This window comes from Triticum dicoccoides, chromosome 7B, assembly GCF_002162155.2.
Source record: "Triticum dicoccoides isolate Atlit2015 ecotype Zavitan chromosome 7B, WEW_v2.0, whole genome shotgun sequence".
In the NCBI taxonomy this organism is placed as follows: domain Eukaryota; kingdom Viridiplantae; phylum Streptophyta; class Magnoliopsida; order Poales; family Poaceae; genus Triticum; species Triticum dicoccoides.
In genome coordinates, this window is record NC_041393.1 from 254,204,982 (window position 1) to 254,277,070 (window position 72,089).

A 72,089-nucleotide genomic window follows, 5' to 3' on the forward strand; every position below is an offset into this window, starting at 1 on the left:
ATCGCGGCCGCACGCACGGATGAGGTCGCGATGGCTGCCATTCGTGCCGACCCCAGATCTTGGAGGAGCACCTCGCCGTTGAGGCCACCGTCGACGCCTCGCGCACCAATGCCGTGGCGCAGTTGGCTGCTTTAAATGATAGTTCGTGGCGTTTTCTCGAGGCCACCGTCAGTACCTTCGACGAAGACTATGGGGTGTTTTCTCGGCGTGCACGTGCTTACCTCATCTCGAGAGCCAGCAGGTTGGTGCCCGGAGTGGCTCAAGCAACTCACCACTATGACGAGGGCACCCACGATGCGGAGGCCTCACCCTCTTCCATGTCCAAGGAGCCAATCGTCATCGATCTCCGACAATGAGTAGCTTGTCTTATTAGCTCACTATAAGGACCCATGTTCAGTTTGCTAGCTACTGCCTTTCCTTAACAAATTCTAGTGAATTGTGATATCTACTTTTACCATGCAATCTTCTGCTCTAGTGTATATGTTCTATATGTCGTGCAATGTGGTGTTCAGTTAACTATTTGGTTCAATTCTTCGAATGTGATGTTCAATTCTTTAGGGTGCAATTTTCCAAGTTGTTAAGCATGCTTGGTTTGGTTAACTGCCCGATCTTCTATTAGGAGTATGTTATATTGTGCAATGTGGTGCTTAGTTGACGTTTGGTTCATTTGTTGTGGTGTTTAGTTAACTGTTTGGTTCAATTCTGCAATGCGATGTTCAATTGTTGTGTGTGCATTCTGTTATTGTATACCATGTGAGAAATAAATCGAATTTGGCTATACTAAATACATGAGAAACAAATACAATTGCTATATTTCCAAGTTGTTAAGCATGCTTGCTTTTCGTTAACTATATGATCTTCTATTAGGAGTATGTTATATTGTGCAATGTGTTGCTCAGTTAAGGTTTGGTTCATTTGTTGTGGTGTTTAGTTAACTGCTTGGTTCAATTCTGCAATGCGATGTTCAATTGTTGTGGCTGCATTCTGTTATTGTATACCATGTGGGGAACAAATCGAATTTGGCTGCACTTTATACATGAGGAACATATACAAGTGCTATATTTCCTAATTCTTAATCGTGCTTTGTTTGGATTCCATGTGGCTTGAATTAATCTGATGAATCTGCAATGTGCTTATCTTTCATCAACATTTTTCTATACCACTATATAGTTCATTGATGATTACCTCTCAAACCACTAATGTTTATGCACATCCTTGTTTTCAGGCCTTTCCAAAGCAGTTCACTGATGATTACCTCTCAAACCACCTCTATGGTCAGGAGGCGAGGAAGGTTTTCATACAACACCCACATTTCAATATTGAAGTGTTCCTTAAGAGGACGAAGGATGGATGGTCAATCATCCACAGGCACTGGCCTAAAGTTGCAAAGACCTTCAACATCAATGAAGGCTCAATATTCACCTTCCACTTCAGCAGTTTTCCCGATGAGATGCATCTGTCTATGTACCGTCTATGATGCTAATTTCGAAAGGTCATGTGAAACTTGGTGCTGGTGCAGTTGTATAATGGGGTAGCTGAGTGCTAAAGTTATATCATGTTGTACTCTGATATATTTCAATTATGAAATCCTGCTTAATTGGTTTAATATGGGGTAGCTGAGTGCTAAAGCTATATCATGTTTAATGGGGTAGCAGTTGTATAATGGTGCAGTTATATAATGGGAATGAAATATATTATGTGTTTAATATGAATGTCAATTAGATTAATAAATGGATTATTAATAATAGGGCAATTAGCATGCTAATTGGTTTTTGCTATTGCAAATGGTTATTGAGAAAATACCGTGGGTGATGACCTAAGGCAATGCACACAGTTTCTAGGAATAAACCATGTTGGATCGATGAGCAATCACACACAACATTCTCTTTAAAACTGTTTGTGTCAGGCCACCTTGCGCAAACGTTTACCGCATAAAAGTTGTGTGTGATGGATAGCCTTTGCCACACAGTTTCTTCTACGCATTGTGTGTGATGCATTCAATAACGCAAACGATAAAATTATTAATATTGTGTGCGATGGGAAGGCCATCACAAACGATTTAACGGGAAAAATTATGTGTGATGTACCTATGAACGAAAACATTTTGCTTGCAGCGACTGTGTGGGATGTATATACGAACGAAAACGTTTAGCGGGGACTGACTGTGTGGGATGTACTTACGACCGGAAATGATTTCGCCTGTATAATTGTATTTTTTTAGCAATATTGTATGTATAAATGTATTTGCTTGCTCGTCGTTTGCACACGACCTCATTTGCCGAGTGTGTGTGCCAGGAGGGCATATCCCCGACGGTTTCTGGGTCGTGTGGGAAGGACCCCCCTATCACCCACACTCACTAGGTGGCGGTTCCAAATGCCGTCGCGGAAAGGGGTTAAAAACCGTTTGTATAGCACCGATGCGTACCAGTGCCCCCTCTTCAAGTCCTCTGGATGTCTTCTAGTCCAAGAAAAATCATCACGAAAGTTTTATCCCGTTTGGACTCCGTTTGATATTCCTTTTCTGTAAAACTCAAAAACAAGGAAAAACAAAAACTGGCACTGGGCTCTAGGTTAATAGGTTAGTTCCAAAAATAATATAAAATAGAATATTAATGCATATAAAACATCCAAAACAGATAATATAATAGCATGGAACAACCAAAAAATTATAGATACGTTGGAGACGTATCAAGGTCTGCCTCTCCAGCCCCCTCCTTCCCTCTTCTTATTGGTCCTGGCCGGGATGCCCTGCGCCGCTCCCACTCCGATCTACAGAACTCGCCGCCGCCTTGCCTCCCATGGGGATGGCTGCACTCCCCTCTGCCCGTGGCTGCTGCTTTTGATCTCCATGGCTAGCACCCACCTCCCCCTAGCCCCCACCCCACCCATTCACAGAAACCCTAGAATCTTCTCGTCCCCTTCCAATTTCTATCCCTATGTGCTGATGATATAAATTTGCTCCACTATGCAGGTTGTGGTTTTTTTGGTATGGATCCCGAGCAGCCGATCCGAGGTATGTGATGTATGGATCCCTAGTTGGCTGATTTGCATCTGATGTTCTTCTCAAATAGTTGTGTGTTGTTGCTATGAAAATTGCTTCATATGTTGTTCAAATAAACTACTTGCAAATGCTGTAAAGTAATTACATATTGCTATGATGTTTGTGTGTGACGTTCGAAGACATGTGATGTTGTGTTTCTATTTGAGATAATTACATATGTGATGTTGATGTTTGATCTTGCTATTGCTTGAGATGTGTAGTTCAAATGAAGTACTTATTGATTTCATATTCATATGTTGTACAACAAATGATTCTAAAAACTAAATGGTGTGATTCTTGTGTAGTTCCATAATATAAGATCAAGTTGATTTGGTTTCTTACATAACCGAAGAGAATAAAAGAAGGAAGAGGAAAAGAATTATATTGACAAAATTATACTTTGAATCAATTCTTCTTGGGATGGCATACCTTAGTTCATTGAGAGCACCTCATGGATTAGGGAGTTTTAGTGATGATGAGCACAAACACTACCTTAGAAAGTACTTGCTGAAAGATACATATGATGGGTCTGAAGCTGCATGCTATGATCAACTTCATTTAACAAAAAGGAATTTTCATGATTTGTGCATCATGTTGCGTGAGAAGTGTGGTGTACGGGACATCGTGTATGTTGTTGTGGAAGAAAAGGTTGCCATGTTCTTGCTAGTAGTGGGCCATGGACTGAAAATGAGGTTGCTTCGAGGCACATATAAGTGATCTTTGGGAACTATTAGTACTCACTTTTCTGAGGTGTTAAGAGCCATTCTATCTTTGCATGGGGAGTTCATTAAGCTTCCTAAAGCTAATGTACAACCTCCTGATGATTACAAATAGAAGTGGTTTGGTGATGCACTTGGAGCATTAGATGTTTGTCATGTAGATGTTTGTATTCTTGTGGCTGCCCAAGGGAGGTATAGGAATAGGAAGCAAGTTGTTGAATAAGTGCCGCTATAGAAGTGTTGTTGTTGCTGAATAAGTGATGTTGCTGATGTAGTATATGTGCTGTTGTTATTGAATAACTGTTGTTGTATAAGTCATGTTACTATACAAATGTTGTTTTGAGTAAATGCATCTACTCCCTCCGTTTGCAAATATAAGTCTTTTTAGAGATTCCAACAAGTGACTACATACAGAGTAAAATGAGTGAATCTACACTCTAAAATATATCTACATACATCCGTATGTTATAGTCCATTTGAAATTTCTAAAAGACTTATATTTAGGAACGGAGGGAGTACTTTATAATTGTTGTGATTGTATTTTTCATATATAATCATTTAAGAAAATATACATATTGCATATAATTTAGTTCCAAACATTACATGAAAGTTCAATTTTCATCATATGACAAATGACAAATTCCAATGTAGAGAATGACCATCCAAACAAGCTTCAGAATTGATCCTCACTTGCAAATTCCAAGTGGCACTTCTATGCACATCCAAACAACAGAATTCATGTTCAATATCAATATCAAAGTCAAGGAGAATTGATATTGGGGCCAATTCAATTCCACATCCCTCAATATCAACATCCAAACGGAGTGTTAAACTATTTTAAAACTAGACCAGCATCATTAGGTAAGACCCTTTAAATTCAATAAAGTTGAACTCTTCCAATTGGCCCCAAACTTTTTGTGCAACTTAGTAATGATGTGCTTTATTTACGTGCAAAATATCACATTTTACAAAATTCATTTAATAGCAAAAATAAATGCAAAACAGTGAAAGAAAAATAGGAATCGGAAAAGAAAAAGGAAAAATGAGGAAACCTACTGCACAATTGGGTCCTAAGCAACTACAGTGCAGCCCAGCCCGTGAAGCCGGCCTTCCCCCCTTACCATGGCCACCGTGCACAATTGGGTCCTAAGCAACTACAGTGCAGCCCAGCCCGTGAAGCCGGCCTTCCTCCCATCGCGCCCTGGCAAAGGCCTCCCTAGCACCATGGCCACCGTGCGCTCCTCGCACTGCACAGCCGCGGGTGTGGATAAGAATGCCCCCAACTGCCCCTGGAAACCCTAGCCCCCTACAAATCTTTCCCCTCTCGCAGCTCTCTCTCCCCTCCTCGGCTTGCGCCCCCACAACTGTCCGAGGATGCGCCGTCTCTGCCGCAGCTCGCCCGCGTAGCCACCAGCCATCCCAGTCCCTTTCGACGTGTCCATCGACTTCTCCGCGATGTCACACGTCTCCAAGCAGAAGAACACAAGCCCAGGACCTCTCCATTACACCAATAGCCATCCTTTTCAACCTCGGCACCGCCAGACGCCGTCGCCGATTTCGTCGACACCGAGCCTCCCCAGAGCCCTCTGACCTGCTCGTGGACGCTTTGAGCTCCTCTCCCTTTCTTTCCTTCTCACCGTCTCGGAACACCGTCGTATCACCGCCCTCGCACTTCGGCCCCCGTGGCCAGAACTCGCTCCGCGTGTGCCCTCGCCATGCGCCCTGCCTTGACTCAGGTCGTGACCTGGCCGCGCACCCGCGCGCCTTGTCCGTGAAGCTCACGCGCTCCCATGCTGCCCCTCGCTGGCCAACACCATGGCCGGCCTTTGCCAAGCCAAGTGTGAACCATTCGAGGGTGATTCCTCCAAGGTCTCCTTAACGGTTACATCAAGTAGGAATCCATCGAGAGTGATTCCTCATATTCTCCTTGATGGTATGGACACACGGATACCTTACCTTCAGCTCAGTCCTTTGTTGAAGTCGGGTCAACTCCATGGGTTACCCGCGAGAGTTATTGATGTCGGGTTGACCATAAGGGTACCTGCGAGATAATGATGTGGCACGACCGGGCAGGCAGAGACCGCCCTAGAGAAGGATGGGCCTGGCCCTTGTCGTAAGTCTGCGAGACGGGGCGACAAGATCACTGATCGTCATCGCGAGCTCCCAACACACTAATGAGTTTGGATATATGATCTGAGTAGGCCTCTGGCCTTTTTGCACTAACCACCACGTGGGAATACGTATGGGTTATCGGTGTTGTACGATTCTCCTGAAAGCTCTTTAGGTGTCAGCAGTTGAGCAGCGCGCGCCCGGTTGGACGGTAACCGCCTACACTTGTATAAGAAGGTGGGTCCGCTCCAGGCCGTGTAAGCAACGTGCAAGAGTGCAAAGGGCGATGGGCCCAAGACCCTTCCGCGCTTAGGATGTAGACCGGCGTGCTGACCTCTCTGTTGAGCCTAGGTAGGACTACGACGTGTCGATCAGCCTAGGCCGGGCATGACCCGGAATAGTGTGTGCGACCGGAGTTAATCGAGCATGTTGGGTAAGTTGGTGCACCCCTGCAGGGAAGTAATCTATTCGAATAGCCATGTCCATTGTAACAGACGTTCGGAGTTGTATCCCGATCTACTACAATTGGAACTAGATACTTGTTACAGATATGATGGCTCCAGGATCGCTTCCTGGCGGGATAGACGAGGAAGGATCTCTGGGCATTGCTATTATATACTTGTTAGTATATATTATATGTTACTCTACTCTCTTTTGTTGCTGCAAGACGCTGCAAGATGCTAGTTTTCGATAGGCTAGGCCTTTCCCTCTATGTTGGCAATTTTGTAGTATAGTCCATAGATACAACCCCTTCCCTTTGATACTTATGCATATTTAGATAGATTTGATGTAAGTCTTGCGAGTTCTTTGGATGAGTACTCACGGTTGCTTTGCTACCTTTTTCCCCTTTACCTGATTGCTGCGGTCAGATGACGGAGCCCAGGAGCCAGCTGATCCTGCCGATGACTTCTACTACCCTGACGAAGCCAATACTACGTGGAGACCGACGACCAGGAGTAGTTAGGAGACTCCCAGGCAGGAGGCGTGCGCCTTTTCATTCTAGATATCGTTGTTTTGCTCAGCCTTCTTTAAGGCAAACTTGTTTACTTATGTGTGTACTCAGATGTTGTTGCTTCCGCTGACTTTTGTATTCGAGCCTTCGTGGCCGTGGCTTGTAATATAAAGCTTTATATTTGAATTTGTGTCTAGAGTTGTGTTGTGATATCTTCTTGCGTGTCTCTGATCTTGATCATGCACATTTGTGTGTATGATTAGTTCATGATCGAGGTGGGGGCGTCACAGTCGCTCACCGCATAAATTCATTTGTGCCTATTCTATATGTCGTCATTCGTGGTTATAGCTTATGATTGTTTAGTAAATTGTCTATCTATGGTGGGTGTAATGTGTGTTGTCCCATTTAAGGGTCTAAGCAACATGATCTAAAGACCTACGCAGCTAACACATATAGCGAATCCGTGACCTTTAGGTGACAGATGGAGCTATCTATGAGAAGCGAAAACAATATGAGATAATAGTGATCCACATAACTTATTGTATTGATCCGATCTCACAACCTTAATTGTGGAGGTGATCATGTATGGCAACATCGAAGGAGGACTATAGGAAAGAACGGATCTGATGTGGAGGAGTTCGACCATTCAAGGGTGATCCACCTACCGAACAAACAATCTACGTATTAGAACCACGATACAAAATAACTGGTATTACCGCCGCAGTGGCACACTAGATGTAAACTATGGTCCGAAGTTTCTCCGCGTTTAATCTCCCCATTGTAGAAAATAATTGTTTATTTTTCCGTTTACTCAAGTCATTATTGTTCTCGCTGCCACAATAAAACTTCTCCACCACTCTCGTATATTTGTTCCATAGGATAATACTACCATTTACAGATTTTTAAACAATTATTTCACACAAGACCGGTGACAACTTGTGTGTGACCGAAGCATCACTCATAATACTCTCCTCCGTTTTTTGGTGGAACAATAACTATTGAGATACTTACACGAAGGTGGTACACTACCTTGTGTGTCTTGCGGCCACCAAGACTCCGACGAGAAAAAGTAGCACATGGTAGAAAGGCCACTACGCACTGCAGACTCACTTCCAGGGGCTCACGGCGGCCACTGAGCTGGCCGGTTATCGGGAAGATATGTTATGGGAAACGGTCGCCGCCGCGACCATGATGATGGCTAGGTTAAAAGAAAACTAGTCAGCTATAGTTTTTTTTTGGAAAAACTTCCGTTTGTTCATCTTCAATCATGGCAGTACAACGAACACCAGAAATAATAAAAATTACATCCAGATTCATAGACCACCTAGCAATGCTTACAAGCATTGAAGCAAGTCAAAGACACACAGACACCCCTCCCTCGGCGGAGCCCGATAAAACTTAGTTTAGTTAAAATGTGTCATAAATGTAAAGATTTTCGTTGGGTTTAGATAAAAATCATCTGGCTTGAAATGTACGCGGACGATCATCGGCTACCCTATCACCGTTCGTGGACGGATGCATTTTAAGATGGTGACGTGGTGCGTGGTGAGGGGGCGGCAGGAAGAGCATGTGGAAGAAGAAAATTAGCTCCCCTTCTCTTTGACGAGCTAACCACAACTCCGCGTCACCTAGGATACTCACCGCTTCCCAATTTCTTGCAGAAGTATTCCGTGCCACCTAGGGAAGAAAAGCATATTGGGCCTGGCGAACTTGGTCAAGCAGAGGCTGAAAGCACCCAGCACTAGTGCGGTTCGGTGGCATATACCTTATTGCACATGGGTGAAACCACGATTGATCAACGCCAAAGAATGGGATGTCTTATGCATGGCGCAGTATTTTAAAAGGCGTACAACTCTTAAAGAAAGGCATAATTTGGCAAGTCGGAGATGGAAGAAATATTAATATTTGGAAAGACCCCTGGCTTCCAAGAGGCATCACCAGAAGAGTTACCACACTGCAAGGACGAAATTTAGTCACAAGGATGGCGGAACTTATTGATCCAATAACTAATGGTTGGGACAAAGACCTAGTGTGCCAAACTTTCAATGCAGAAGATGCTAAGATAATCCTACAAATCCCCATTTATGAGCATACAAAGGACTGTGTGGCTTGGCACTTCGACAAGAAAGGGATTTTTTCCGTGAAGTCGGCATACAAAGTAGCAGTAGATTGTGCAGAAAGGGAATCAAGATATGGCCAGCCATCTAGCTCTGCAAACAGAGGAGAAACAACTAATTTTGAATGGAAGAAAATATGGGCCTTACCTCTCCCTAACAAAATTTTGCACTTCCTATTGCGTATGGCAACATACAGCTCACCTTTAAGAATGAAACTGAGGAATAAAGGTATGGAAGTGGATACTAGATGTCCAGTATGTAACAGATACGATGAGGATGGGGGGCACTGCTTTCTGAAATGCAAGAAAGTGAGGAGGCTTTGGTGGCTAGCCCAAATGGAAGAAATTAGAGAGAAACTTTTGAAAAGCAATGACCCAATAAGTATGTTCGATGAGATATTTCGCCTGACCGAGGAAGATCGCATGAAGGTGTGTATTCCGTTCTGGGTGTGGTGGCATGAGAGAAATGAGGCCAATGCCGGAGATCAGATGAAATCTCTAGATGATATAATTGCTTCTATTAACTACCATGTGTTTGAATGCAGGAACCTTAAGAAGCAGAGCAGCACCCAGAAACAAGATTCTATCATATGTTGGTCTCCTCCCCCAAGTGGGACCCTCAAAATAAATACTGATGGCGCTTTTCATGAAGCATCTTTGTCTGGTGGATGGGGTTTTACGGTCAGAAATGATAGTGGTGAGCTTATGGCAGCAGGAGCAGGAAATCTGGAACATGTATCCAATGCTCTCCACGCCGAAGCCCTTGCCATGTTATATGCAATCAACACTGCTACACAAATGGGATGTAATCGTGTGATATTTGAAACAGACTCCGTGGTGTTGAAGCAGGCGATCTCAAGCGAGGAGTATGACTTGTCGACTTTAGGTGCCGTGTTTCAGGAAATAAAATTTCAGTTGAATGTGGCTTTTTGATGATGTAAATGTTAGTGTTTGTCCAAGATCTTGTAATATAGCAGCTCACAGCCTAGCAGCACATGGTGTAAGATTAGGAGATGGGGAATATGAAACTTGGCTAGGCTATTTCCCTGAGTTTGTTGTAAACTCTGTAGCTGGTGATTCGGCCAGTCTAAATTTGTAATGGAATACAAGGTTGTTCCTTCAAAAAAAAGGAAACCACGATAGATCCTTTGCTCACATGATGAACTGCAGACACATCACACGTGTGACGTGTCCTTTCCCTTGATGAATTGCCTGCGAGGTCAGCATACCATGGCAAAATCTAGAGGTATGGTCGGTGCAGAATCATGCTGAGGCCAATAGGTACAAACTCAAATTACATCGTCAATCAAGATACAGGAGGGATTCAGCTCTCCTAGGCACAAGCCTCTGACGTTGGTATTTGTAAACACACAAGCATAAAAATGGTTCTCCGAAGAGGGGATGTATTTCGGAGAAACGCCGAACGGGGGGAACCGAACCATGTCTTCTAAGTGCTGCACTTCCACCTGGACGAGGGCACGCAGTTCAGGTACCGGCACCAGTGGCAGCCGTCGTTGCCGTTCTTTCCCTTGAAGAGCATCGCCAGGCCGACCACATACCTGCACCACAAGCCACCTTCGTCAGGTTTCAACCAGTAGTGAAGTGTTGCTACGACAAAGTGAACATCTGGACTACACCTTCCTAGTAGCAGTTTGTCATGTATTGGGATAGAGTGGAGAGACTTACCCAACCAGCAGCAAGAGCAGCGCCGCGCCCCACAGAGCATACTGGTACGTCTTGTACTTTGGGGGTTGATCGGTCTGGGGCAACTCATGCCGCTCCATCCAACCAAATTGAGGCCTTGCCAGCAGCACAAACCCAAAAAGGAACCCGGATACGAACCCACCAATATGCGCAAAATTATCGGCATGCGGTAGTATCCCGATTGCCAGATTGATTGCAATTATGAACAGAAGAGTTGTGATGGCTGCTGCCTGCAAGAGCAAACCAGCTCAAACTTGCATCGAAACAACTGAACAGGAGTGCAACAAAATACTCCCTCCATACCAAAATATAAGACGTTTTTTTTTTGACACTATGACAGCGTCAAGAAACGTCTTATATTTTGATACGGAGGAAGTATTATACTAGTATCTGTATTCTGCTGACCTTGTTGGAATAAATGGTCCAGTTCATAATAAGCTCAGAGAGCATAGAGCCAAGCAGGCCAAACAAAGCTCCAGAGGCACCGACAGAGATGTAGTGATTACGTAAGAACAGTGCAGACAGAACACTTCCACCAAAGCCAGATAGCAGGTAGATGATCCCAATGCGGACTTGCAAGTGCAAAAACTGAAGTCAGTACACGGGAATTTACTCAGCCGTAACACAAAGGTAAATACAGCCTATGCGCAAATTCACATTAATGAAACACGCCGACATAAGGAAAAGAAACAATTCTAGAAAGATCATTGACCCTTGTAGACATGATAACCGTTTCATTGTTTTCAAATAAAGACCAGGAAGCCAAATCTCTATCAGATTTGTGAAACCAATGGCCTTTGTGCAGGAATGCTGGGAAATATATATATATATATATATATATATATATATAAGGAAATTTGGTCCCCAAGCCTTAGAACCAGATCTCTGTAAATATCTCCACAACTCTTTTCCTTTTGATATGCAAATGCGGTATAACTGCTCCTCCCTAAAGATATTTATCAAGGGAACTCCCAGGCGCTGGCCAAGACTACTGGAGCAAATTGCAACCAACGTCTTCAACACTTGGAGCAGCTGGTCACCAACTTATACCAAGATTGACGGCAGGATGAGGTGGCAGGGCATATATGTTTAGAGGCGTTACCATTCATATAGCCTTCAATATTACTCCTCCAGACAGCATTGAAACGTTATTTAGGACGTGGTTAACTGGAGTAGACTCAGCTATTGCGGCACAAATTCGGATAGGAATATATGCTTTATTGTGGGCTATATGGAACTGCAGGAATGATATGATCTTTAACAGACAAAATATTTTAAATTTCTTGCAGATCATCTTCAGAGCTACGGCATGGATCCGTACGTGGTCATTACTCACTCGTACGGCCTCCAGGGAGCCTTTGGTTACTAGGTGCAACCGTTGGGAGATGGTAGCGCGGGGTATCTTCAACCGGTTTGGATGACGGCCCATTAATAGGATAGGTATCTAGTCATCTTATCCTGTTTTTATGCCGGTTGTGGCTTTTTTAATTCAGACCTTTGTTTTATTTCACTCCGTTTGCGAGCTGGACTATTTTCAGACTTTGTACTCCGTTGGAACGTTTTAATAATATGGCTGTATGCATCTGTCGGATGCAGAGGCCGGGGGTGATCCTCCTAAAAAAAATATGTTTAGAGGCGTTTTGCTTAGCTTAGTTTCAGAACAGCATGTTGTGTAGCAGTCTGCAAGGCTAATGTGATGTTGCTGGTCACTTTTGGGCGGTTTGATGTGTTCTGGCAGTTAAACCCCTGTACCTTGTTTCGTATTAATACAAATAGAAGGAAACCCCTTCTATAAAAATAATTTAGCAACTATAGTACATAGCTATGTGACTCCAACACAAAGGTGAGGCACGAAATCAAACATACCGAACTACTTAGTTCAGATTGACATCAGTTTCCACAAGTACTACTTGTACCAACGCAGAACCAGCTCAAAGAATTATAATGCTTAAACCATGAAGTACATCCAGAGAGAGAAATATAAGACTAGTGTTAGAAGCAGATAACAGTCAACCAAGGTATCTCAATTAAGAAAGATTGACATGCGGAGAAAATGGAAAAATGAACCAATTCAGTACTTCAGTGAAGCTTACCAAAGCCAAATTGCTGTTCAAGGCGAATTCCTATGAATAGCAAGCTCATCATGTTGACAATCAAGTGAATTAGGCCAGCATGGAGCCAGATACAGCTGAATAGGCGCCACCATTGGTGTTGATGAACAACTTTGGCCCAGTCAAGAGCTCCCATCTTCTCTAAACTGCAAAATGGGGTATGCACTTCTTTAGGACATGTCCCTTTATTTCCAACATTTTCAAGACGAACAAAACTATACCATGCCAATCCTAACCAATGTATCCCTGATTCCGAATGCCAGGCTATCTATCAATTAGTATAATATATTAAAAGTACAATACAACAGAAAAAAAATATTTCTGAAATTCTCACCAATAAGAAAATCATCCATCCATTTATCCAATAGAATATTGTAACATAACCACTAGATCTTCATAATTGCACTTAGATTATGTGGACTTGCACTTTTTAAACATGGTGGCACATACAAAATTACCGCTTGATGGACCGTGGGCCTTTTATCATTGTCCAGGACGTGAAGAATTAGGTGTGCAAGCAATTTGTGTGTGCCCGAGATCATGTACTCACAGAAAAAATGAAAACGGTGTGCATACCCTAAACAAAACTAAAAGCAGTGTGCATATCCTAAACGGAATTAAAAAAGCGTGCACTTGTTGGAATTTGATAGGATGTCGGGTTAGACAAAGCAAGGAAGAAAAGAAACTAGAGATAACACTTGAGTTGGATTTTGGAGTAAGATGCATTCCACTTCTTTTTAGACAGCAAGAATACAAAATGCATTGCGATTGATTGAGTGTCATTGAAATCTTAAACATGTTACTGAACCGACTTGAAGGAAATAAGTGCAAACTTTTGGGCAGCAATGGACTTGAGATGAAAGGTCATGAGAGCATCTACTCAAAAGAAGTTGTGAATCTTTTGAGAAAACACATGAAACTTCATCTTAGTATGACATGTCAAATTGCAAATTTTGGTGCAAAATATGACCATATGCTTTGTGTACCAAAAATTACAAATTGGTAACCTGGGCAGTAAATAGTATGCTAACAGTGTAAATTTTGTCAATCTAAAAAATAGGTTTATATGATAATATAATTTCAACTATTGATGATAAAAATCTCAACTCCAGGTAATATCACATACTATAAATTAACGATCGAATGGATTGCAATAAAAAAATTATTCCACATACTGATATAATATTATGTGCATGTGCAAATAATAACTAGCCATATAAGTATGTATAAACGATCAATTAAACTCACACATAAACAATACTTCTGATCACGGTCTAATTTGTTATAAGTAGCATATTAGTGCATACTTATGCGAGTTCCAAACATTAAAGATGATTAAAGACATTTACTAGTTTGCGCAGGACACCATGATATTTGTATATATAATGGAAGCACAGTACAACAGAAAAAGAGAGATATGCCAGTTGATCTGACGTTCATGTAAGTAACATAACATATGTGTATACGAATGCAACAAATAAATTGGGTATAGTCATTTCCCGCGCATTTGAGCAGGCCACATGTGATGGAATTAATAAATGCAACAGATAAAACAACATTTTTTATTCCAGTTCAATGAGAGAAGAAAAGAAGTCCCCACCAAACACTATCTTAGATTGCAGGAGGCAATATAAATATGAAAGTCAATGTGGTCAACATACATATGGCAGTGTACCTACCATAGATATGATTATTTTGAGGGATATCATAACTATAATTTAGTTTGCCAGTAAGTGGCGTATCCACGAGAAAACGAATGCTGATAAAGATACCTTGCTAACTCTGTGTACCATATTCTTTTTTGTTTAACATAATTTGAAGTACTAGTTAAATCAGCTACTCCCTCCGTTCACTTTTATAAGACATTTCAGACAGCCAACATTGCCCTGTTTTGGGTGATGTCTGAATTGTCTACAAGGTCTTATAAAAGTGAACAGAGGGATTACTGTTTTCCGTCAAACAAATAAATAAAAGATACCTTTGTAAAATCGAATTGTTCCAGGTATTTTGCATTGCACCACAACTAAATCAAATTGCTTCACTGGAAATAGTTTGCAAAAGATTACGTTTAAAAAAAACTTACAAAAGATGATGGTGTTTAATCGCCAGTTTAGCAGTAGTAATGCAGATCTAATTAGTCAACATTGCCCGATCTCCCCCATTTCCAGACTAGCAGCTAAAAATTGCGATGAGTGCACCTCTAACTTTGACTAGCGGTGACACAGAAATCTCGCCAAACTGGAATCCCACAGTAAACCCAGCAGAAACCCCCAACTTGTGCTGCAACCACTCCACTCACAAAATTCCCCACTTTTGATTTCAAAATTGAACTGTAAGAGCCTGAATGCTATGAAGCATGAGTGTGAGACGTACGTGGCCGAAGAGGGGCCGAGGAGCGGGTTCTCGCGCAGCGGCTGGAAGGAGAACTGGCGGAGGAATCCGGCGACGCAGGACGCGTCGCCACCGAGGTACATCCCGTGGCGGGGGCAGTCGTTGAGGTACATCTCGACGGCGAAGACCGAGACGCAGGCGCCGAGCACGGTGGGCACGAGCCACGGCCACCACTGGCGCTCGTCGTAGCCGGTGCCGGTGCCGTACGAGGCGTACTGCTGGTACCCCGCGCCGGCGCGGCCCGCCTTCCCCTCGCCGCTGCCGCTGCCGCTCGCCATGGCCCCTAACGCGCGCGAAGTCTAGCTAGCTAGGGTTGGCCTTGGCCCCCTCGCTGGCGCTCCGTGGCCTGTAGTTATAGCAGCGGCCGCGGGCGGGGGAGGGGAAGCGGCGACGTGCGAGCTGTAGTGTGTGGGAGTGTAGGAGTAGTGGAAGGTGGTTGGCGTCGCGCGCGGCTTGGCTTGGAAGCGAGGAGGGGGGATAAATGATGGAGAGTGAGGTGAGGTGAGGTGGCCGCCGCGCCGACAGTCAGTGTGGCGCGTCGGGACCGTGGGCCGTGGCGCGGGCGTGCCGGCGACAGTCTCGGGTTAAGGATTGGTTAGCTAGCAAGCTACTGTAAACTGGACGGTTAACCAGCTAATGCTTATCCTTGGGGGGCAACAGCAGAGAGCTGATTTGAACTGGACGGTACGCAATCTTTCTAATCGAATACGCATCAACATGTGTGACGTTCGTAATACAGGATGCGCAAAACGGCACGCATCCTCAGCTCACGTTTTGCACATTTGCTCTTGTCAGAACCAGAGCGAGGATAGGAGAGGGAGGTTTTGTGCAACACTTGCTTTCATTGATTACAATGCTTACACGTATCTGTAGGTACAGAGCTCAACTAACTCACATAGAGAACAGAACATGCGTAAGAATAAGTCAGCATTAATGCCACTATCTACACACGCACATACACACGTCCGCTAGCAGCTCTCTTCGGCGTCAGCTGCAGCCAACCGTACTTACACCAACCTCTTTTCGCCGATCTGGCATTGTGATTCAGTTTCATGGTTCGTCGTCCTGAAATGAGAACTCTGCCGTGTACTCCTAACTAATAATCAAGTCTTGAGATCTAACTAGGTTGGCTATTTTCTTTAATAAGCAATAAACAGCAGAGATTTGACGAGGATGCTGAGCTCCCGCTACTTGATCGAGAAAAAGTTGCTCCTTGCCCCTTGGATTCTGTAGCTTTATTTACAGCGTTCATGGCATGGTCGACGCGAATGTTGTTAGAGCATCTCCAACAGGTGTTCAAAAAGAGCTCCGCGCACTAAAAAATCGTTTTTTGAGGCGCCGAACAGCTCCAGCAGAAGCTGTAGCGCTAAAAGTTTTTGAGCGCGCGCTGAAAAACGCTATCGTGTGCAGTATATTTTGGGCTTCGGATTGGACGCGCTTCACAATTTACACTGTAATTTTTTTTGCACTCATTTTTGGGCTTTTGCTAAAGCAATGTTGAGTCCGGCGCACTAAAAATGCTACAATGACGCGCTAAAACTATTTTAGGACGTGAAATTTTTGTCCACCTGTTGAAGATGCTCTTAGCTATTGATGAAAGTGAGCTTGTGTCCTCCGGTGGCCGTTGAGTCGAATCGCATCCGGGTGGTGGCATATGTGCACCGACGGATTCGGCGGTTCGCGCGTCTTTGTGCTTCCAGCGAGCGCCGTCGATGGCCGATCGACCGGAACCGCGGAACCATGCACATGACTGGTGCAGTGTCGCTACAGCTACAGGTTGCCCTGGCATGCAGCCGGTTCTCTATCGCAATCTCCTCCTGTTGGTCCCCAAGCTTATTTGTCTTTTTTAACACGCCGAAGCTTATTTGTCGTGCTGTACCACAAGGAATTCATGGCCGTGATCTTTTCAGCCAGTTGGTACTGCTTGATTTCTGAAATTCCCCCCAAAAAATGAAATTATACTGCTTGTATGCAAAATTTCAACTCGAAATTAACCTGCAAAAATTCATCGTCAAACTTTAAACCAAAATCAAGCAATACTCAAGCAAACCCGATAGGTCCTCCGTACTAACGTGTAGTCCAGAAAAAAAAGCGCCCCTACAGTGCTCGACGCCTGCAAGCGTAAAACCGTGTGAACTCTTCTCTTGTCGGTAGAGAATGGTTGGTTATTGAGGACAGGGCGTCGACCTGTTGGCTGGGCAGCTGAGGTTGCTGCCAGCCCACCCAAGTTCGAGTCCCGGCACGGATGCGTGGTGCTCACGGAGTTTCTTCTATAAAGAAAAGCCAACGAAGGTTAGCCCTTGGGTTGGTCTCATTTTTGAGAATGGTTGGTTATTCAGCGTCTGATGGCAGCACGTGAGCTTCTTGAACCCACAGGCTGGGCGCCTGCGCCTCCAAGGCGGGCGTCCCTTGATGCCGTCCAGGCGCACCCCGCTGCACGGCTGCTCCTCGCTGCACCGCAGCTGCACCGCCACCTTGCTGCTCGACGTCCCCTCGATCCTCCTGAAGGTCACGTCGCTGATCTGCACCCGCGAAGGCTTGTCGACGTCGGAGCAACGGCCGTGGGGGCAGTACCGCTGGTCGATGAGGATGGGGTTGGACACGTCGGCCATGATGATGTCCTCGAAGGTGATGTTGGAGGCCCGACCCGGCGGCGAGCCGGGCCACGTCTTGATGCGCACCCCGTTGGTGGTGCCGCGCACGGTGCAGTTCCGGATCACCAGCCCGCGCACGTCCTCCTCCCGCTCCTCCCTCCCCAGGCTGCCCACGCTGATGCCGTGGCCCGGGCCACAGACGATGCCGGTGACGACCACGTCCGAGGAGCCGGGGCCGACGGACACGCAGTCGTCGCCCGTGCCGATGACCGAGTCGGTGATGCGGACGTGGCTCGAGCAGCCGACGTGGATGCCGTCCGTGTTCCGGCTGGACGCGGGGGCGTGGATGCGGAGGCCCTCCGCCGCCACGCGGCTGCTGCGGTGGAAGCTCACGTGGAAGCCCCGGCTGTCCACGAACCGCAGGCCCCTCACGGTCGAGTTCGTCACGCCGTCCAACTCCAGAGTCTGCGCAATGGCGGGCAAAATCACCTCGCCGTCTCGTTCAGTAAAAAGGAAATGACACGAATTTGATCGATTCAGTATTGGCGGCCGGCGTGATCACCGTCGTTCTGGCCTTGTTAGTCCGAGCGCCGCCCTGGCCGTCTAGGGTACCGGCGCCGGTGATGAGGAGGTTGCTCAGGGCGCTGAACGGATCCAGTCATCATCCGTTAGGTGGCATCCACCCGTGCACGGCCGGAGCACGCCGTCGATCACCACGACGGGCGCGTCACCGCTCTTGCACGGGCCCGAGAACTCCACGGCGCCGACGGCGAAGGTGCCCTCGGGGATCAGCAGCGTCGCGTTGCGGGTCGTGGAGCTGCACGCGGCGCGCCATGCCGCCAAGAATGCCTGGAAAGTCAGTGGTGGTGAGTGGTGACACGGGAACACGACACATGGGTTCAGAAACGAACGGAAAACACAGGAAGCAGCGAGTCCAATCTGCAGCAACGCACTCACGTCTTTGTTGTCTTCGCTGCTCGGCGCCGCTCCATACTCTGTAACGTCATAAAGGCCGGCGGCGGCCCCATTGCTCTTGCAGTGAACATGGCGGCCGGCAAGCACTGCAAGCAGGTACAGGATTAAGGGGACCTTGAGGACTGTAGCCATGGCTGTCAGAACTGGAAGTTCAGACTTGAGAACCGCGTAATGTCAGAACGGATCTTCGTACTATCTTATATGGACACCGTTACATACATCAGCGTCGCTGTTCCAAAAATTGAAGACTTCGTGCAAATATAAACGTAACCTCCTCCAAAATGAAAGATGAGCGCGATTGAGCGCTTTTATTATTATTTGGTGCTACTTGTAACTCCTCTCCAACATAAATCTATTCGTTTCTTCTGCAAAATGCTTAGTGGCTAAAGAAGGCACCGAGTATTCAATCCCCTTTAACAAATGTTTAGGCAAGAAAAATAAATGAGGTTAAAGGGGGAAGTTCCCTCCCTTAACTTTCGTTGTTAGGTAGGAGGGGAGTTTCCAACTCATGGCCTAACTGGAAATAGGACGCATTTGCCATTGCCCATTGGGCCAGGAGGCTAAAAAACCAGTTGGTCCTAGGAGGAACTAGGGCAAAATTTCATTAAGATGGAAGTGAGGAACCCTTGTTGGCCCGTAGCCCCATACACAAAAGAACATTTTTAGAGAAAAGACATCAGCTGAGCCAGAGATGGGGCTCGAGCCTAGCCCGACTTTGCATTAACAAAGCCATCAACAGGCCAAGAATACAGACCGAAAAAAGGACATACAACACGGTAAGATACATAGGCGTTGGAAAGCAGCTAACTAGCCTCAAATGCTACAAGCTAGAGGATAAATCAAAGAAGCATGCAACTGAAGACATCGAGGCCCTCCTCCGAGAACGAAGCACCAGGGAACTAGGACCATGCTGGGATAGAGGAGAAGGGGATGACCGGCATCAACAGGGAGTGTGGTCACCAAACAACTACGGACCCCGGCACGGCACAACCATCCAATTCCATCTCCGAAGAAGGCCACAACCTCCTCGCCTGGCTCGATAGGCACCACACCGTCGGAAGATAGAATGTTCCACCTAGAACAAGAATGGTTGCCGCCAGAGGATGGCCACATAGAGAGGATCAACGCACTCCCGACGAGCCACCAAAGCTTCCCTCAAGCAGAATTACCCATGGCCCAATCGCAAAGGAGGGGATAACACCAAGCTTAGACAAAGAGGATACACCATTGCCGCTACCGGATGCACCCCAACAGCGCACACCAACCAAACAGCTCTCAAAGGCGACACCTTCAAGAAGGAGAACGACGCCGAGAGTGCCGCCGCCGCCCACCGGGGTTAGAGGTTTCACCCGGGAGGCTAGAGGATGGTGGGTGGAGGAAGGCAGACCTGACAAACGCCTCCAAGGAGGAAGAACGGTGCCCTCAGGTGCCGCCACCCGTTGCGGTCAGCCATGGTCGGCCATGGATTTCTCCTGGTCCGGCTCCACACCACCACCCCACCCACAACACGAGACCGACGACCGAAGAAGAAGACCGCGACCTAGGCCTGAAGGGGTGGGATCGCATCGCGTCGGAGATGGAAGGGGCCGCCAGATCTGGTGCCACCAGCCGCGGGGACCGCACAAGGTCCATGTCCACCGGATCCCCGCCGTCCTCACGACCAAGGACGCCACCACCATGCTCGCACCACCACTCACCACAGAGCCGGTGGCGCCACTCCGACCGAGGCGGCCGCCCAGATCCTACCGCGCCCCTGCGAGAAAGCATAGCAACAGATGCCCCGCCGCCACCTTCCTCAGCGGCGCCCCGGGCTTGCCCGGTGGCGGCCTCAAGCGGCGGCGAGGGGGAAGGAGACAGAAAGGGGGAGCTCTGCAGTGATCTAGGGTTTCGCCCCCGAGACGCCCGGATGGGCCGGCGCAGGGGCCGGGGGCTATACAAGAGAAGATGTGTAAGGAATTAACGAGACAAGCAAGCAGGAGATCGAACAATCTCTTTGAATGTGTACCTTCTGAGATGCAGTGGTCTAGCTGTACGCTGCTTCATTTCCCGTGTGTTCAACAAAAGCGGGCAGGGTGTATATTAGCTTGAGCCATCTCAAGAATCCAAGATGTATCATACGACCGAATATGGATTATCGATGCAGAGGTCGAGGATCTACCCTTACTTAAACACGCGACTAGATATCACTCGTCACGGAGATAACATGAAACAAGTCTATGTCCAATGGCCAGCATCGCCATCACAAGTTCACTACACCATTTTTTTGTATCTGAAGCTATAAGCAGCAACACTCGTGCGAAAGAAGCCGCTGTCACGACCTCATAAAAACGTTTTGTTAGAAAATGAATGCAAAGTGATTTCCCGCCTAAGCAATTTTCATTGGACTAAAAAAAAAGCACGGAGGTATTATAGAAGTCCGATCAACAACCGTTTTTTGGAGTAAAAAAAGGAAGGAGATTTTACCACTCCAAGGATTCACACCAAGAGAATAGGGGACGGCAATCTACCCATAAATTTTTTCTCGCATCCGCCCGTGGAGAGGAGGGACCTATCCATACGGATGCGAAAAACGGCCATCCAATATTATCCTATACATGTCCGTCAGTAAAGGCCAATTTCAAATTTAAATCTAGTGCGATCCACACAGCACGCCAGATCACACCAGTGCCAGATTGCATGCCTGATCACAACCAAAAAGAGGTAAGTATGCTTAGTTTTTACATGACCGAATTCAAAGGAACATCAGTTCGTTAGTCCGTGCAATTTTCTGCCCTATCAGAACTACAATCCCTGACATCTGCTGCCCAATCAAGGTGTCGCCGCCGCCGCGTAGGCAGCCTCTGCGTCTGCCTCTGTTGCGTCCTCATTGTCCACCGCCGCCAACTGATCTTTCTACCGTTGTATCATCTGGTAGCGGACGGATTGCACAATTATTTTTGCGTCGGCATCCAAAGAGTCCACATTCAAGGTCAACATTTTGGCATCCTCCGCATTGGTGGTGATCTTCACCTTGTTTTGCTCGAGCATGACCTTCCACTTTTCGATCATGGTCCTCCTCTCTTCGAGTTCGAGTTTCTTGTCCGTCGCCTCCATCAACAATTTGAACCTCTTCACCTTTTTCTCCTCCTTGAGGTCCGAGATTCACGCATGCCTCCTTCGACAAGATGTCCTCGAACCTCTCTTTCAGCTTGGCCACCGCACCTTCTCGCTTTGCGCTGTCCTCCTCCCTCTTCTTTCCCCGTAAAAATCTTCTAACCTTCTTCGGCGGTTCTTGGGTTGGGTCGGTAGGGTCACCAGTTTCTTCCTCGTTGACTCGGGTGGCTGTCTTGGCTATGAAAAGGTTCCACTTCGGTTGCCCATTCAACTTCAACCAGCAATACATGACTGCCGGTACTAAAACCGCCAGACCTCGGGTAGGGGTCTCGAGTTGTGAATCTCCGATCCATGAGTAATAGGGGATGAAGGAGACAATATTTACCCAGGTTTGGGCCCTCTCGAAGAGGTAATACCCTACATCCTGCTTTGATTGTATTGTTGATTGTGTACTGCTACTTCTTGAGCTTGCGTTGGTTTTTTCCTTGAAGAGAAAGGGTGATGCAGCAAAATAGAGATAAGTATTTCCCTCAGTTTGAGAACCAAGGTATCAATCCAGTAGGAGGTACAAGCAACTCTCCAATCTATGCACCTGCACAAACAATCAAACACTTGCACCCAACGCGATAAAGGGGTATCTTCATGGTCACTTGCAAGGATGAGATCTGATAGAGATGGATATAAAAGATTACTAAAACGTAAAACAAAATGAAAGTGAATAAATTGCAGCAAGGTATTTTTGGGTTTTTGGTTTTATAGATCTGAAAATATATGATGGAAGACCTGGGGACCATAGGTTTCACTAGAGTCCTCTCTCTTGAAAGAAAACATATGGTGGGTGAACAAATTACTGTCGAGTAATTGATAAGAAAGCCAAGGTTACGACGATATCCAAGGCAATGATTATGAATATAGGCATCAAGTCCGTGTCAAGTAGACCGACTCCTGCCTGCATCTACTACTATTACTCCACACATCGACCACTATCTAGCATGCATCTAGAGTATTAAGTTCATAAGAACGGAGTAACGCCTTAAGTAAGATGAAATAATGTAGAGGGATAAACTCAAGCAATATGATGAAGACCCCATCTTTTTATCCTTGATGGCAACAATACAATACGTGCCTCGCTACCCCTACTTTGTCACTGGGTGAGGACACCGCAAGATTGAACCCAAAACTAAGCACCTCTCCCATTGCAAGAAGAACCAATCTAGTTGGCCAAACCAAACTGATAATTCGAAGAGAAATACAAAGATATCAAATCATGCATTTAAGAATTCAGAAGAGACTCAAATAATATTCATATATAATCTGATCATAAATCCACAATTCCTCGGATCTCGACAAACACACCACAAAAGAATACTACATCGGATAGAACTCCAAGAATACCAAGGAGAACATTGTATTGAAGATCAAAGAGAGAGAAGAAGCCATCTAGCTACTAGCTATGGACCCGTAGGTCTATGGTAAACCACTCACGCTTCATCGGAAGGGCAATAGGGTTGATGTAGAATCCTTCCGTGATTGAATCCCCCTCCGGCAGGGTGTCGGAAAAGCCCCAAGATGGGATCTCGCGGGAACAGAGGCTTGCGGCGATGGAAAAGTATTTTGGTGAACGCTTCTGGTGGTTTGGGAATATTTTAGGATTTATAGAGTGAGAATGAGGTTGGTGGACTCCCGAGGGGCCCACAAGCCAGGGGCACCCCCTAGGGCGCGCCCTGAGGGCTTGTGGTTCCCTCGGGACTCCTCTGGCCCTCTCCCCAAGTCTTATGGTTGTCTTCTGGTCCAAGAAAAATAGGGCTTGTGGTTCCCTCGGGACTCCTCTGGCCCTCTCCCCAAGTCTTATGGTTGTCTTCTGGTCCAAGAAAAATCATCGTGAAAGTTTTATTCCGTTTGGACTCCGTTTGATATTCCTTTTCTGTAAAACTCAAAAACAAGGAAAAAAATAGAAACAAGCACTGGGCTATAGGTTAATAGGCTAGTCCCAAAAATAATATAAAATAGCATATTAATGTATATAAAAGATCCAAAACAAACAATATAATAGCATGGAAAGATCAAAAATTATAGATACGTTGGAGACGTATCAAGCATCCCCAAGCTTAATTCCTACTCGTTCTCGAGTAGGTAAATGATAAAAACAGAATTTTTAATGTGGAATGCTACCTAACATATTATCCATGTAATCTTCTTTATCGTGACATGAATATCTACATCCATAAGATTCAAAACAAAAGTTTAATATTGACATAAAAACAATAATACTTCAAGCATACTAATAAAGCAATCATGTCTTCTCAAAATAACATGGCCAAAGAAAGTTATCCCTACAAAATCATATAGTCTGGCTATGCTCCATCTTTATCACACAAAGTATTAAATCATGCACAACCCCAATGACAAGCCAAGAAATTGTTTCATACTTTTGATATTCTCAAACTTTTTTAACTTTCACGCAATACATGAGCGTGAGCCATGAATATAGCACTATAGGTGGAATAGAATGTGGTGCTTGTGGAGAAGACAAAAAGGAGAAAAGGTCTCACATCAACTAGGCGTATTAGCGGGCTATGGATATGCTGAGCAATAGATATCAATGTGACTGAGTAGGGATTGACATGCAACAGATGCACTAGAGCTATAAGTGTATGAAAGCTCAAAAAGAAACCAAGTTTGTATGCATCCAACTTGCTTGCTCACGAAGACCTTGGGCAATTTGAGGAAGCCCATCATTGAAATATATAAGCCAAGTTCTATAATAAAAATTCCCACTAGTATATGAAAGTGATAAAATAGGAGACTCTCTATCATGAAGATCATGGTGCTACTTTGAAGCACAAGTGTGGAAAAAGGATAGTAACATTGTCCCTTCTCTCTTTTCTCTCATTTTTTTTCTCTTTTTTGTTTTTTTGTTTGGGCTTCTTTTGGCCTCTTTTATTTTTTTTGTAAATACCGGAGACTCGTCCCAACTTGTGAGGGAATCATAGCTTCCATCATCCTTTACTCACATGGCACAATGCTCTAATAATGATTATCATCACAATTTTATTGACTTACAACTCAAGAATTACAACTTGATTCTAGAACAAAATATGACTCTATATGAATGCCTCCGGCGGTGTACCGGAATGTGCAATGATCAAGAGTGACACGTATAAAAATAATATGAATGGTGGCCTTGCCACAAATACTACACCAACTACATGATCATGCAAAGCAATATGACAATGATGAAGCGTGTCATAATAAACAAAACGGTGGAAGTTGCATGGCAATATATCTCAGAATGGCTATGGAAATGCCATAATAGGTAGGTATGGTGGCTATTTTGAGCAAGGTATATGGTGGGTTTAATGCACCGACGAGAATTGCGTGGTACTAGAGAGGCTAGCAATGGTGGAAGGGTGAGAGTGCGTATAATCCATGGACTCAACATTAGTCATAAAGAACTCACATACTTATTGAAAAAAATTATTAGCTATCAAAACAAAGTACTACACGCATGCTCCCTAGGGGGATAGATTGGTAGGAAAAGACCATCGCTCGTCCCCGACCGCCACTCATAAGGAAGACAATCAATAAATAAATCATGCTCCGACTTCATCACATAACGGTTCACCATACGTGCATGCTACGGGAATCACAAACTTTAACACAAGTATTTCTACCAATCCACAATTACTCACTAGCATGACTCTAATATCACCATCTTTATATCTCAAAACAAATGCAAGGAATCAAACTTCTCATCTATTAAATGCTCTTTACGAAAGTTTTTATTATATCCCTCTTGGATGCCTATCATATTAGGACTAAAATCATAACCTAAGCAAATTACCATTATGTTTAGAGACTCTCAAAATAATATAATTGAATCATGAGAGTTCAATAATTTCTATAAAATAAAGCCATTGCCGTGCTCTAAAAAGATATAAGTGAAGCACTAGAGCAAACTGCCTAGCTCAAAAGATATAAGTGAAGCACATAGAGTATTCTAATAAATTACGATTCATGCGTGTCCCTCTCAAAATATGTGTACAACAAGGATGATTGTGGCAAACTAAAAAGCAAAGACTCATATTATACAAGACACTCCAAGCAAAATACATATCATGTGGTAAATAAAAAGGTAGCCTCAAGTAAATTACCGATGGATTGAAGACGAAAGAGGGGATGCCATCTGGGGCATCCCCAAGCTTAGATGCTTGGTTGTCCTTGAATATTACCTTGGGGTGCCTTGGGCATCCCCAAGCTTAGTCTCTTGCCACTCCTTATTCCATCGTCCATCTAATCTTTACCCAAAACTTGAAAACTTCACAACACAAAACTCAAGAGAAAACTCATGAGTTCCGTTAGTATAAAAAAATCACCACTTTTGGTACTGTTGTGAACTCATTCTTTATTTATATTGGTGTAATATCTATTGTATTACAACTTCTCCATGGTTCATACCCCCTGATACTACCCATAGAGTCATCACAATAAGCAAACAACACATAGAAAATAGAATGTGTCAAAAACAAAACAGTCGTAGTAATATGTAAACTTAGTATACTTCTGTAACTTCAAAAATTCAGAAAAATTAGGACAACAGAGCAATTCATTTATAAATCTCATGTAAAAAATCAAGAATTTATCATGTTCCAGCAGCCCCCACTCGCTCGAGATTAATATCCGTGGATGGGGAGATGCATGCCAAAGACAACCCATCCCTCACGGGATGAGCGGGTATGCTTTGTTCCCTTTCTCCTCCGGGGCCTGGGATTTCCTATCCATCCCTTCCTCCAGGGCTTGCTTGAATTTTATGGGATCCAACTCCACCACCCGACCCCAATTTGATCCTACACATCGCGGGGTTTGTCACCCTTTGTGAAATGCACATTGGATGTTCGGCACATTTGGGCTGTGGAAGAACTACTTTTGCATGATGCCCTGCTCCCGAGGCGAGAAACTACATGAAGTGGGAGCGTCCGAGGTCTGCCGAATAGCCGGGACTGGCTACCCCACAGGCACCCCTCGAGAGTATGCCGATACGTGGGCGTCCGACTGGTTTTATATGGTCAATGTCCTACTGCATGACTGGTACCTGCAAACCAAACAGGGTAGTGTAGCACTTTCGCGGAAGTATCTAATGCGTTTCCGTCATATCTATGATTTTTGATTGTTTCATGCCAATATTCTACAACTTTCATATACTTTTGGCAACATTTTATATTATTGGGACTAAAATATTGATACAGTCCCCAGTGTCAGTTCCTGTTTGTTGCATGTTTTTGTTTCGCAAAATACCCATATCAAACCAAGTCCAAACGCGGTAAAAAATTATGAAGAATTATTTTGGAATATATGTGATTTTTGGGAAGTGGAATCAACGCGAGATGATGCCCGAGGGGCCCACAAGCCCTAGGGGTGCGCCCCCTACCCAGGGCGCACCTGGCAGGCTTGTGGCTACCCCGTAGGTTAGTTGGAGGTGTCCTTTCGATCGCAAGGAAGCTTATATCCGGATAAAAATCATGTTAAAATTTCAGCCCAATTGGAGTTACGGATCTCCGGATGTTTAAGAAACGGTGAAAGACCAGAAAACAAGAATGCGAAACAGAGAGATAGATCCAATCTCGGAGGGGATCCTGCCCCTCCGCCACCCTAGAGGCCATGGACTCGAGGGGAAACCCTTCGAAGAAGTAGGGGGGCTCTCCCCCTCTCTCCTAGTGGCGCCGGAACACCATTGCGACCATCATTGTGACAGTGATCTACACCAACAACTTCATCGCCGACATAACCAACTCTCTCTCCCCCTCTATGCAACGGTGTAACCTCTCTTTTACCTGCTATAATCTCTACTTAAACATGGTGCACAATGCTATATATCATTTTCCCAATGATGTATGGCTATCCTATGATGTTTGAGTATCCGCTTTGTCCTATGGGTTGATTGATGATTATGATTGGTTTGAGTTGTATGTTTTATTATTAGTGCTGCCCTATGGTGCTCTTTGTGTCATGCAAGCGTGAGGGATCACCGCTGTAGGGTGTTGCAATATGTTTATGATTCGCTTATGGTGGTTGCTAGAGTGACATAATCTTAAACACGAGTAAGGTGGTTGTTGCGCATGGGAGTAAAGGGGACTTGATACCTTATAATGCTATGGTTGGGTTTTACCTTAATGATCTTTAGTAGTTGTGGATGCTTGCTAGAGTTCTAATCATAAGTGCATATGATCTAGGTAGAGAAAGTATGTTAGCTTATGCCTCTCCCTCATATAAAATTGCAATAATGATTACCGGTCTAGTTATCGATTGCCTAGGGACAAATAACTTTCTTGTGACAAAAAGCTCTCTACTAAACTAACCTAATTGTTTCTTTATCTAAACAGCCCCTATCTTTTATTTACGTGTTCTTTATTATCTTGCAAACCTATCCCTTCACACCTACAAAGTACTTCTAATTTCATACTTGCTCTAGGTAAAGCAAATGTAAAGTGTGCGTAGAGTTGTATCGGTGGTCGATAGAACTTGAGGGAATATTTGTTCTACCTTTAGATCCTCGTTGGGTTTGACACTCTTACTTATTGAGAAAGGCTACAATTGATCCCCTATACTTGTGGGTTATCAGTACCCCAATGAGCAATCACCCCAACAAAGAGTGGAGGAGAGTACTTATGGAGGCGTTTCTGTCACACACAAGGTGTCACAGTTCTTGTGTGAAGTACTGCTTGAGCTTATGAAAATACTATTACTAACCTAGGTAAACGATAAACTAAAATATGCTAGTAAAAAGAGGATTTAAAGGTGACTACTAAATAACTAATAAAAGTAAATAACAAGAGCTTAAAATGCAAATGGTGTTTCCTGTAATGAAGTGATTCAGTGCAAAGAGATTCCAGTTCATGGTAAGAATATATGAATTGTGCCAGTACACCGGTAATACCAGTTACCTTGTATCGTACTCATAGTATTTGATATAAACTTTCTGTAGGCGGTTCTCCCTAGAGTCATGAACCCCCTCCATTAGGGGTTATATTTCATTCTATGGTCCTGCTTCTCTGTTGCCACAAAGTGGTCATTTCCACATTAAGGTCATAAGACCGGAACCAAGCATTAAGTTCAATGGATAACCATTATCTCATATTGTCTTCGATTCTCGTAGATATCTCCACATGTCACGTTGGAGGTCACAGAGTTCCTAGACAATATGTGTTACCTATGTAGGTCTTGAGATCATGTTGCCCGGGCCCTTAAATTGGACAACACGCATAGAGTTCACCACAGTATAACAACATACTAAATAGATTATACTACTACGAATTCAAATGGAGACATATAGGATAGGCACACACCAATCTTACCACTTACCTACATATCCCACACCTGGGGGAATTACTCACACATCATAAGAGGGGAATCAATCACAATAGAGAGAATAACCGGGAAAACCATATCAATAATATTGAGGGGATCCACAATGAAATGGAATGGTGCTCAAATAGTCTTGATCTCAGATGAGATGGAGTAGAGATTACAATTTCCGATCCCTCTTATAATAGTGAAGGAGGTGATGATGATGATGATGATGATGATGATGGAGATGAAAGGACCAAAAACTATAGTGATCTTCTTGAGTTCTCCCGATCATCTCTTCTCCTGTTCTGGATGGTGTGGCGGCTAGGGTTTCTCTCTCTTTATGGTCCCTTCATGAAAGTTGCTTGTATAGATGAGGAGGGGTTGTTGGCACTCCAAACAACTGCTCGAAAGATTGTGTGTGGTCACATAGAACACCGTCTTTCACTCTGGTGCGCCTGTTGACAATGCTTTCTTCAGGAAAGTTGCTCCAATTGGCTTGATTTGCTGCAATCTCCTTTGGTTTCCTTCCAAATGTGATATTTCTTGCCATCAAAGATCAAAGTAGATTTCTCTCTCTTTTGTTAGATTAGCATTAGAAATATCCTAGAATAACAAAAATCTAATGAAACCAAATGGAAATCACTATGAAAAACATCACAAATTCTTGAGGCATCAATGACCCAGTTCGACCTCGGCTCTTGACATTCTCCTCGGATCCTCCAAAGAAGCGCTTTACCTGGAGACCACGGAGCACTATTCAAAAGGATGATAGATATGTGGCTCACCTGGCAGATCAGATGAGATGTTTGAGAAACACTAGCCTCACTATCATAGACGTGATGACGACAACCATCGACCAAAGAGTCAAACCCCTTCGACAACGCCAGCATCTGCTGTGTATGTATAATGGAACCAACGACGCCAACAGGTCAATCCGGAAGGGATTCAAGGACCAAGCGGCCTTTGGCGCAGCCCTGGCCGGCATCTACAAGGGAGAACCACTGGATTTTCGCAACGCAAAAGTTCATAGACGGCATGTCTTACTACAATCCTGCCAAAATAGTAAGTCTTCCTGAGCTTCCTTGTCCTTCCAAGCTTCCTCTTCCTTCCAAGCAGTTCATTTTATTCCTTCTGAACGGTTGTTTGATGTACCTGAACAGAGGTGGAGGTGCTGGGTTGAAACACTGAGCTACCTCGTGCCCGAGCTGGGGCGTATTGTCGAGACGACAATCCTTCCTTCCACGAAGACGAGGAAATATCCACCATATACGTGGAGGGGAAATTTTAGTAAGAGTGCCTCGACAGATCAAAAGTGGCTATCACTCCCGATATGCTCGGGATGTGGCCATCCTCATCGGCAAAACCTCTTCCCGCATCTTCTTGAAAGAGAACTTCAACTCATGAGGCCCTGAGCACCCTGACTCCTCTTTCTAAGAGCTGACGCTTGAAGCGCCCGCGCGGTAGTACGGTCCCATCAAGGGGGCCTCTATAGAAGCACAGGGTGCCCGTCTGCAAATGGCGACCGCAGAGGCGGAGCGTGATGCCCCTCCCCCGGACAAGTTAGCTTTACCAACAACATCTCATTCGTGAATTTCCCTAAGAGTAATTTATTTGTGAGCTTAATTACCTAATCTCCTTCGTGGGTGGTCTAGCCATGCTCCCTCATCCGAGGAGGTGAATGCTATGGGGACCTCGGCTCCGAGGACCAGCCCCGAACCAGATCCTATTTTGGGGAATGTTCCCGAAGTGCCTCAACCGGAGGACTCAGGGATGTGTTCGGCTACCACCTCCAAGGTTAAAAGCACCATGAACCACCAGCGACAGAAGGCTTCTTTAAGGAACCCCGCTTTCTCCATCCAAGAGTTCAATGCCCTTAGTTTGGTGGATGCTTACCTCGGGATGACCCGTTCTGTCTTTGAAAAGGCAGTGGATGTTTTATACAAAGGTTTGTAGGTAAGGTGTTGTTTGAGCTCACTTTTCTTAAAAATGAATTGTGCTCATCCTTGGTCGTTTGTTAAGGGCGAACTAGGTTTACGTATATGGCAGTAGCCCCTAAGACACTTGTCGGATGGTACACCCAATGAGTGGATTCAAAAATGTCTCAAGAAAACATAGAATGAATGCGGATCCCAGTAGCCCCCAAGCCTTGATATCACTACTGCGGGATGCTGCTAACGCGACACTATGATCAGAGATCCTTCGACGAAACTGTGTGCGATGCAATAACACAAACGGTGATGTAAAAAAACCCATCAAAAAAGGTGCAAAACATTTGCGATGACTGATGCATCAAACAAGGTTCAGATTTTAGTTGCGTGTGCGATGCAGGGCATACAGTTCAGTCCAATGAACTGTTTGCAATGAGGCAGAAGAACAGAAATGGGCAGCCAGATGAAGGTGTGTGCGATACACAGCATACGGTTCACTCGGATGAACTGTTTGTGATTAGGTGGAACAAAAGAAATGGTCAGTCAGATCAAGGTGTGTGTGATAGAGGGCAAACAGTTTACTCAAATGAACTGTTTGTGTTGAGCCAAGATAACAGAAACAGTTCAATATAACAAGATGTGTGTGATTCGCGACAAACAAGTTTTTAATCATAAATGTGTGCGAAGATCGATAATAACACAGATGGTTGCTTCTAATAAGACGTATGTGATATGCTGTGTCTACACAACATTTATTGGCCATTGGGCGATGGGCGGTCATCCGGGTACGCCATAAGGATGCGAAGAGGCATCCTATATCAGCAGGGACTAGCTGTTCCACAAATAGCTCATCTAAGAGAACCCTCAAGTTAACTGTGCTCAAGCTGCAGCCATCAGATGGATGACTAGCTGGGAAGTTGTCTTGATGTTAAATTAACTGATGGGATGGGTCATAGAGGTCAAATTAAATGACCTCTATGATCCATCCCATCAGTTAAATTAACCTCAAGGTCCTTGTTTTTTTTCTTTTAACACATGTGAAAAAAGGTCTACCGCATTACCTTTTGACAATGTGCGATACATGGCATACATCTGATCCATCCGACCTGTTTGTGATGGAATAGGCTGTGTGTATTATGGGCAAACGCTTGCTAGTATACAATAATCTGCGATTGATGAATTCATCACCGACGGGTTCCCTATTATGGTCCGTGTTCATCTGATCATCATCTACTTCTTGTGCTAGCTTGATGTTCCTTATATGCTAAGTTTCCATTAATTGATGGCGTTTTATCAACACGCCACTGTTTCCCGCCATTTCCTGCCCAGCGATATTGTGCATAAACCTAGGCGGCGCGTGACGCATGGAGGCAACAAGCGCAGCTGTGGCACATCACCTTTTCCAAGCATGCCAACCCACCAAAGCGCCGCCTCTGCCATCAACCTCGTCGATGAGGAAAACGAGAAGGCGCCACGGCCCGTCGAGGCCGAGGCGCTCCCCGGCAATGTGATGGACGACGCTGTGATGCGCGTCAACGCCAGGGTTGAGCAGACCCTTGGCGCATGGCGCTTCAACGCCACGGATCAAGATACGCATGTCAGTGCCAAGAGGCTGCAGTTCGCCGCACAACATGCTCGATGGCGCGCCGCAAAGCAAGCTAGGCACATCCGCGCCGATAGGCTGCAGCTCGCCACACGGTGATACTATTGGAGCGTCGCAGAGTGAAAGGCGCAATGCGCCGCACAGCCAGAGAGGATCCATCGGTGCTTGCCTGCTGTCGACAGGGCATCGCAGCTGGGTACATGTCCCGTCAGTACCCCCATTCCTCGCCAAGAGTGGGTAGAGGCCCTTTGTGCCATACTTGCACCAAAGGTCGGCCGCGCCGTACTTGCACCGGACGCTTGCACGCCGTTCGCATGGGTCACGCCCCGCTTGATGCCAACGCACTAGTCGGTAAGCTCGACCGCCCCCTTGGCCTAGGTGTCCACCTGGGTGCAGTAGAGGAACATGGCCGTCGCATCCTCGAGCTGGTGATCTCCGATGAAATAGCCAACTTGGAGCTTAGATCACGCTCCAGATGTACCGCGAGCATGTCGACCGTTTGGATGAACGCCTGCATGAGTTCATGCAGAGCCAAGAGCTACCGTAGGCAAGGGCTGCTTGTCATGGTATCATGGACGCGTTTATTTTGTTGAGTCGTTTCAACGTGGATAGCTATGTATTCACAACAATCTTAGTATTGCTCTGTTTATTGCTTTGTTTCAATGTGTGCACTCTTTTTTTCGTTCTTATATGTTCTGTTTCAATGTGTTATATACGCTTTCCATTCTGTATATGTGGATGATAACAACTAGATTCAAATTAGTATATAAAAATAGATAGAAAATGGAATTCATAATATATATATATAATAATTGTTCATTAGTTCATCACATGATATATATAATATCATCACATATACGTGATGATACTTAACTACTAGGTACAATGCATGAAATTGAAAACAAACAATACTAAAACTAATAATCCCTCCTGGGGGCAGTATTCCGGCAGCCCCTCGCTAGTAGCTCCCTGGTGCGCAGCATCTTCCTTGCGCAGAGGCAGTACTCCGCCTCCTCCGCCTCACAATGCTTGACGTACCGATCTGCCTCTTGCTGGCGGGCGAGCGCGAATGATCTTGCCATTTTGTTGGGCGCCCACCGGAGCTCCTCGTCGGTGGCACGCTGGAGCTTATCGGCCCACCTCCATACAACGATGAGGTGCCTAGTGCCTTTGACCTTCCTCGCGAAGTACCCGTTTTCGTACACCTCCTCCGCACGACAACATGCCCGTCCCCAAAGCTCCGCCGCCTCCTTTTTCCAGGCGACATCACGGCCTTCACAGGCCGCCTGGTACCTGGCTTTCCGTTCGTATATACATCCCACACAGTCGCTCCAAGGAATTCTTAACAACTTGGAAATATAGCAATTATATTTGTTTCTCATGTATTTAGTACAACCAAATTCGATTTACTTCTCACATGGTATACAATAGTAGAATGCACCCATAACTATTGAACATCGCATTGCAGAATTGAACCAAACAGTTAACTAAACACCACAACACAAATGAACCAAACATTAACTGAGCACCACATTGCACAACGTATAACAAAACCAAGCATGCTTGACAACTTGGAAATATAGCAATTCTATTTGTTTCTCATGTATTTTGTAAAGATAAATTCGATTTATTTCTCACATGGAAGACAATACAAAATTGCAGCCTGAAGAATTGAACATCACATTTGTAGAATTGAACCAAACAGTTAACTGAAGATGACAAGTAATTAACCAAACAGTTAATAAGTGAGCACCACACTGCACGACATATAGAACATATACACAAGAGCAACAGATTGCATGGTAAAATTATATAGCACAATTCACTAGAACTTGTTAAGGAAAGGCAGGAGCAGCACACGCAACGGGTAAACCGAACATGCTTAACTGGCGTAGCTAGAAAATGGCAAGGTGCTCGTCCAAGATCTAGGGGTCCGCACGAATGTAGCCATCGCGACCTCATCTACGTGTGTGACCATGATTTGCTTCTCCGCTGCCAAATGCTCCTTGAGCTCCTGGCTATAATGCGTGCACCATGGCTTAGGGCGGCACTTATTTGGTGGAGGGGTCGGTGATTTGGGTGGAAGGTGTCACGCCGAAGGTCGGGGCATGTGGGATGTGGAAGGAGGAGGAGGATGGGGTCTGGTGTGGATTACCTGCCTGGATAGATGAGGTCGAGCAGCATGAAGGAGGGCCGCGAGCGAGGGGGGCGGCGCTGCAAGCAAGGAGTGAAGGTTTCAACTTGGAAAGGAAGGCGAAAACAGGGGAAATGTGGCTTTTGGTAAGGGGGAGGGAGCGAGGGTAGATATTTCGGCGAAAGCCAAATTTTTTGAATCAGTTCAGCAAAAAAACTGGCGTGCGGTGTCATCATACATGGTCCCTTATTCAGAACTGTGTACGATATGTGAACATCACAAACGATTCAGATAGCTTAACCCGTGTGTGATGAGTTTGAACGTCAAAAATTTTTGGTTCCAATTTCCCTGGTTACAGTGGTCATCCACGTCATTGCATAATTTGGGTACACAAAGGAGACTACAGTAGTAGACTACATCACACCCACACTTCTTAATCGAGCAAGTTCAGTAATTAAACAAAGCTAGCTGGCCTAAACATTACTATAACAAATTAAAGACCAGCGCTCATAATTAAACAAAACAAAGAGTACTACTACGGCTGGTGCTCGTCGATCTCTAGCGCCTCCTCCATGTCCAGCTCACGCCCGACAGTCTCCTGGGGAAGGGGCTCCATGGCATCCATCGCACCATACTCGGCAAGCATCTCTCCATCCGCGTCCGCCATCTCTTTGAAAAAGGCCACCATGAGTTGGGCGTGGGCGTCCGCAATCTGGGCTTGGACGGGCTCCATCATCGCAAGGTATGCGGCGGAGGAAGGGACAACTGCTCGAACGCTCTCGGCGATTGCCAACTCTTCGGCCGTGGGTTGCCGACCTTTGTCGGTGAAGCTTCGTTCGATTTGTGCGGTGACCGCCATGAACTGGGCGTGGGCGGCCTCGACATGGTCGTGGGTGGCCTCCATCAGGGCTAAGGCCGCCGCTGTGGAACGGACAACTGCTTTGCTGCTCTCGCCGGTTGCTATCCCCGAGGCAAATGTTGCTGCCGCCACCTAAGAAGCAACAGCGACCGTTTGGACTTCCTTGGCCGCCCGGTCGCAGATTGCGGCCGCGCTCATGCACCTTGTTAGCACGCACATGGCGGCTGCGGCCACGCTCTCGCCGGAGTGGGACGCCAAAGTTTCCCTCACGACGTGGGTCCACGTCCCCATCTTTCACCGGTGATGATTGAACAATGAAATGATATTTGGGGAGAGAGCTAGTGTGCTTGACATGCCGGCTGTGGACTGTAGCTGACACACCTTCTCACGTAAGCCATAGGCGTATTATACACCGGCGGTGCTCCAGGATATTTTGTACTGCATCTCACACGGTTGGTGATAATAAACTGTGTGGAATCTACTTGATTTTTCATCCTGATTGGAATTACATAATGGGGTCATAGCGGCAATGGATGGTGTTTTAATTGCTAGACCTTTTATCTACAGTGAACATGCAACTGTATGTGTGTCGTAAATTTTTTGGAATTATTCAGGGTTCGTTTGGAGATTTTGTACATTAAATTGGTTTTCTAGCCATTTCAGGTGCAGAATTCAAAATTAAAGCACATGCTCCAATCCATAAAAACGGTTTGCAAAATCAAATGTTTGTCCTTGGTTGCAAGCTTAGGTCACATGCAAGAAATGAGAATGAATGTCAAATACCTTGACACTCGCTCACCCGCTAACATTGAGATACATGCTTTTAAAATTCTAGTAAATCGGAAACTCATCTGAAATTCCTAAAACTTGACATGATATCATGGAACGTCAACGACATGCCGTGGTAAAAATATTGTCCCATTTGGGGCAGGTGTGTGTATAAGATTCTCGCAAACCAGAGCTTCTCTCATGACAAGCATGATGGTTTTGGTAGGGTACGTGCCACCTTGGGGGACGAAATGATATATGTTGCCTCTTCTTACTTTCAAAATCTTTCTCGTGTTAACGTAGAACAACATGAGTGTTGTGTCAATTTTTGGGATTTTTGGGGTTCGCTTGGACATTTTTATACATTAACTGAGTTTTCTATGCATTCATGTGCATAATTAAAATTTGAACTACAGGCACATGCTCTAATGCATATAAATTAGTTGAAATTCAAATATGTGTCCTTGGTTGCATGCTTACGTCCCATGCAAGAAATGGGAATGAATGTCAAACACCCTGCCACCGTCACTCGGCCACAAACATTGAGATTCCTGGTTATAAATTCTAGTAAATCCAAAACTCGTCTGAAATTCATGAAACTTGGCATGCTATCATGGAGCGGAATCAACATGCTGTGGTAAAAAAATTGTCCAATTTGGGGTAGGTTTGGGGATATGCTTCTCACAAACCAGAGCTTCTCACAACAAGCCTTATGGTTTTGGTAGGGAACGTCCCACCTTTGGGGACGAAATGATATCCGCTGCCTCTTATTGCTTTCAAAAAAATTCTAGTGTCAACATAGTACAATAGGAGTGTTGTGTCAATTTTTAGGATTTTTCAGGGTTCGTTTGGACATTTTTATGCATTAATTGAGTTTTCAATGCATTCATGTGCATAATTCAAATTTGAACTACATGCACATTCTCTAATGCATATAAATTGGTTGAAAATTCAAATCTGTGTCCTTGGTTGCATGCTTAGGTCCCATGCAGGAAATGGGAATGAATGTCAAACACCCTGCCACTGTCACTCGATCGCAGACATTGAGATTCCTGGTTTTCAAATTTTAGTAAATCCAAAACTCGCCTGAAATTCATGAAACTTGGCCTGCTATCATGGAGCGGCATCAACATGCTGAGTAAATTTTTTGTCCCATTGGGGGTAGGTTTGGGTATAAGCTTCTCACAAACCAGAGCTTCTCACAACAAGCCTGATGGTTTCGGTAGGGAACGTCCCTCCTTTGGGGACAAAGATATCCGCTGCCTCTTATTGTTTTCAATTTTTTTTCTAGTGTGTCAACAGAGAACAACACGAGTGTTGTGTCATTTTTTGAGACTTTTCAGGGTTTGTTTGGACATTTTTATGCATTAATTGAGTTTTTGATGCATTTATGTGCATAATTCAAATTTGAACTACATGCACATGCTCTAATGCATATAAATTGGTTGAAAATTCAAATATGTGTCCTTGGTTGCATGCTTAGGTCCCATGCAGGAAAATGGGAATGAATGTCAAACACCCTGCCACCATCACTCGGGCGCGGACATTGAGATTCCTGGTTTTCAAATTCTAGTAAATCCAAAACTCGTCTAAAATTTATGAAACTTGGCATGCTATCATGGAGTGGCATGAACATGCCGTGGTAAAAACTTTGTCCCATTGGGGGCAGGTTTGGGTATAAGCTTCTCACAAACCAGAGCTTCTCACAACAAGCGTGATGGTTTCAGTAGGGAACGTCCCACCTTTGGGGACGAAATGATATCCGCTGCCTCTTATTGCTTTCAAAATATTTCTAGTGTGTCAAAGAGAACAACAGGAGTGTTGTGTCAAATTTTGGGATTTTTAGGGGTTCGTTTGGACATTTTTATGCATTAATTGAGTTTTCGATGCACTTATGTGAATAATTCAAATTTGAACTACATGCACACGCTCTAATGAATATAATTTGGTTGAAAATTCAAATATGTGTCCTTGATTGCATGCTTAGGTCCCATGCAAGAAATGTGAATGAATGTCAAACACCCTGCCACCGTCACTCGGCCCCAAACATTGAGATTCCTGGTTTTTAAATTCTAGTAAATCCAAAACTTGTCTGAAATTCATGAAACTTGGCATGCTATCATGGAGCGGTATCAACATGCCGTGGTAAACTTTTTGTCCCGTTTGGGGCAGGTTTGGGTATAAGCTTCTCACAAACCAGAGCTTCTCACAACAAGCCTGATGGTTTCAGTAGGGAACGTCCCACCTTTGGGGATGAAATGATATCCGCTGCCTCTTATTGCTTTCAAAAAATTTCTAGTGTCAACAGAGAAGAACATGAGTGTTGTGTTAAATTTTGGAATTTTTCAGGGTTCGTTTGGACATTTTTATACATTAACTGGGTTTTCTAGGCACTTTATGTGCATAATTCAAATTTGAACTACATGCACATGCTTGAGTGCATATAAATTGGTTGAAAATCAGATATTTGTCCTTAGGTGCATGCTTAGGTCCCATGCAAGAAATATGAATGAATTTCAAACACCAGGGCACTGTTGATTGCCGGCAAAATGTTGAGATACTTTGTTTTTAAATTCAAGCAAATCCATAACTCGTCTAAAATTCATGAAACTTGGCATGCTATCATGGAATGGCACCCGACATGTTGTGGTATTTTTCGTGTCCATTTTGCGAGAAGAAGCACTCGAATTACTGCCAACAAAGGCATTTTGAAACAAATAGCTGCACTCTAACATTGCAAACATTTGTATAATTCAAATCTTGTGCTTTATGTTAACCATTCACGTGATGCCATGTTTCTTGGTTTTAATGGCCATAGGAGGTGTCGTGCGGACAGCTGCTTGACTGAACGGGAGGCGTGCAAGCGCAGTCCGATGCACAGGCTGACCGAGAGGCGTGCAAGCTGTCCTCCAATGCACAGGATCACCGGGAAGCGTGCGAGTTGTACGTTGCACGGGCTCACTAGGAAACGAGCCCTTTGACTTCCATGGCCACCCGCCTTCCTCTCCATTAATGTGGCCCGAGCTACTGCTTAATACGGGCGGCCTTACTGTTCGCCTCCCATTCCCCTCCCTCCCGAAGACCTCCACCAATGCCATGGTGCAGAAGGATCATCTGCCACTAGTCTTCAAGTTTGGTGAAGTCGACTCTGAGCGGGGGGAGATAGAAAATAAGGAGGAATGGGGCCTCATGGACATGGCCCAGAACGAGCTGTCCACGGCGGTTGCTACCGCCGCTCCCGTCCCAGCTCCCACCCTCCCGCCCGTGCCGCGCCAGCGACCATCCCCGTAGCATTGACGGGCTAGTCGCCGAGCACTATTGTAGAGCTGGAAGCCACGGGCGTCAGCGAGGTCTCCACAGACCCACGCGAGCTCGTGTACATGCCAGCACCAGCGCCCGTGCCCGTGCCCGTGCGTGCCCCTCTACCCACCGCGGCGCCGGTCCCCGTGCGTTTGGATGCACCCGCCGCGCCCGTGCCCGTGCGTGCGCCCCCCTCAGTGGCATGGGACGTCGTCATCGACCGCTACCTGTCAACGCCGCCAGCTGCCGTCCTCCCGCGCCCCGCCCATCAATCGCGCGACGACATGATGTTTTATTTACAAGTGAAGAAAATTCTATGCTGCTTTGAAGACTTCAACAACGGCGTCCAGGAGGACGACAATGGCGAGGACGGCACGGCACGCCGCCTCCGCTAGAAATAGTTTTTCTTGGGTTTAATACTGTATCTCGATCATATGAATATAAATTTGCGGTGTGACTGAATGAAATATATGGTTTGAGCGAACTTGTGTTTTTCTCTCTTAATGTACAGACTTATCAAACGATTTTCTTTTGAAAAAAACGTCAATGGTTTTTAAATATAAAACACTCATCGCAAACATTTTAGTTAGAACGCCCGTATGCAAACCGACAGCTTCCCCAGGGAGCCAAGGGAAAATGGGCCGAGCAGGATTTGTGCAGCTCTTGATCGCAAATGTTTTATATAGAACAACCTTATGCAAAGTGAGAGTAGGATTTGTGCATCTCTTCAATGCAAATGGTTGTTTTGGATGACCCGTGTGCAACCACTTACAAACAATTTGGTAAGATTTGCATCTCTCATATTGGGTATGTTGCCATTTGTCAAACTGGAAAGATTGACATTTGTTGATCTAGTAACATTGCCATTTGTCAACCTTGTAACACTGCGATTTGTCAAAATCTAAAAATCACCAGCAGTATCTAATTTTTGCAACTAAAATGCAGTAATTAAGCATAGATTTCATTCATAGGTTAAGCAGTCGTTCTTTATACAAACAATTCAACTCGACAGCTGAACCGACCAAACTTTTCCCCAATTGTTGCCAACCACGTACTGAAATAGCTAGTTCTACTTTATATACTAGCTAATTTTCAGTACTTTGTACAGTTCCATGCTACCTCTTGAGCACTGCGTTGGTTTTCCCTTGAAGAGGAAAGGGTGATGCAACAAAGTAGCATAAGTATTTCCCTCAGTTTTTGAGAACCAAGGTATCAATCCAGTAGGAGGCTCCACACAAGTCCCTCGTACCTACATAAACAAATAAGAACCTCACAACCAACGCGATAAAGGGGTTGTCAATCCCTTCACGGTAACTTGCAAAAGTGAGATCTGATAGAGATAATAAGATAAGATAAATATTTTTGGTATTTTTATGATATAGATTGGAAAGTAAAGATTGCAAAATAAAGTAGATCGGAAACTTATATGATAAAAGATAGACCCGGGGGCCATAGGTTTCACTAGTGACTTCTCTCAAGATAACATAAGTATTACAATGGGTGAAAAAATTACTGTCGAGCAATTTATAGAAAAGTGCATAGTTATGAGAATATCTAGGCATGATCATGTATATAGGCATCACGTCCGTGACAAGTAGACCGAAACGATTCTGCATCTACTACTATTACTCCACACATCGACCGCTATCCAGCATGCATCTAGAGTATTAAGTTCATAAGAACAGAGTAACACATTAGGCAAGATGACATGATGTAGAGGGATAAACTCAAGCAATATGATATAAACTCCATCTTATTATCCTCGATGGCAACAATACAATACGTGCCTTGCTGCCCCTGCTGTCACTGGGAAAGGACACCGCATGATTGAACCCAAAGCTAAGCACTTCTCCCATTGCAAGAAAGGAAAATCTAATAGGCCAAACAAAACTGAAATTCGAAGAGACTTGCGAAGATAACCAATCATACATAAAAGAACTTAGAGGAGATTCAAATATTTTTCATAGATAAATTTGATCGTAAACCCACAATTCATCGGATCTCGACAAACACACCGCAAAAAGATTTACATTTAATAGATCTCCAAGAAGATCGAGGAGAACATTGTATTGAGATTCAAAGAGAGAGAAGAAGCCATCTAGCTAATAATTATGGACCCGAAGGTCTGTGGTAAACTACTCAAAACTTATCAGAGAGGCTATGGTGTTGATGTAGGAGCCCTCCGTGATTGATTCCCCCTCCGGCAGAGCGCTGGCGAAGGCTCCAAGATGGGATCTCACGGATACAGAAGGTTGCGGCGGTGGAAATAGGTTTTCATGGTGCTCCTAGATGTTTTCGGGGTATGGTGATATATATAGGCGAAAAAAGTAGGTTAGGGGAGCCACGAGGGGCCCATGAGGGTGGGGGCGCGCCCACCCCCTAGGGCGCGCCTGGCACCCTCGTGGCCACCTCGGCTTCTTCTTGACGTCCACTTCAAGTCTCCTGGATTGCGTTAGTTCCAAAAAGATCGCTTCTGAAGGTTTCATTCCGTTTGGACTCCGTTTGATATTCCTTTTCTTCAAAACACTGAAATAGGCAAAAAAACAGCAATTCGGGCTGGGCTTCCGGTTAGTAGGTTAGTCCCAAAATGATATAAAAGTGTAAAGCAAAGCCCATAAACATCCAAAACGGGTAATATAATAGCATGGAACAATAAAAAATTATAGATACGTTGGAGACGTATCAAGCATCCCCAAGCTTAATTCCTGCTCATCCTCGAGTAGGTAAATGATAAAAACAATTTTTTTGATGTGGAATGCTACCTAGCATAATTCTCAATATAGTTTTCTTTATGGTGGTATGAATGTTCAGATCCAAATGATTCAAAATAAAATTTCATATTGACATAAAAACAGTAATACTTCAATCATACTAACAAGTAATCATGTCTTACCAAAATAGCATAGCCAAAGAAAGCTTATCCCTACAAAATCATATAGTTAGGCCATGCTTCATTTTCATCACACAAAATACTCCCATCATGCACAACCCCAGTTTCAGCCAAGCAATTGGTTCATACTTTTTAACGCGCTTCAGCCTTTTCAACTCTCATGCAATACATGAGCGCAAGGCACGGATATAACATTATATGTGGAATAGAGTGGCGGTTGTGAAGAGGACAAAAAGGGAGAAGATAGTCTCACATTAACTAGGAGTATCAACGGGCTATGGAGATGCCCATTAATAGATATCAATGTGAGTGAGTAGGGATTGCCATGCAATGGATGCACTAGAGCTATAAATGTATGAAAGCTCAACAAAAGAAAATAAGTGGGTGTGCATCCAACTTGCTTGCTAACGAAGACCTAGGGCATTTTGAGGAAGCCCATCATTGGAATATACAAGCCAAGTTCTATAATGAAAAATTCCCACTAGTATATGAAAGTGACAACACAGGAGACTTCTCTATCATGAAGATCACGGTGCTACTTTGAGGCACAAGTGTGGAAAAAGGATAGTAACATTGTCCCTTCTCTCTTTTCTCTCATTTTTTTGGTTGGCTTCTTTGGCCTCTTTTTTTATTTGGGCTTCTTTGGCCTCTTTTATTTTTATAAAGTCTGAAGTCTCATCCCGTCTTGTGGGGGAATCATAGTCTTCATCATCCTTTCCTCACTTGAGACAATGCTCTAATGAAGATCATCACACTTTTATTGATTTACAACTCAAGAATTACAACTCAATACTTAGAACAAAATATGACTCTATGTGAATACCTCCGGCGGTGTACCGGGATATGCAATGAATCAAGAGTGACTTGTATGAAAGTATTATGAAGGTGTCTTTGCCACAAATATGATGTCAACTACATGATAATGCAAAAGCAATATGACAATGATGGAGCGTGTCATATTAAATGGAACGGTGGAAAGTTGCATGGTAATATATCTCAGAATGGCTATGGAAATGCCATAATAGGTAGGTATGGTGGCTGTTTTGAGGAAGGTAAATGGTGGGTGTATGACACTGGCGAAAGTTGCACGGCATAATAGAGGCTAGCAATGGTGGAAGGATGAGAGTGCGTATAATCCATGGACTCACATTAGTCATAAAGAACTCATATACTTATTGCAAAAGTTTACTAGCCCTCAAAGCAAAGTACTACTATGCATGCTCCTAGGGGAAGGGTTGGTAGGAGTTAACCATCACGTGATCCCGACCTCTACACATAAGGAAGGCAATCAAAAGAGCACCCCATGCAACAAATTTGTTACACAACTTTTACCATACGTGCATGCTACGGGACTTGCCAACTTTTACACAAGTATTTCTCAATTTCATAATTACCCAACGAGCATGACTCTAACATTACCACCTTTATATCTCAAAACAATTATCAAGCATCAAGTTGATCATAGTGTTTAATGCACTTTCTATGATAGTTTTTATTATACCCAACTTGGATGCCCATCATTCTAGGACCAATTTTATAACCATAGAAAATACCATGCTGTTATAAAAGACTCTCAAAATAATATAAGTGAAGCATGACAGATCAATAATTTCTACAAAATTAAGCCACCACCGTGCTCCAAAAAGATAAAAGTGAAGCACTAGAGCAAAAATTGTCTAGCTCAAAAGATATAAGTGAAGCACATAGAGTATTCTAATAAATTCCAAATCATGTGTGTCTCTCCCAAGAGGTGTGTACAGAAAGGATGATTGTGGTAAACTTAAAAGCAAGGACTCATATCATACAAGACGCTCCAAGCAAAACACATATCATGTAGCGAATAAAAATATAGCTCCAAGTAAAGTTACCGATAGACGAAGACGAAAGAGGGGATGCCTTCCGGGGCATCCCCAAGCTTAGGATTTTGGTTGTCCTTGAATTATCTTGGGGTGCCATGGGTATAACCAAGCTTAGGCTCTTGCCAGCCCTTATTCCATAGCCCATCAGATCTTTACCCAAAACTTGAAAACTTCACAACACAAAACTCAATAGGAAATCTCATGAGCTCTGTTAGTGCAAGAAAGCAAAGCACCACTTTAAGATACTGTAATTAACTCATTATTTATTTATATTAGTGTTAAACCTACTGTATTCCAACTTATCTATGGTTCATACCCCCCTATACTAGCCATAGATTCATCAAAATAAGCAAACAACACACGAAAAACAGAATCTGTCAAAAACAGAACAATCTGTAGCAATCTGTAACTTTAGAATACTTCTGGAACTCTAAAAATCCTACCAAAATAGGAAGTCCTAGGAAATTTGTCTGTTGATCTAGTTCAAAAATAATAAACTAAAAGTCACGTTTCTGTGATTTATTAAAATTAGTCTCATGCGTGCAAAAGTTTCTGTTTTTCAGCAAGATCAAATTAACTTTCACCCAAGATGATCCTATAGGTTCTACTTGGAACAAACACTAATTAAAACATAAAACCACATCTAAACAGAGGCTATATTAATTATTTATTACTAAGCAGGAGCAAAAATCAAGGAATAAAAATAAAATTGGGTTGCCTCCCAACAAGCGCTATCGTTTAACGCCCCTAGCTAGGCATAAAAGCGAGAATAGATCTAAGTATTGCCATCTTTGGTATGCAATTCATAAGTGGCTCGCATAATAGATTCATAAGGTAATTTGATTTATTTCTAGGAAAGTGTTCCATGCCTTTCCTTAATTGAAATTGGAATCTAATATTCCCTTCCTTCATATCAATAATTGCACCAATTGTTCTAAGGAAAGGTCTACCAAGAATAACAGGACATGAAAAATTGCAATCTATATCAAGAACAATAAAATCTACGGGCACATAATTACTATTTTCAACAATAAGAACATCATTAATCCTTCCCATAGGTTTCTTAATAGTGGAATCCGCAAGGTGCAAGTTTAAAGAGCAATAATCAAATTCACGGAAACCTAGCACATCCCATAAAGTTTTTGGAATCGTAGAAACACTAGCACACAAATCACACAAAGCATAGCATTCATGGTCTTTAATTTTAATAGTAGGTTCCCACTCATCATAAAGTTTTCTAGGGATAGAAACTTCCAATTCAAGTTTTTCTTCATAAGATTGCATCAAAGCATCAACGATATGTTTGATAAAAGCTTTATTTTGACTATAAGCATGAGGAGAATTCAACACGGATTGCAACAAGGAAATACAATCTATTAAAGAACAATTATCATAATTAAATTCCTTGAAATCCAAAATAGTGGGTTCATTGCTATGCAAAGTTTTGATCTCTCCAATCCCACTTTTACCAATTTTAGCATCAAGATCTAAAAACTCCGAATCATTGGGACGCCTTTTAACAAAAGTTGACTCATCTCTAGTCCCATCATTATCAAGATTCCTATTGCAAAACAAAGATTTAATAGGAGACACATCAATCACTTTTAGATCTTCGTCATTATTATCATGGAAACTAGAAGAACACGCTCTTACAAAGCAATATTTCTTAGCACGCATCCTAGCGGTTCTTTATTTGCACTCATCAATGGAAATTATCATGGCTTTGAGAGACTCATTGATATCATGCTTAGGTGGAATAGATCTAAGTTTCAAAGAATCAACATCAAGAGAAATTCTATCCACGTTCCTAGCCAATTCATCAACTTTAAGAAATTTTTCTTCAAGCAAAGCATTGAAATTCTTTTGAGAGATCATAAATTATTTAACACTATTCTCAAAATCAGAGGACATCTTATTAAAATTTCCATAAGAATTGTTGTAGGAATTACCATAATTATTAGAGGAATTACTAGGAAACGACCTAGGATTAAAGTTACCTCCATAAGCATTGTTACCAAAATTATTCCTACCAACAAAATTCACATCCATAGAATCATTATTATTCTCAATAAAAGTAGACAAAGGCATATCATTAGGACCAATGGGAGCACTCTTAGTAGCAAACAATTTCATAAGTTCATCCATCTTTCCACTAAAAATATTAATCTCTTCTATCGCATGAACTTTTTTACTAGTAGATCTTTCGGTGTGCCATTGAGAATAATTAACCATAATATTATCTAGGAGTTTAGTAGCTTCTCCTAAAGTGATCTACATAAAAGTGCCTCCCGCGGCCGAATCTAAAAGATTTCTAGAAGCAAAATTCAATCCGGCATAAATTTTTTGTATGATCATCCATAAATTCAAACCATGTGTAGGGCAACTACAAATCATTAATTTCATTCTCTCCCAAGATTGGGCAACCTGCTCATGATCTAATTGCTTAAAATTCATAATATTGTTTCTAAGAGAGATAATCTTAGCGGGAGGAAAATACTTAGAGATAAAAGCATCTTTGCACCTATTCCATGAAACAATACTATTTTTAGGCAAAGACAAAAAAAGTTTTAGCACGATCTCTAAGTGAAAACGGAAATAACTTCAATTTAACAATATCATTATCCATGTCTTTCTTCTTTTGAATATCACACAAATCAACAAAGTTGTTTAGATGAATAGCGACATCTTCACTAGGAAGGCCGAAGAATTGATCTTTTATGACAAGATTCAACAAAGGAACATTGATTTCACAAGATTCAGCATCATTAAGAGGAGCAATCGGAGTGCTAAGGAAATCATTATTGTTGGTATTGGAAAAGTCACACAATTTAGTATTATCTCGAGCCATCGTGACAAGCAATCCAACACACAAGCACACAAGAGGCGAGCAAAAAAGAGAGGCAAACAGGAAAGAGAGGGCGAATAAAACGGCAAGGGTGAAGTGGGGGAGAGGAAAACGAGAGGCAAATGGCAAATAATGTAATGTGAGGGATATGAGTTTGTGATGGGTACTTGGTATGTCTTGACTTGAACGAAGACCTCCCCGGCAACGGCGCCAGAAATCCTTCTTGCTACCTCTTGAGCACCCCGTTGGTTTTCCCTTGAAGAGGAAAGGGTGATGCAGCAAAGTAGCGTAAGTATTTTCCTCAGTTTTTGAGAACCAAGGTATCAATCCAGTAGGAGGCTCCACACAAGTCCCTCGTACCTACACAAACAAACAAGAACCTCACAACCAACGCAATAAAGGGGTTGTCAATCCCTTCACGGTAACTTGCGAAAGTGAGATCTGATAGAGATAATAAGATAAGATAAATATTTTTGGTATTTTTATGATATAGAATGGAAAGTAAAGGTTGCAAAATAAAGTAGATCGGAAACTTATATGATAAAAGATAGACCCGGGGGCCATAGGTTTCACTAGTGGCTTCTCTCAAGATAGCATAAGTATTACGGTGGGTGAACAAATTACTATCGAGCAATTGATAGAAAAGTGCATAGTTATGAGAATATCTAGGCATGATCATGTATATAGGCATCACGTCCGCGATAAGTAGACCGAAACGATTCTGCATCTACTACTATTACTCCACACATCGACCGCTATCCAGCATGCATCTAGAGTATTAAGTTCATAAGAACAGAGTAACGCATTAGGCAAGATGACATGATGTAGAGGGATAAACTCAAGCAATATGATATAAACGCCATCTTTTTATCCTCGGTGGCAACAATACAATACGTGCCTTGCTGCCCCTGCTGTCACTGGGAAAGGACACCACAAGATTGAACCCAAAGCTAAGCACTTCTCCCATTGCAAGAAAGATCAATCTAGTAGGCCAAACCAAACTGAAAATTCGAAGAGACTTGCAAAGATAACCAATCATACATAAGAGAATTCAGAGGAGATTTAAATATTTCTCATAGACAAACTTGATCATAAACCCACAATTCATCGGATCTCGAGAGACACACCGCAAAAAGAGTTACATCGAATAGATCTCGAAGAAGATCGAGGAGAACATTGTATTGAGATTCAAAGAGAGAGAAGAAGCCATCTAGCTAATAACTAGGGACCCGAAGGTCTCTGGTAAACTACTCACAACTCATCGGAGAGGCTATGGTGTTGATGTAGAAGCCCTCCATGATCGATTTATGATCAAGTTTATCTATGAGAAATATTTGAATCTCCTCTGAATTCTTTTATGTGTGATTAAGTTATCTCTGCAAGTATCTTTGAATTATCAGTTTGGTTTGGCCTACTAGATTGATCTTTCTTGCAATGAGAGAAGTGCTTAGCTTTGGGTTCAATATTGCGGTGTCCTTTCCCAGTGACAGCAGGGCAGCAAGGCACATACTGTATTGTTGCCATCGAGGATAAGAAGATGGGGTTTATATCATATTGCATGAGTTTATCCCTCTACATCATGTCATCTTTCTTAATGCGTTACTCTGTTCTTTATGAGCTTAATACTCTAGATGCATGCTGGATAGCGGTCGATGTGTGGAGTAATAGTAGTAGATGCAGTCAGGAGTCGGTCTACTTGTCACAGACATGATGCCTATATACATGATCATGCCTAGATAATCTCATAATTATTCGCTTTTCTATCAATTGCTCGACAGTAATTTGTTCACCCACCGTAATACTTATGCTATCTTGAGAGAAGACACTACTGAAACCTATGGCCCCCGGGTCTATCTTTTATCATATAATCTTTCAATCTACTTTTATTTGCATCTTTACTTTTCCAATCTATATCATAAAATACCAAAAATATATTTATCTTATCATATTATCTCTATCAGATCTCACTTTCGCAAGTGGCCTTGAAGGGATTGACAATCCCTTTATTGCGTTGGTTCTGAGTTCTTGTTTGTTTGTGTAGGTGCGTGGGACTTTTGAGGAGCCTCCTACTGGATTGATACCTTGGTTCTCAAAAACTGAGGGAAATACTTACGCTACTATTGCTGCATCACCCTTTCCTCTTCAAGGAAAACCAACACAAGCTCAAGACGTAGCAAGAAGGATTTTTTGCGCCGTTGCCGGGGAGGTCTTCACTCACATCAAGACATACCAAGTACCCATCACAAACTCATCTCCCTCGCACTTACATTGTTTGCCATTTGCCTCTCGTTTTCCTCCCCCACTTCACCTTTGCCGTTTTATTCGCCCTCTCTTTCCCAATCTCCTCTCTCTCTACCGCTTGCCTTCCCGTTGCCATGGCCGAATCAAAAAGAAGTAAGGTCCTTTCCAGGGTTTTAGTACCTTGGATAGTCCCTCTATCCTCTCTAAGCTCATAAAGAATGATGAGAGCTTGAATAATTTTGATGAAGATGACTCCGGAATTTTTCGCTATTTACTTGATGAATCTTTAAAAGATGCTTGGGATAGGTTATTGAAGTTTACCTAAAAAGTTTCTATGTTAGCTTACCTGCTTCTTTCAAGCAAGTTCTAGATTCTATTTTGAAGAAGGTTTTCTTAAGGGGGATGCTATAGATACCTATGAAAAAATGAAAACTATATTCGGGCACCCTATGAATTATAAGGTTGAATCTACCACTCTCTTATGCTTTTATCAAAATGAAATTACCAAAGAGATGAAGGCTAGCTTAGATGCAAATTTCCATAACGTGCTTAATCTTACTTCATCCATTAATGGCAATGTGCTTTCCCAAAATAGAGGAATGAATTCCATAGAAAGGAAATTCTCTCTTCCCTTTCCGAATGCCAAAGATGGCACTACTTAGATCTATCCTCGCTTTTATGCCTCGCTAGGGGGGTTAAACAATAGCGCTAGTTGGGAGGCAACCCAATTTTACTTTTGTTTTTTGTTTTTGCTTCTGTTTAGTAATAAATTTTGCATCTGCCTTATGTTTAGATGTTTTTCGATGTTTTAATTAGTGTTTGTGCCAAGTAGAACCTATAGGATAACCTATGGTGATAGTTAATTTGATTCTGCTGAAAAACAGAAACTTTGCACGCACAAAAATAATTTTATTAATTCACAGAAACGTGATTCTGCGTTGATTCTTTTTGCTGTAGATCAATAGACAAATTGCCCAGGACTTCCTAGTTTGGTAGAATTTTTAGAGTTCCAGAAGTATTCGAGAGTTACAGATTGCTACAGACTGTTCTGTTTTTAACAAATTCTGTTTTTCGTGTGTTATTTGCTTATTTTGATGCATCTATGGCTAGTATGTAGGGTATGAAACATAGAGAAGTTGGAATACAGTAGGTTTAACACCAATATAAATAAAGAATGAGTTCATTACAGTACCTTATGTGGTGGTTTTTCTTTCTTGCACTAACGAAGCTTATGAGATTTCCTGTTGAGTTTTGTGTTGTGAAGTTTTCAAGTTTTGTGTAAAGATTTGATGGACTATGGAATAAGGAGTGGCAAGAGCCTAAGCTTGGGTATGCCCATGGCACCCCAAGATATTCAAGGATAGCCAAAAGCCTAAGCTTGGGGATGCCCCGGAAGGCATCCCCTCTTTCGTCTTCGTCTATCCATAACTTTACTTGGAGCTATATTTTTATTTGCCACATGATATGTGTTTTTCTTGGAGCGTCTTGTATGATATTAGTCTTTTCTTTTTAGTTTACCACAATCATCCTTGCTGTACACACCTTTTGGGAGAAACCCACTTGATTGGAATTTATTAGAATACTCTATGTGCTTCACTTATATCTTTTGAGCTAGATAGTTTTTGCTCTAGTGCTTCACTTATATCTTTTAGAGCACGGCGGTGGCTTAATTTTGTAGAAATTGTTAATCTCTCATGATTCACTTATATTATTTTGAGAGTCTCTTAGAACAGCATGGTATTTGCTATGGTTATAAAATTGGTCCTAGAATGATGGGAATCCAAGTTGGGTATAATAAAAACTATCATAGGAAGTGAATTAGATGCTATGATCAATTTGATACTTGATAATTGTTTTGAGATATGGAGGTAGTGATATTAGAGTCATGCTAGTTGGGTGATTATGAATTGAAATAATGCTTGTGTTGAAGTTGGCAAGTCCCATAGCATGCACGTATGGTAAAAGTTGTGTAACAAATTTGAAACATGAGGTGTTCTTAGATTGTGCATCCTTATGAGTGGCGGTCGGGGACGAGCGATGGTCTTTTCCTACCAATCTATCCCCCTAGGAGCATGCGCGTAGTGCTTGGTTTTTGATGACTTGTAGATTTTTGCAATAAGTATATGAGTTCTTTTTGACTAATGTTGAGTCCATGGATTATACGCACTCTCACCCTTCAATCATTGCTAGCCTCTTCGGTATCGTGCATTGCCCTTTCTCACCTTGAGAGTTGGTGCAAACTTCACCGGTGCATCGAAACCCCGTGATACGATATGCTCTATCACACATAAACCTCCTTATATCTTCCTCAAAACAGCCACCATACCTACCTATTATGTCATTTCCATAGCCATTCCGAGATATATTGCCATGCATCTTTCCACCGTTCCGTTCATCATCATGACACACATCATTATTGTCATATTGCCTTGCATGATCATGTAGTTGACATCGTATTTGTGGCAAAGCCACCATGCATAATTTTTCATACATGTCACTCTTGATTCATTGCGCATCCCGGTACACCGCCGGAGGCATTCATGTAGAGTCATATCTTGTTCTAGTATTGAGTTGTAATTCATGAGTTGTAAATAAATAGAAGTGTGATGATCATCATTATTTGAGCATTGTCCCCAAATAAAAAAAAAGAGAAAGGCCAAATAAAAAAAGGGCAAATAAAAGGCCAAAAAAAGGGAAGGCCCAAAAAAAAATAAAAAATAAAAAGGGGGCAATGTTACTATCCTTTTCCACACTTGTGCTTCAAAGTAGCACCATGTTCTTCATATAGAGAGTCTCATATGTTGTCACTTTCATATACTAGTGGGAATTTTTAGTTATAGAACTTGGCTTGTATATTCCTACGACGGGCTTCCTCAAATGCCCTAGGTCTTCGTGAGCAAGCAAGTTGGATGCACACCCAATAGTTTCTTTTGTTGAGCTTTCATACATTTATAGCTCTAGTGCATCCGTTGCATGGCAATCCCTACTCCTCATGTTGACGTGAATTGATGGGCATCTCCATAGCCCGTTGATTATCCTCATCAATGTGATACTTTCTCCTTTTTTGTCTTCTCCACACAATCTCTATCATCATATTCTATTCCACCCATAGTGCTATATCCATGGCTCACGCTCATGTATTGCGTGAAAGGTGAAAAAGTTTGAGATTATTTAAGTACAAAACAATTGCTTGGCTTGTCATCGGGGTGTGCAAGATGGGAGCATTTTTGTGTGACGAAAATGAAGCATGACCTAACTATATGATTTTGTAGGGATGAACTTTCTTTAGCCATGTTATTTTGAGAAGACATGATTGCTTTGATTAGTATGCTTGAAGTATTACTATTTCTTATGTCAATATGAACTTTTATTTTGAATCATTTGGATTTGAACATTCATGCCACAATAAAGAAAATTACATTGAGAATTATGCTAGGTAGCATTCCACATCAAAAATTCTGTTTTTATCATTTACTTACTCGGGGACGACCAGGAATTAAGCTTGGGGATGCTTGATACGTCTCCAACGTATCTATAATTTTTGATTGTTCCATGCTATTATATTACCCGTTTTGGATGTTTATGGGGTTTACTTTACACTTTTATATCATTTTTGGGACTAACCTACTAACCGGAGGCCCAACCTGAATTGCTATTTTTTTTCCTATTTCAGTGTTTCGAAGAAAAGGAATATCAAACGGAGTCCAAACGGAATGAAACCATCAGAGCGATCTTTTTAGAACAAACGTGATCCAGAGGACTTGGAGTGGAAGTCAAGAAACAAGGGAGGTGGCCACGAGGGTGCCTGGTGCGCCCCCTACAGGTGGGCGCGCCCCCCACCCTCGTGGGCCCCTCAAGCGTCCACCGACCTACTTCTTCCTCCTACATATACCCATGTACCCCGAAAACATCAGAGGCGACCACGAAAACCTAATTCCACTGCCGTAACCTTCTGTATCCATGAGATCCCATCTTGGAGCCTTCGCCGGCGCTCCGTCGGAGGGGGAATCGATCTCGGAGGGCCTCTACATCATCTCCAAGGCCTCTCCGATGAGTTGTGAGTAGTTTACCACAGACCTTTGGGTCCATAGTTATTAGCTAGATGGCTTCTTCTCTCTCTTTGAATCTCAATACAAAGTTCTCCATGATCTTCTTGGAGATCTATTCGATGTAACTCTTTTTGCGGTGTGTTTGTTGAGATCCGATGAATTGTGGGTTTATGATCAAGTTTATCTATGAGAAATATTTGAATCTCCTCTGAATTCTTTTATGTGTGATTAAGTTATCTTTGCAAGTCGCTTCGAATTATCAGTTGGGTTTGGCCTACTAGATTGATCTTTCTTGCAATGGGAGAAGTGCTTAGCTTTGGGTTCAATCTTGCGGTGTCCTTTCCTAGTGTCAACAGGGGCAGCAAGGCATGTATTATATTGTTGCCATCGAGGATAAAAAGATGGGGTTTATATCATATTGCATGAGTTTATCCCTCAACATCATGTCATCTTTCTTAATGCCTTACTCTGTTCTTTGTGAACTTAATACTCTAGATGCATGCTGGATAGCGGTCATGTGTGGAGTAATAGTAGTAGATGTAGTCAGGAGTCGGTCTACTTGTCACGGACGTGATGCCTATATACATGATCATGCCTAGATAATCTCATAATTATTCGCTTTTCTATCAATTGCTCGACAGTAATTTGTTCACCCACCGTAATTCTTATGCTATCTTGAGAGAAGCCACTAGTGAAACCTATGGCCCCAGGTCTATCTTTAATCATATAAGCTTGCAATCTACTTTTATTTGCATCTTTACTTTTCCAATCTATATCATAAAATACCAAAAATATATTTATCTTATCATATTATCTCTATCAGATCTCACTTTCGCAAGTGGCCTTGAAGGGATCGACAACCCCTTTATTGCGTTGGTTGCGAGTTCTTGTTTGTTTGTGTAGGTGCGTGGGACTTTTGAGGAGCCCCCTACTGGATTGATACCTTGGTTCTCAAAAACCGAGGGAAATACTTATGCTACTATTGCTGCGTCACCCTTTCCTCTTCAAGGAAAACCAACGCAAGCTCAAGACGTAGCACGTATCAAGCCTTCGGGCCGATGCTATTGGCGATTGGCCCTGGCTTTCGACGGTGGTGTGGCGACAAAAGCGGCCGGCAACAGCTGCCGACAGGTAGTGGCGATGGAGCATGTGGTGGGTGTTCCGCACACACCCAACAGGGAGGCCACACGCACTACACTATGCGGGGGACTGCGCCGCCGCCACGGTGTAGCCTCCCAGCTGGAGCTGTTGTCTGATGATGGCGAAGTGGTTGAGGGACCATGACGGACCGGTGCCATTGGCGATTGTGGGAGAAGCATATGAGATAAGCTCCAGGGAGGGAGGGGAAAATGCGACACAGGACTCGCCGACCGTGAGGGTTTATATAGCAGGCCGGTAAGCATCGGTATTTTGGGGGATTTCATCGAGTCGAGCGGGAAGCTTGCGTGGGAACCTGCGAGGTTGAGCCGGAATGGGCTCACCGATGATTCATTGGCACCACCGTTTGGCCAAAAGAATGCCCCCACGCGATGCGCAAGCTTGCACTGTAAGCCTACTGCGGCAGCAGTTTGACAAGACATACGAGAGGAGGACGAAAGGCCACGTACACATAGAGTTAATAAAAAAATGTTTGCGATTTAATTACCTATTATACCCCCATCCTGGTTTATAAGTAGATTTAACAAATAAAATACGAATACATGTCGCCAAAGATTATATAGTTGGATTCGTATTTGAACATAGTTTCCAATTATATAATTTTTATAACATGCATTAACATTTTGTTGGTTAAATTTTTGGGCAATGTATGGCACAAAATATAAAGGGGACTATAGAACAAGATGGAGGTAGTAGCACACGACCACTCTCTACACAGTGACGCAAGTGTCGGCCGGCTTGTAGGCGACCATTTCCCGCGTGTTTAACTGCTCTATGCGTGTGGTTGCTTGCGGTTGAGGCGGCCGCGGTGCGCTCTGCTCTCGCATCCCTCGTAGTGCTCTGCCCTCGTCCCTCCACGCGTGCTGCCAGTGGCGCATGATCATGCATGTTCGTGTGCATGCGGTTGCGCCGGGCATGATGCGACAATGTAGTTACCCGTTGCAAAAACTGCCATGCGGACGCACCAAGAATCCAGGCCACTCAGCCTCCATTTATTCCTGCGACCATTTACCTTCATCTCTCGCGTCACACGACACAATAAGCACACCCACGGCAACACATATACAGAGGACATCCAGCGGTTCCAATGGCGATCCCCGTGGCTCCAATGGCGCTCCTTGCGGCCGACGACGACAACGGCGGGCAGGTCACCATGCATCACGTAGTGGACACCCGGGTGAGGCGGAAGGCTCTCTTGGTGGTGTACATGAATGATCTGGTGTCGGTGGAGAGCTCCATCCAAACTATGGAGCAGTTCCTTGCCAATGACAAGTACCAAGTGGTCTGCTTCGACCTCGAGTACACCATCGGTCGTGCCGGGCACGATCAGAAGGTTTCCATGGACCAGTTATGCATGCAACATGACGTCCTTGTCTACCACTACCATCTAGCCACAAGGCATTGCGAGCGTTTCTCCAGGTTTATCAATAGCTCTGACTACAATTTTGCTATAGTGGACACCACCAACAATCTAAAAGCGCTCAAGGTTTCGGGCTTGAAATCCCGGAATCTTGTCAACATCCAGGACCACTACACGGTGTGGGGTAGCAACAACAACAAACATAACTCCCTGGTTGACCTCGCCTCGGCCATCATCGACCCCTACTGCATGAAGATGAAGGATGAGAGCAAGAAGGACAAGAAAGCCTGACACAGTGTTTGACATGAGAGACTGGACGAACAACACGTCAAGTACGCAGCCAAGGACGCGTACACAAGCTACGAGAAGTACAGGCAGATCGTTGACATGAGGAAGTGTCTTATTCATGCCCCAGACGAGGGATCGAGCCATAGAGCAGTGGCGGGAGCGTCCCAATAAGTAGATGACTAGACAATCATCTCTCCTACTATTTTTTGCAATGGAATTTCTCCTACTTTAGAATGCATGCAATTGTTTATTGAGGTGTGTGCGAATGATCTGTATAGTCACTTATGTAATTGGATGTTTATTTTAGTTATATATATACACGTTATTCTTCTGTAGACAGAGCAAATCACACGGCTTATTAGCAGCAATCGTCTGCATTATTATTGGTCTTCGCACACATTTCTGATCACGGACCTGTTTGCCACGTATCACACACATCTTGTTTAGTTGAACGATTTCCATTGTGTTGCGCAATAAAGGCTGCAAAGAGGGATCTACAGCAGCAAGGACCAGCTTCCCTACCGATAGCCCATCTAACAGAACTCCCAAGTTAACTGTGTTGAAGCTGGAGTAGTCATGAGATGGGTGACCGGATGGGTAGTGGACTCGATATTAACTAGTTGGATGGGTAACTGGAAAGGTTTATTTTTAACCTTTGTAGTGACCCATCCATCTAGTTAATATCGGGTTCTTTGTTTTGTAATATTTGTTTTTTTTTGTTTTTTGAACACATGTTGATTGCTTGAATAAGGTCTATCTCGTTAATTTTTGATAATTTTTGTTTTTTGAACACGCAAATTAATCTCTGTGTACTTGTTCTCAAATTAACCTCCAGGTCTGTTTGCCGCGTATCACACACATCTTATTAAGTTGAACCGTTGATGTTCTCTTCCCTAATCCAAACAATTCATTCGAGTGAACCGTATGCCGTATATCACTCACACCTTGATTTGGCTGACCGTTTCTGTTGTTTTCCCTAATAGCAAACAGTTCATCAGAGCGAACTGTATGCTGTATATCGCACACACATTGATATGGCTGCCCATTTCTGTTGTTTTGCCTCATCGCAAACAGTTTGAATGGACTAACCGTCTGCCCTGCATCGCACACGTAACTAAAATCTGAACCGTGTTTGATGGCTCCGCCATCGCAAATGTTTTGCACCTTTTTTTACGACTCTTTTACACCATCGTCTGCGATTAATGCATCGCACAAAGTTTCATGAAAGGGTCTCTAATCGTAGTGTCGCGTTAGCAGCATCCTGCAGTAGTGGATGTAGATGAGAATGCAGGCGGGACAATGTGAGCAAGGTAGTATTTATTGGCGGCCGGAATCTCGATCGATGGGAATAGTACATAGGCCGGTCGCCGAAATTTACGAGTACTGTAGTTTGAATTACACACGATTCCCGTAGCAAAATCCGTGCGTGAACATAATAGCTAACGGTTTCCAGTATAGAACCGTGTTTGATTAATAACTCCTGCCACTCACCTTCCAAACCTTGAGGCGTGAAATAGAGTACCAATCATGTGGGGGCTGATCGTCTTGCCAGATCTTTACATTTTCTTTTTTGAACACCAGATATTTGCATTGTCTGATGATTTCTTAACTCGCACACAAGTACACAAAATATGATTTCTCAAACCATTATGGTTAGCCGTTGCATGTAGATGTAGTTAAAATTTGAATTACGGCCATTAAATGGCTAGAAAATAACTTACATGTCTTTAAAAGGTCAAATGACCCCTAGAATTTTCCAAAATTTCACATGATAAGTGTATTAATGCACATTAAATGTTGAAAAAAATTGAGGTCCGTAAGAGGAGGCTATCTCCTGTTCGTCATCAAACATGCATTGTTCCCTCTCGGAACCATGAGCCTTCTAGTGAGTTGCTCCGGTTTGTGAGGGGTGTGTGTCCAAACTTTCGTCAAACAGACCAATTTTTTTACCACATCATCTTGATGGCATGACATTTTTCTGATCATTTTTTATTTTTTGGAATTAAAATACCATGGCGCTCCATGCATGTGTCCATGCCGTAAGACCAATATGTTTGAAAATTCCTTCTAATTTACTGCACATGGAATTAACTCGCACAAAAGTACACAAATATGATTTTTCAAACCGTTATGGTTAGCCGTTGCATGTAGATGTAGTTCAAATTTGAATTACGGTCATTAAATGGCTAGAAAATCACTTAAGTGTCTTTAAAAGGTCAAATGATCCCTACAATTTTCCAAATTCTCACATGACAGTTGTATTAGTGCGCATTAAGTTATCTCCCGTTCGTCATCAAACATGCATTATATCCTCTCGGAACCACGAGCCTTCTAGTGAGTTGCTCTGGTTTGTGAGGGGTGTGTGTACAAACTTTCGTCAAACATGCCAATTTTTTTACCACATCATCTTGGTGGCATGACATTACATCAAGCAAGCTTTCATGTTTTCTGATCATTTTTTATTTTTTTGGAATTAAAATGCCATGGCACTCCATGCATGTGTCCATGTCATGAGACAAATATGTTTGAAAATTCCTTCTAATTTACTGCACATGCAATTAACTTGCACACAAGGACACAAATATGTTTTTTCAAACCTTTATGGTTAGCTGTTGCATGTAGATGTAGTTCAAATTTGAATTATGGTCATTAAATGACTAGAAAATCACTTAAATGTCTTTAAAAGGTCAAATGACCCCTAAATGTTTTCCAAATTTTCACATGACAGTTGTATTAGTGCATGTTAGATGTAGAAAAAAAATTGAAGGCCGTAAGAGGAAGCTATCTCCCGTTCGTCATCAAACATGCATTGTTCCCTCTTGGAACCACGAGCCTTCTAGTGAGTTAGTCCGATTTGTGAGGGGTGTGTATCCAAACTTTCATCAAACATGCCAATTTTTTTTATTACATCATCTTGGTGCCATGACATTACATCAAGCAAGGTTTCATGTTTTTCTGATCATTTTTTTAATTTTTTGGAATTAAAATCCATGGCACTGCATGCATGTGTCCATGCCGTGAGACCAATATGTTTGAAAATTCCTTATAATTTACTGCACATGGAACTAACTCGCACACAATTACACAAATATGATTTTTCAAACCGTTATGGTTAGCTGTTGCATGTACATGTAGTTGAAATTTGAATTACGGTCATTAAATGGCTAGAAAATCACTTAAATATCTTTAAAAGGTCAAATGACCCCTGAAATTTTCCAAATTTTCACATGACAGTTGTATTAGTGCACGTTAAATGTAGAAAAAAAATTGAAGTCCATAAGGGGAAGCTATCTCCCTTCGTCATCAAACATGCATCGTTCCCTCTCGGAACCACGAGCCTTCAAGTGAGTTGCTTCGGTTTGTGAGGGGGGTGTGTCCAAACTTTTGTCAAACATGCCAAATTTTTACCACGTCATCTTGGTGGCATGACATTACATGAAGCAAGGTTTCATGTGTTTCTGATATTTTTTTAAATTTTTTAAGTTTATAAGCCATGGCACTCCATGCTTAATTGTGCCATAGCCATTAGATCAATATGTTTGAAAATTCCTACCAATTTACCACACATGGAATTAAATCGCACACAAGTACACAAAATATGACTTTTCAAACCGTTATGGTTAGCTATTGCATGTACATGTAGTTCAAATTTGAATTATAGTCATTAAATGGCTAGAAAATCACTTAAATGTCTTGAAAGGTCAAATGACCCTTGAAATTTTCCATAATTTGACATGACAGTTGTATTAGTAATACCAATTTTCTCGTACATTTAAAACACCATCCATTGCCACTTCACTCCAAATTCCTCTTTCATAGCTAATAAAAAAGGGTTTTTTACATCTGTGCCCCTAATTCCTTAGCTCTACTCGTTCATCCCCATGCTCTTAACTTTTGCTCAGTTTTCCCCACTACCTTGCCCGAAACCCTCAGAACAGGTCACAACGGACGTTGCCGTCGGGCCAGTGCTTTTACCGTTAAGTCTGACGAGTGGGGCCACGTTCAGCGGTGTTGCTGTTCGATCGTTGGGCCGTGGTTTTGGTGGGCCGTCCCTTGCATTAAACGCCTGCGTGCGCTGCCACGATAGAAGCCTGCTATGCATGCACCCAACAAGCCTTCCTGCATGCGTCGATGCGCTCCGCCACGATGCGCCGTCCGAGCCTGGATGCGCCGACCGAGCCTGCATGCGCTGATGCGTGCCTCCACGATGCACTGACCGAGCTGCTTTGGTGCACTCCACCCGCCACGGATGAAGCGACAATCGTTGCCGCAGGTTCCTCTCTTCTCGCACACTTGTCTTCTCGATTTAGAGCATCGTTTTTTACAATCAGTTGCAACCTTTTTGATCCGCTCGCATCTGCACCCGTTTTGCTATGACAAATAAATTGAACAAATATGTTTTATATTTTTGTGACTGCATGCACTAGCTAGGTGGCTACATATTTGTGGCTTGTGTAAAAAAAGAAGGGTTCGTTGTGGCTGCATGCACTAGGTGGTTACTAACAAAGCAAGCTCTCTAAGAAAACAATCAGCAAATATGCAGATAGGGCCAACAAGCCCATAGCACGATCATATAGTTGAAACTAGGAAGAACTTCATGATAGAATAGATAGAAAACTTAATAATAGAACTTAATAAAAGGGCCAACAAGCCCATAGCATCTCCAACATAGTTCAGTTACAACTTAACATAACATAGACTCAAAAAAAAGAAAAAAGATAGAGGGTTTAGAACCCTAGACGCCGCCTTCTCCACCTCGCTCCTTCTTCGGGCACCCTTCGCTGCTCCTTCGAGGCGTTATCGATGGGGTACAAAAGAGTGTGCATGTGCGACGCGGTGGGAAAGATGTTGGTGTACTCCCTGAACATGTTGTGGGTGGTGAAAGCGATGAACTCGCAGCCACACCAAAACACCCAGCCGAGGAGGTAGAAGGCGTCAAATGTGTTGGTGAAGTGGGCAAGGAGAGCAACCACCACCCCGTTTTGGATGACCTCCTCGACAGGAACATCCTTGGAGATCCCCATAGGAGGTGGTGGTAGCCGGACGCAAGGAAGAACTCGGTGAAGTTCCTTACGGTCCTCCACCTTGATATCGCCCACACACGTAGTGTGCACTCAACATACACGCCAGGAGGGTAGAGCCTCTCCGGCACGGTGGGTGGGAAGTGGTAGGTTGGTCTAGTGTGCTGAATGGCTGAGGATGTGCTAGAAGAACGAGAAGTGGTCGAAGAGCAAGAAGGGCAGATGGCAGAGAGGATGGGAGATGGATGAGGGATGGTAGAGGCAGAGGGTGGCCTAAATAGCCATATTGCTACGTGTTATTTGGCCGTGGAAATAACGGGATCAAATGTGAAGTAGCCCATTTTCAAACCCACCACAGCATCGGGAGTGTACACGCGTGGGAAACGGTGGTTTGAAAAGAAGAAGAAAAAGAAGCTAATTGCACGCATGGGAATCCGTGGTCATATATATTATATGAACAAAAAGAGACAATTTTTGAATAGTTTGTGGCCATTTTGCATGATAAAAATAAATTTGGCCCTTAAAAATTTGCTCATTTTGCATTTGTATGGAAAAAAGAACTAAATTTTGCTACACAATGTCAATTGATTTCAAACAATGCAAAAAACAGAGCCAAGACGTTCACAAAAAACAGAGCAAATGATGCAAAAAAACGACACATTCGATGGCCCAACCAGAGCTTGGTTTCCTTTTGGGCCCAATAACAACGTTTATTTCACGGAGTGTGTGGTGGGCGAGCAGCCGAGCACAACCAATAGGATCGCCTCTCGCGGATAGCCCCATGATCCAACGATGCGGAGCTGTCCTTGTGATCCAATGGCGTGGAGCCTGCACGCATCCTGCCCACCTAATTCCTTCTCGAAGACCCGATTTGAGGGCTGTCGCTTGGCGCGAGGGTATGATCGGATGACTACCGTTGGGAGCTAGGGTTAGGAGAAACCCTGCGGGGTTTAGAGGGGTTTTGAGCTGGTCAACGGGGTTTCGAAAGCTTTGACTGAGCATAACTAATTTTTAAAAAATTGAAAAAATATGAAACCTTCGCCGTTCATCGTTTTATAAGACAAACTAACAAGGAAAAAATACTAAACTTGGTCTATGGTCATTTTCATGAAAGAACCCTAGCTGGCACGATCGAGGTCAAATGAGCACCATTAATTTAAAAAAATCAAAAAATATATAAAACCTGCACACAATGTTGTCTTATGTAACATGTTACCAACGAAAAATCATAAACTTGGTCTATGGTCATTTTCATGAGAAGACCTTCACACATATGAGCTATCACGTATATGATTTCATAGAGTTCAAGGAGAGGAGGTAGGGTTACCTTCTTTTTCCGAAAAACTAAAAAAAATCAAAAAAAATCACCAAAGCTTTATTTCAAAGTGAATAAGAAGGATCTGAACTTAGTTTTCCATTTTCATATTTCAAACGTGTTTTTAATAGTTTTTATATTGAAGCATATGTTTTCAAAAGAAAATGTAAAAATATGAAGATTAATTCAAAAAATAGTGAGACTTCCAATCTACACTATGGAAAGTGAATATATGTTAATAAAAAAGAACATTTGGCTCATTTAGAGTAGGTCCAAAAAAACTTGATTACAAATGGGTTGTTTACCCTAGCCTGGGAGCTCATTTGGAGCACATTTCTCAAATTCAAATTTATTTGACCTCCTCCAAATCACTTCAAATTTATTTGACAAATAATTAGGATAAAGCTCCTTTATGATGAGTGAAAAAACAACATGTGTGATCAGTGAAGCAACACTGAAACGACATGTGTGGTCAGTGAAGCAACACTGAAACAACATGTGTGATCATTGCGGCACCTAAAATCATAGTTCACAACATCTAAACATAACTAACCATAGATTCAGGACAGAAAAATATACCACAGGAAAATTTAAGGACAGACAAATATAGATAGCAACCAGATTACTAGCATCATCAAAGATTCAGTTCAAGAAACCATAACCAACTAGATTCAGTTCAACAAACCAAAAGTAACCCAACGGATAAACATAAAGATTCAGTTTGCTCATGACATCACGCCGGAGTCAGGGCCTTCGCAAGGGCGGCATGCTGCCTCCTGATCATGTAGTCCTCCCCGCGAATCGCTGCATCCTCTACATGAGACAGAAGGTGATTGAAGTGGCCATCCCTTGGCTTTGGCTTGGTGGTGCAGTAGGGGCAGTGCCACTTCTTGGTCTTGCGGTTGTAGAAGGAAGCAACTCCCTTGGCCTTGATCTTCACCACCTCCTTGGCTGTGAAGGACACGACGTTGCCCTTGTACACTTCTTCTCCAGTATCATACTGCATACATGAATGAGTTACATCAATACATTATAGATTCATGGATACACCATGTCAAAGGAACTAAACAGACAATCTAAATTTCAAGTAGGCTTACCTCATATTCTTCGTCATAACTTTCCTCTGGATCATACGGGTCGTATTGGGCTAACTTCCTCTTTCTACCCCCCTAACCATCATCCTCCTGAACATACAATTACATCCATCACTAGTAAATACAGAAGCCAATTGAAAATTTAGATATGCACACATGACACATTGATCATAGGGCTAATATACTCCCGATATACTATGATCATTGTTCTACATTTTCCATTGTCATGCACACAAATTGAACAACAGAGCTAATATAACTACATATTGTGGAAAAATTTATATACTAATGAATCAAATAACTTCTTAATCAATGGATTCCATTTGGGCATATGACATTCAAAACCCCAATCTGAGCAGCATTCAAAAACAAATCTAATAGGGACCCAATCTAAGGCAACGAATCTGAGTAGCACTAAAAAATCTAATAAGCATGCATCTGTGTCGGATTGAAGCACATCGATCCCTATCTCTCATACAGATCTATCTAGAATTTTTGCAATGAATTTGTCCAACAAACCCTAGTCCAAAAAGCCCCATCCCCCCAATACAAAAAACCCCGGCCCATCTGTCAAACCAACTACTCTAACCATCTAAACTACCGTATGAATCACAATCTAACCAATGCAACAAGGGAGCAACTATCTCTACAAGCTAAGAAAGTGCAAATACCTACTGCTCCATGACAGGCGACGCATCGGGGGAATCGGGATGGACTGCGCCGCTCGATGCCGTCACCTTCTGTAGTGCTGAGGCGGAGCCCGCCACATCCTTCTCCACATCTGCAGCAGTTGCGAGTTTCCCCGCACCGCCACGGATGCCGCCGACATCCGCGGTCACCGTGCCCTGCATCTCCACCACATCTCCGACCGTTGCACCGGCGTCGCCATGAGCTTCGGCCATCTGACAGATGGAGGCGATGAAGGTGAGGAACATGAGGCGGTGGGGGAGAGCAAGACGGTGCGGTGGAGGCAGTGGAGGTGAGCGAGATGACGCCGATGGGGGAGAGGAAGACAATGCAGCCAGGAGGGGATTTGGCAGAAAATGGTAGGGGCGATGGAGGTGGTTGCCCCTGTTTATACGATGGGACATTTCGGGCATGTACATGGACACGTGCTACCCCACGACCGCGGTATTGCATGCGCCCACATATACGCGGCCCCACTTGTTAGAGTTAATGGTCAAAGGCATTGACCCAACGGCAATGTCCGTTATAACCTGTTATGAGGGTTTCGGGCAAGGGAGTGGGGAAAAGTGAGCAAAAGTTAATGGAGTGGGGATGAATGAGTAGAGCTAATGAACCAGGGGCACAGAAATAAAAAACCCAATAAAAATATCCACAACATCACACACAATTTTTTTTGTAGGAACCGTTTGCGATGGAAATTTCTAGGTCTATTGAAGTCTTCTTCCTTAAGCTTCACCGGCTCGTCCGCTCCATTGCCGGCAACCCCCTAATCCATGAATCCTGATCCCCGTTCCCGCACCCCCTTCTTGCAAATATGATGCCGCGGAAACACTTCGTGAAGGCCCGTATGATGGCCGCATCCTCCCCGAGCGCCGCCGCTTGCGCCGAGAGCGTGGCGGCCTACGCCAAGTGTGCCTCCGCATCCCCATTGAGCGCGGCCGCATCCACCAAGAGGGCGTCTGCGGTAGCCGACATGGCAGCTGCAGCAGCCAAGACGGCTGTAGCTTCTACCGCGACTGCAAATGCCGAGAGCGCTCGAGCTTCCTTCCGTGCCGCTGATTTCGCCCTGGACCAGGTCAAGGCCATCCACACAAAGATTGAGGATGTACACGCCAAGATATTCTAGGCCATCTCAGAATCCAGCATGCAATCCATGTCCGAAAAGGCGACGGTGGCCATGGAGCACCTGCTTCCTCATGGGATCGCCGAGCGGGAGCTGGCGATGTAGGAGGCAACGGAGATCGAGGAGCGCCGGGAGGAGGAGTTGCACATGGCCGAGGTCGAGGTAGAGAAGAGTTTGTCTGTCGAAGAATCAGCGGCACCGCGCGCAAATTCCCTCCACATTTCAAATTTTTTGGCCTACCGCCGAAATATCTACTGCCGCCCCCTTCTGCACCCCCTTTTCTCCCCGACCACAAGTCACATTTCCCCTATTTCCTCCTTCCTTCCTTCCTTCCTAAGCTATAGCCGCTTCCTTGCTTGCTTCCTCGCTCTTGCTGTCTCACATCCTACCGTCGGGGTCGCCATGGTCTTCTTTAATGACCTCTCCAATGGTTCCTCCTCCTCCGACGACTGCTTCACCACTCGGGTATGCCTCTCTTCTCTCTCTCTCTCGGGCTATGACTTGGAATGAAGGATTTTAACCCAACGGTTGATTTGAGTCATTTCTTCCTCTTGTAGCTCCCTAGGACCATCAGTTCCAACGAATGGAGCGGGGTGGCTGAAGATCGGTCTGCTCATTGTCACCATCAATCTCCATGCATGTAGCTAGTTGCGTTTGAATATTTGGACAATGGGAGGAAGTTTCTGGCATGTGCAGAGAAGGTTAGACCCTCTTTCATTGTTACAAATCATTTGTTAGATGTGATTCAAACACTGTCATGGTCCCAACCCATTCATACCACACCTTCAACCAAACACATCCTAAGACAGTGTCACAATTTGTACCTAGTATCTAAAAATGTTGCCATATCATTAGAGGTGCAATTAGAAAATTATTTGGCACTGCTTCAATAGTTTGTGCAGCCAACTTTGGTCCACACATCAGAGTAGCCAAGCAGGAAAATAGTAAATCTTTATGGAATGAAGGAACTGGGCATCAGAGCAACGAGGTGCTCCCGACTCTGGGTCCCTGATTTTTTCCACTGCATCGGCTCGCTAGTGCAGGGCACTGGTGCGAGATGTAGCAACAATTGTCTTTACATTGGTTTTGGCATACATAGTGGACAACCTTAGTGCTATTAGTTCTATGTTACTAAATTTGTGCATGTACACACCTCTTAGTATCAATTTGCTGTCATCCAAACACTGTCGCTAGGCTGTTGCAGTTACATTTACCTTCCTTGTAAAATTTTCAATTTGTTATTTATAGTACATGAGTAATAACTTGTAGCGTTGTTGTAGTTAATTATAGCTTCTGATGTTTCAGAAATTTGGTTTGTTGTCTCAGTAGAAATTAATTCATTTGCACATTGATCTTTTTGAGAAGATATGTCATAATTAACCTATTTCTTCAGTTTTTTAAAATAAGTATTGGTGATTTTCTGTGTTGCTATAACCCCATTTCCCCTGCAATTGTTACTGATCTAGTTTTAAATATTACAGGATGAACGGAAGTGTTCTTACTTGGAGTGGGTTGATCAAGAGTGACCACAGTCTTTGAAGATGTGCCTAGCAAAGCTCTGGAGCATCTATGAGGAAGATAACTAAGGTAGGCTTAGAGAAAGTGTTGTCAACGCTGAAGAATATTTGAAGATGCGGGATAAAAAGAGGAAGGTGGAGAATGAGCTCACATTTTTTTAATCAGACTTTGCTAAGATGGTGTTGGTGAAGGAGGAGGCACTTTCCCAGCTGGCCAGTGCAAAACATGTTCTTACTAAACTAAAAGCAGAGGTGGATAAGATGAGCCTGGATGATCTCGATTAGGGAAACAAATATATTGTTCTAATATTGTTCTTATGAAGCTGAACTAGCTATATGTTGTACTGTGCTGTTTTCAGGTAGCTATCATGCTATGATGTTAAAATATATTTATGTGCATGATATGAAATTGGCAAATGGTTGTTCGATATGAAATGTGAATTTGCATCATACTGGAATTACTAATTTAAACTAATAAACATGCTAAATGGGTCAAGGAACTTTGCAAACGGTTCTAGCAGTAAAAGCGCTTGTGATGGATAGCCCAATGCCACACAGTTTTCTTCATCAAATCGTGTGTGATGTAGTTGAATAAAAGCAAACGGTTAACCAAGGCAGAGCATGTGTGATAGTTACACCTATCACACACGAGCCTATACATAAAACTGTGTGGGATGTACATACGAACGAATACGTTTTCCCTGGTGTACATATGAACGGAAATGTTTTCCCTGGATTGACTGTGTGGGATGTAAATAAGAACAGAAATGTATTCCTTGGATTGACTGTGTGGAATGTACATAAAAAACAAAAACGTTTGTTTGGGCTGACTGTGTGGGATGTAGGTACGAATGGAAACCATTGGGTTTCAATCATCGCCGATCGCACACGAGCTCATTTTGCCACAACCTATATGCTAGGAGGGCCTATCCCCAAAGGTTTCTGGGTTGTGTGGGAAGGACCCCCCTATCGCCCACACTCACTTGGTGACGGTTCCAAATGCCGTTGCACAAAGGGGTTAAAAACCATCTATATAGCACCTTGTTGTACCAGTGTTAGGAATAACCGCAACTCCAAGAGACGAGGATGTATGCCGATGTTCACTTCCTTGGAGGGAAGCTAAGTTACTATTTAGAGAGGTGTTTTTTACCATGAAGGCACAACAATGCCACGAAGGCTCACCCTATTCTCTCTTTGAGATACCACCACGAAGGAGATTCCCAACCACTAGTGGTAGACCTTGAGGTGGTCTCCAAACCTTCACAAACTTTCCGGGGATAATCATAATGGTCGATTCCTCTCTGAAGGACTCCTACCGCCTAGGAGTCTCTAACCTCCAAGAGTAACATGAATGATGGGGAAAAGCTCAAGACTTGCTCAAATCACAAAGTCCTTTGGTGCAAAGAAGGGGAAGGAGTGGATCTATGTGACAACCTGGTTTTTGCCCTCCTTCTTTTCTTGGATTTTCTTGCCATTTGATTTGAATTTGAATTTTTGGAATCAACTCAGTTGGACTAAAACACTTGGAAATACCCTTGATTTTCACCCAAGTGACCCGTATCCCTCAAATCCATCATTCTCTCTCTAATAAATCCCAAAATGGCCATAGGAATATTTTTCATAAATGAAAAATATTCATTTTCTCTTCAAAACCTCACTTCAGCAACTTATGCTCCAAAGCAACCCTCATTTTCCTTGGCCACAAAGATCTGAGAAAATTCCCAAATATTCTTTGAACCTTGGGGCACCTTCCTGAGTAAAAATATTACATAGGTTTTTGGAATATTTTTGCTGCAGAAAATAATTTCAGTTCTGGTCAGAAAATGCAGTTTCTACAGGAAGTGCATTATTCCTTGATAATATGAGGCTAAGATTTTTAGGGCTTCATTACCCTCCTAAGTAACTTCTAACCACCAAAGATCAACCCTAAACTCTTCCTAGATCTCTCCCAGTTAAGCTCACAAGTTTCTGTCCAGAAACTTGCCAGGAACAAACCCACTCGCACAGCTCACTTGTGATCAACTCAAACCATCAAGGACTACATGCAAGACATGAATTTATTGCTATGTGCGACGTGATGCCAGAGTTAATGCGGTGACCACGTTCGGCCAAGCATGCTGGCATGCGTCTAACGTTCTCTTTGTCACGCCCGAGTCTCTGTTGAGCTCGTGCTCGCTTGCCAGGTCGCCGCACCTTGCCAAACCTCGCCAGAATGGCCGTCCCGACGCCATTAACTCCCCCTGGCGCTCGCCGATGTCGAAGCTCGCTGCAACGGGAAGGGGCACGACACGACCAAGCGCATAGTGCGCCCGTGCCACTATGCTCGTCGCCACTCGTGCTCCTGTGCACGTCCCCGTCTTCCCACAGTGGTTGCATGAGCTGCGTCTCCTTCTCCCCCTCTCACTGATACCGTTCGTCGCCAGGCGCCGCCCGGCGGAGCCCGAGCCCCTCTCCTCCCTTGCGTATAAATACGGCCCCTCCCCAGCCTCTCCGAGCATCACCACACACCCACACATCCTCCACAATGATGTAGATAGCCGCAGCCCGGCCGGGCAGGCCTCTGGCCGCCGTTCCCGACTGGAGTTCACCGGCGATCCCCACTGCTGCCGAGCCGCTCGAGCTCGACCCACTTCCGGGGTACTCCTGGTGATCCACTGATCGCGCTGGTGCAGTTGGAGTCCCTGGAAATGCCTTGCCTCTCCGGAATCTATTCTCTGACGAGCCGCCTCTGCCGACGCCTCTGGAGACGACTACCACGGCCAACTCTGACCACCTCTAGCCATGCTCCAGGTATGTACGGGTTTGCCGGAGTCTTGCACGTCCATCCCCCACCTCCACGGTGGCATCCGGCCTCTCCTCGCTGGAGAATCGCCGGAGAACCACCGCCCCTCCTCCGTTTCCTCTTCCCCCCTCTAAAACCTAATCATGGGGGCCCACTATAAGCCTCTCAGCTGCGGCCAAGGCGTTATGAGTGGTGGCACCCCGCGGAAATGTGCTTTCGACGTCACCCCCTGGTCCTTTTCTTTCTATTTAAATTTAAGTCAGTTTGACCAGGAACTTTGACCAGCTATAACTTTTGAACCATAAGTCCAAATGAATTGATTCTTTTTGCATTGTGTTTGTGTTGAAATACTCTAGCAGCACACCAAAGTTGAGATTTTTCCCCGCCGCCTAGTATTTCTGGTGATTTTGAGAAGTGTTCTTGATATTTTCCTTTTGTGGTTTTAATTATTTTCAGAGGGAGAAGCTTGTCTTGAGGAGAACACGGAGGAGTGTGAACCTCCTCTGAAGTAAGGCAAGCCACACCAACATTTTCATGGTGTCATTTCAATATTTATGATTTTCAACTTGAAAATGAGTAATTTCATGAATGTTATTATTTAAATGAATAATGCTTATGCTAGTTACTCTATCATGATTGAAATGTTTTGTTTACAGAAGTAAGTACATAGACTAGTGTGAGATAGTATAAGTAGTTTGATTGTGTGATTGTGCTATGGTTATGATACGACTAGCATCAGTATTATTTTGATATGTGAGGAATTTATTTTCATATGTTAGTGTCATAACTAAAAATGATGAGTGCTAAAAACCAGTGAAGAAGAATCAGTAAAGTTTAGTAATGACTAGTGCAAGTAGAAAACTAGATGATGTTGATCTGTTTACTCTAAGTGATATGTGATGCATGTCGGATGGTTGCATGATCATGGCATATTGTGACTCGAGTTATTTTCATTTCAAGTAAAACCTGATGTTAATTCAACTTGAACATAATGTTGATTGAGTCATGGTGCCACTGAATCGAGTTTTTCCTAGTGCAACCATATTTGCCTTTATGGGAAGGCCTTTATTCGGTCCGTTTTCTTGCCTCCGGTCGGTACCTCCACGAGGGAAGGTTATGGGCGTGCGGTACCCTGGCCCGGTAAGCAGACATAACCTTGTGTGCCGGTTTGTTGTTATGGTACCTTGTCCCTATTTGGGACCGTTTAAGTTTTGCCACGACGGTGGCCGTTGATGCCTTTGGTAGGCACGGAGACACCCATGACTTAGCCCAGTGGGGAGTTAGTCGGAGTGGCCGAGAGAGTGTCATGTCAATGGGAGGGTTCTGTCAAAATGTCGTTAGTCCACCCGAATGGGAGTGCGAGGCCATGGATTTTGTGATGTGGGTACAGTGTACTACCTCTGCACAGTGTTATTTAAATCCATTGATAGCCGCGTCCTTGGTTATGGACATAACTTAGGAGTATGTCATACCATGGATCAACATTAATAAGTAATCTTGCACACTATTTTATATGCTTGGCACTGGTTAAGTGATGATGTTTCTAAGGTCATGAAAATGATTGTTGTAGAAACCAAAGTGTTGGTTTCGGTTGTGATCTTGGGATGATCACCGTATGGTTATGAGGTAACCCATTGGTATGAGAGTCCGAGGGACTCGGTGCACAAGTTTGTTTTCACTTCATCAGTAGTGTGTTATTACCCTGCATTTAACTTCATTAAATATCATGATATTATTTGCCATTATGTTTATGCTTGTTGTGAGCTTGCAAGTACATTCAATGTACTGACCTGGCATGTCATGCCAGATTTCAGGAAAGTCTAACCGAATTGAAGTGCTGCTCATGTCTAGATTGTGTCCACATCGGTGTCCCTGTGCCATGGAGTCCCGCTTCGTCGTCGTTCCGCTACCGTGTAGTTGTCGTGATCAAGGCCCCTTTATGTTCACTAAATAATGTACATATTGTTCAGCCGCACCGTGTGTGCCACCTGGCCTTGCTACTTGATGTAATATCAAACTATGTTTCCACTAGCATCAATAAAGTGGTTGTTTTCTGTACCAAGATGTTCTGTGTTGCTAGAAGACTTGATCTCTGGGCTGGCAATGCAAGGTAAACT

General features: G+C 43.6%; 1 protein-coding gene and 1 pseudogene across 1 annotated transcript; both read right to left on the bottom strand.

Moving 5' to 3' along the window:
* Positions 1-10,061: 10,061 nt before the first annotated feature.
* LOC119336488 (RHOMBOID-like protein 3) lies at positions 10,062-15,604 on the bottom strand. Its single transcript, XM_037608532.1, has 5 exons — positions 15,125-15,604; positions 12,734-12,897; positions 11,046-11,212; positions 10,623-10,870; positions 10,062-10,495 (listed from the first exon to the last, which is right to left on the bottom strand). Exons 1-5 carry the CDS (start codon positions 15,418-15,420, stop codon positions 10,384-10,386), a joined length of 987 nt encoding a protein of 328 aa, XP_037464429.1. The 5' UTR covers positions 15,421-15,604; the 3' UTR covers positions 10,062-10,383.
* Positions 15,605-17,155: 1,551 nt separating this feature from the next.
* On the bottom strand, positions 17,156-18,993 carry LOC119336487 (annotated as a pseudogene).
* Positions 18,994-72,089: the final 53,096 nt, after the last annotated feature.

Coding starts and splice junctions, on each gene's coding strand:
- LOC119336488 (XM_037608532.1), bottom strand. CDS start 15,420: ATGGCGAGCGGCAGCGGCAGCGGCGAGGGGAAGGCGGGCCGCGCCGGC. Junction 12,898..15,124: donor CTCGGCCCCTCTTCGGCCAC/GTACGTCTCACA, acceptor CCCATTTTGCAG/TTTAGAGAAGATGGGAGCTC. Junction 10,871..11,045: donor GGACCATTTATTCCAACAAG/GTCAGCAGAATA, acceptor TTGCTCTTGCAG/GCAGCAGCCATCACAACTCT.